This window comes from Erythrolamprus reginae, chromosome 8 (assembly GCF_031021105.1).
Source record: "Erythrolamprus reginae isolate rEryReg1 chromosome 8, rEryReg1.hap1, whole genome shotgun sequence".
In the NCBI taxonomy this organism is placed as follows: Eukaryota; Metazoa; Chordata; class Lepidosauria; order Squamata; family Dipsadidae; genus Erythrolamprus; species Erythrolamprus reginae.
Genome location: NC_091957.1, coordinates 22906638 through 22976480, shown reverse-complemented (window position 1 = coordinate 22976480; position 69843 = coordinate 22906638). Strand labels below are relative to the sequence as shown.

The window sequence follows — 69843 nt, the reverse complement described above, 5'->3', positions numbered from 1 at the left end:
GCTGAGAGGTCAAGAAGCACCAGGACAGAGGATAAACCCCTGTCCCGGGCCCACCAGAGATCATCCATCAACGCGACCAAAGCAGTTTCCATGCTGTAACCAGGCCTGAAACCCGAGTGTTGAGGACCTACTAATAAAGCATTAAAAAGACCCAAACCCCATTTATTATATAAAGAAGCATTATGATGCTGATGCTGATGCTGATGCTGATGCTGATGCTGATGCTGATGCTGATGCTGATGCTGATGCTGATGCTGATGCTGATGCTGATGCTGATAATAATAATAATAATAATAATAATAATAATAATAATAATAATTTAAAGGAGGTTCCACTGAGATTTGAACCCAGATTGCTGGATTCAATATCCAGAGTGCTAACCACTACACTATAGAACCAGCAATGCTTCTGCCCTCTCTTCCAAGCAAACAAAGGGAGGATCTTTCAGCAAAAGGAGCTGGGAAATCCCACAATGGGATTCCGGGGGCGGAGCTTCGACGTCACGGAGTGTTCAGGTTTGGGTTCAGGTTTGGAAATTCACAGTAAGTTCAGCCGAATTCGCCGAACCCGAACACCATTGGGTTCGCCCATTACTAATCATAACCAAAACCCGCTACTCTGTCTTTAGACATATAGTCAGGCATATTACAGATTGTATTCATTTTCATTATAAATATCAGGTTTTCTTAATAATCAAGAGTTCATGTATTATTCCAAAACAATCAGTTCAAACTTTCATATAGTAAATCTTCACATTTTCCATTTAAACATTATCTCATAAATTAGGACAATTACTAACTCAATAAATATCAAATCAGGAATTACTCCATCCTTAATCATGTAATCTTTCCTCTATAAAATAATATTCACCTTGTACAAGGAAGAACCAATCTCTCAAAAAATATATTTGTATTAATTAAATAAATCAAATCATCAGCATCAAAATTCGTACTGTTATCATGTTATCGTAACCATTGTATCATTATTAAATCTATTAAACAGCATATAGAATATATTTGCTTATTTCAAACAGAACTTTTACCTATAAACGAATCTCTTTTATTGTGTTGTTTGTTCAAACTGATAGAAATATAGATGCCTTAGCTGACTCCTCCGGACACTTAAAAACGACTAATCCTGACAAAAAACAAGTTATCCAAAATTTTTACCAACAACTTTATAAAGCCTCAAATCTGGATGCCGATTTACTATTGAAATACTTACAAACAAATGAACAAAAAACCATGATAACAGATGATCAAAGAACACTCCTAAACAAGTCAATCTCCATCTCAGATATTGAGGCTGCAATAAATAAACAAAAAAAACAATAAAACTCCAGGACCAGACGGAATCCCATCCGAATTCTACAAATACCACATTGATACAATGGCACCTATACTTTTAGATATTTATAATAACGCACTCTTACATGCAAAATTACCTATGTCCTGGTCCGAAGCCTACATAACTCTTATCCCCAAGGATACCCAAAATAGACACCTTTTGGAGAATTATAGACCAATCGCACTACTCAATACCGACTATAAAATATTTACATCTATAATTGCGGACAGGCTAAAAAATATACTAAACAAAATTATTCACCCCGACCAAAATGGATTCTTACCAGCAAGAAACATTTCCACAAATACAAGAATCATACTGAATACCATGGAATATTACGATAAAAACTATGATAAAACAATTGCACTAATATTCATGGATCTAAAAAAAGCTTTCGACAGTCTTCAGTGGCACTACCTTATAAATCAAATTGAATATATGAATTTCGGCTCCAAATTTCTCAATTTAATTAAAACCATTTATACTAAGCAATCGGTCAAAATCCTTTTCAATAACGATATTACAGACACAATCTCTATAACCAAAAGCGTGCGCCAAGGATGCCCTTTGGCCCCACTCATTTTTATTCTGGCTATAGAAACATTCCTGAAAACCATAAGAAACAATACACAAATTCAGGGTATCACGATCAAGAAAGAACATTACAAATTACAGGCCTTTGCGGACGACATTGTATTTATCTTACAAGATCCCATACAAACAGCACCCATTCTATTTGATGAAATACACAAATTTGGTGAAATATCCGGTCTGCAAATTAACAGGAATAAAACTCAAATTTTGACAAAAAATATGATACCAAAAGATATACAGTGATCCCCCGCTCGTTGCGAGGGTTCCGTTCCAGGAGCCCCCGCAACGAGCGGGTTTTCGCGAAGTAGCGCTGCGGAAGTAAAAACACCATCTGCGCATGTGCAGATGGTGTTTTTACTCCCACAGCGCTAGCGAGGAGCCGAAGATTGGGGGCGGCACGGCTGTTTGCCGCCGGCATGGGGGGCTTCCTAGCAGCCCCCCAAACCCGGGTTGGGGGTCCGGGGGGCGCTGGCTCTCGGCGCTTTCGAGCTGAGTCCGGGAGCGAATTCGCTCCCGGACTCAGCTCGAAAGCGCCGAGAGACAGCGTGGACGAGCCGTTCCTTGGCGCTGTCTCTCGGCGCTTTCGAGCTGAGTCCGGGAGCGAATTCGCTCCCGGACTCAGCTCGAAAGCGCCGAGAGACAGCGTGGACGAGCCGTTCCTTGGCGCTGTCTCTCGGCGCTTTCGAGCTGAGTCCGGGAGCGAACTCGCTCCTGGACTCAGCTCGAAAGCGCCGAGAGACAGCGTGGACGAGCCGTTGCTTGGCGCTGTCTCTTGGCGCTTTCGAGCTGAGTCCGGGAGCGAATTCGCTCCCGGACTCAGCTCGAAAGCGCCGAGAGCCAGCGTGGACAAGCCGTTCCTTGGCGCTGTCTCTCGGCGCTTTCGAGCTGAGTCCGGGAGCGAATTCGCTTCAGGACTCAGCTCGAAAGCAGCGAGAATGAACGGCGTGGGCGGGCGAAGGGCGGGCGGCAGCGAGGAGTTTGCATGGGCGGTGGGGAAACTCCTCGCTGACGCCAGCAAGAGGGGAAGACCCAGGAAAGCCGCCCAGCAGCTGATCTCCCGGTTGCCATCTACGCATGCGTGCCCATAGAAAAAACGCACGCATGCGTAGATGGTATTTTGACTTCCGGGTTGAAAAATCGCGAAGTACCCTGTTCGCAATGGTTGGGGACGCAATAAACGGGGGATCACTGTACTTTCCTTGGAAGAACTAATTAGAATTAAAACCACAAAAAAAATTAAATATTTAGGAATTTGGATGACCTCAAATTATACTATGATTAAAAAGGATAATTATGAACGACTTCTTAAATACAACAAGATTTCAATAGATGGTCGAAACTAAATCTATCCATTATGGGGAAAATATTTGCTATAAAATCGAACATTCTTCCAAGGTTTCTCTATCTATTTCAAATTGCCCCAATAAATTTGAAGAAATCTTTCTTTAACACTCTGCACAAACAAATAAAGAAATTCATTTGGACAAAGAAAAAGGCCAGAATAAAACGGAAAAATCTTCAAGATCATAGATCCAAGGGCGGACTTGGACTTCCGGATTTCTACATTTACTACCAAGCCACAATTCTAACAATGATAAAAGATTGGATCACCCTAAAAAATACAAGACTCCTAACTCTAGAAGGTTTCGATCTTCTTGCTGGGTGGCACGCTTTTTTAACAACAGATTACCACAAAATACCTAAATACTTCAAAAATCATTATTTGCGTAAAACTCTAATAACAATTTGGTTTACTATAAAAAAAAATTACTATACTTCAATACCAAAATGGATATCTCCCAACGAATTACTAATTTTTCCCAACCTTTTCTCCCACACCAAAATTCTGAGATACCAACAATTACTTGATAAATCAGATGCTCTTATACCTAAACAACAATTGAATGATCAAGGAACTAACATAGATTGGCTAACATACTTACAAATTAAATTAAAATACGAACAACACAAAAAACAATTTGGATTCCAAAATGACAATGTGATAGATACGATTCTTTTCGGCCCCCCCACAAAAACGATTTCAAAATTATATAATTACTTACTAACACAAGAAAATTGTGAAGAACAAGTGAAAGGTTGCATGATAGCCTGGGCTCAGAATTTTGGGTATACGATCAACTTAATCGAATGGGAGAAAACCTGGACACTAAACTACAAAATGACAACAGCAATGTCTTATAAAGAGAATCAAATAAAAATGTTTTATCGATGGCATTTGCCCCCAGCAAGAATATCCAAAATGTTCCCCAACTTTTCACCTACCTGCTGGAAATGTAAAATTAAACCGGGAACATATTACCACACATGGTGGACATGCCCACTTGCGCAAAAATATTGGACAACCATCCAAAACTTAATTGACCAAGTCATGTCAATTAAATTGCCACTTAAACCTGAGCTTTACCTTTTAGGTATATTTAGGCAAAACCTTACTAAATCACAAAAATATCTCATCCTACAAATTATAACAGCAGCTAGAATATCATACGCCTTCTTTTGGAAACGTGACCAAATACCTTCTTTATTTGTAATAATCACAAAAATCATAGAGTGTGCTGAAATGTCAAAAACAGCAATGGAAACACAAAATAAAAAAGATTCAGAATATTATGAAATATGGGAAAATTGGTATAAATGGGTTTCTCAAAAAAAAAATCAAAATTACTTATTGTAAAACCACTATCTTATTAAACTACCAAATGTACCTTCGAACACTCAAATCAACTTCAAACCAATTTAAAAATTGAGCACCAAAAACCAATTAAATTTGCAATAAAATTCATACCATATCTCTTTTTATCTGTCTTTCAACCAATTCAACACACATTATAACACTAACAACTTCCATCAACACAACTAATACATATAACTTACTTATCATACTACTTATATACTCCCCATACTACTTCCAGACAAAAGTCGTCCCTGAAAACATCTGCGCTAAACGCAGATTTTTCTTTTCTCCCTTTTCTTCTCCTTTTCCTTCCCCCCTTTTTTTCCTTTCTTTTTCCTCCCCTATCTCTCTTTTTATCCCTTCGAGATTTATTCCCCTTCTGAATTTAAAAATATGAATTTGTAAAACAGCTTGTACAATATGAAATTAAAATCCTGCTAATTTAAAAAAAAAAGAAAAAAAAAGAATATGTTTGTTATTTCAAACAGAACTTTTGCCTTTAAACGAATCTCTTTTATTGTGTTGTTTGTTCAAACTGCTTCTTCTGTTCCAATATTGAAACTTGCCCCTTGGATCTCCAGGGTTTTTTGCTTGTCACAAGAATTGGCCACTATAAAGCAGAAGCTGCAATATGTACCATACACATTTAATTTGATTTACTCCCTTAGATAACTTCTTAATAAATTTATTTTAAAAATGCTTGCGTTGTATTATAAAATTCGGAATTGCCTTTTTGTTAAATCCTAAAATGCCCCTGTGGGAATACTCCTTTAAACCTTGCCTAAAATATACCCGTGCTCAAATATTCATGTGAATTTTTTGACCGTAATTCTACCACGTGTAGTTTGAGAACAGGCACCGATCAGGCGAGGGCGGAGAGAGGGGCGGGGGCGGAACTTCCTTGCCTTTGGAAAGAGTGGAGAGACACTGCAGTTTTTGCTCCAGTCCACGTAATGACCATTAAATTTGGCTTGGGTGCAGCTCAGGTGGGCTGCTGCCCTGACAGGGTGGAACGCAGTGGGGTAGTGAAAATGGAGCTCCACCACAGAGCACCCAATTTGCACTGAAAGATGTTGAAAGAAAATGCAGGGCATCTTGCATAAGCCACGCCCACAGTGTGGTGGTCAAAATTTTGGTAGCCCTTCACTGCTTGGGTGTTTCAAGGAAGATAGAGGTGGCAAAAGGGGGCTCTGTAAGGAGGCAGAGCGGAGTCCTCTCTGCAGAGCCTTGGGCTCCTGGGTGTCTTGTCCTCTCCTTCCTTCCTTCCTTCCTTCCTTCCTTCCTTCCTTCCTTCCTTCCTTCCTTCCTTCCTTGGCTGATTTCAAGAGAAGCCCCCTACTCTGTTGAGGCAGGGGGGTCTTTTAGGACATGGATCTCATGGGGTGGCTCAGGGGTTCCTCTGGAGAAAACAGATGCAGGAAAGGCCTGCGGGCCCCATAGGACATACCAGGGGATTTCCTCCCAGCCTGTTGACATGGTGCAAACACACACCGCACTCACAGCCACAACTGTAACTGCCTGCTGGATAAGCTTTCTGTGCGTGGCCTCGCTTCCCTTAAAGGAACTGTTAAAGTAGCGTTGGTGGGGGATAGGGGGAGAGAAGTGGTAGAGAGTGGGGAGTGTCACTTTGTGTGTGTGTTCCCACTTTGGCATAAAGGTGCGCCCAGAACCCCCAAAAGGCAACGAAAGCCCCCTCTGGAGGGCAGGGCACTTGCAGCCTCCTCCCGCTGTTGGTTTTTCCGGGACCTCCACCCATTTCCCCACATCCGGGGCAGGACAGTTAAGCGCTACTTCTCGGGCATTGGAGTGGGGTCCCCAACGGGGCTGTTCAAGGGAAGCCTCATGCAATGGGCCCGGGATCTCCCTACTCTACTAATGTTGTGAGAGTGTTAAAATCCCCATTGAAGACAGTTGATTTCATATTTTAAAGTGAGCAGCATTATATAAAATCAACTGTCTTCAATGGGGATTTTAGCACTCTGACAACATTAGTAGAGGACTAATGAAAGCTTAGTGAATTTTAGTAGTTTTAAATAAATTTTAAACATTCCAGACAACAAGCTCAAAATAGATGTACAGTATACTAGGCTCCCTTTCTTTTCACTTATCAGCAAAAATATGTAACTATATAATATATATGCACTACTCATTTTATGCATAGTTTGTGACTGAAAGAAATAAATGTGAGAAAAACCTATGAAGTGAAATGCACTTTGATGGTTGTGATACACTATATTGTAATATTGAGCATGGGGTTTAAACTGTTATGTCAGTTTCACATAGACATTTACATAAACAAAATGGCAAAAATAAATTAATCATGCAAATTATTAAAAGCAATATTCAATTTATAAATAATACTGTTTACTTAGAAAATAAACGTTACAAACTTTAATATTAAAATAAAATTCCTGTTAAAATTAACTTAATATATCAAATTAACTGTGGACTATAAAATTTTTAGCATGCTTTCTTTGAATGAATGAAACAAACAAATTGAATTCAGTGTATCAAATATGTATAAGAAAGTTAATATAATTAATTTAAAATTATTTATAAAATAAATGCACTTATTATCTGGGCCACTCTCTGCTCTAAGCCCTGGTGATCTGTGGGAATTCACCTAACAGATCATTTTCTTGCTAAAATATTGACTAAGCTATAAAAGTTAATAATTGTGCTTTGGATTTTTTTCACAAATGTCTTGCTACATTGATATGCAGAGCATAAAGACATTTTTTTATATAGCTTGTACTATTAAAGGTCCAAATAAATAGAAATAAATATTGACAGAGAATGAAATAAAACAACTTGCCTGAGAGCAAGTAAAGAGAGGAGGCCCAGAAAGGAAATTTGTGAGATCTCAGAAAGTAGAGTGAAATACTGTATAAGAACAACAGTAATCTGAGAGGAAAAAAATAAAATAAATTTAAATCGCTGAATATAAGAATATTGAGGGGAAGGGAAGATTGAGAATCTTACTTGAAACAGAAGATTCTGAGGTAAAAGTCGCTGACAAGAAAGCAGGCCTCAAAGGAGCAGTCAGTGGCTTGCTGCAGTACAGAGAAGCAGTGATAGGTGGCAGCATTTTTTATTTATTTTATTTATTCGATTTTTAAAATTAGTATTAAAAGTATTTTTTAGTATTTATTAATATTAAAAGAAAAAATAATATTAACTAAGCACAGTTGAATATAATTATTCAATTATAGTCAGTATTTTGGAGAATTTAACAGATATACATTGAAGGGCGCACATTCTGCTAGAAATAAGAGACTGCTAAATAGAAATAAGAGATTAATCGGCCACCAAAACACGTTTTTATCATAACAGGGGCCCTAGAACCATATGAAATGCAAAGAAGTCACTATTAATAAATAATTCTCAATTTGCCCCCTCAAAAATCAAATTGATGAATTTGCCCCACTGTAGGGCATGCATGTGTATGTATATATACACTGTACTGTATATGTATCTATGTATTTATGTATGTATGTATGTGTGTGTGTGTATACACACATATACACACATATACACATACAGTGGTACCTCTACTTAAGAATTTAATTTGTTCCGTGACCAGATTCTTAAGTAGAAACGTTCTTAAGTAGAAGCAATTTTTCCCATAGGAATCAATGTAAAAGCAAAAAATGTGTGCAAACCCATTAGGAAAGAAATAAAAGCTCGGAATTTGGGTGGGAGGAGGAGGAAGAAGAGGAGGAGGAGAGTCACTGCCGAAGGAAGAAGGTGAGGTGAACGCCCCCTTTTGCCTTTCTGCGGCCAGACGCTCCAGGAAGCAACTTCATGCCGCGTGTATGGGAAGCAGCTCGAGGGAGTCCCCACAGCGAAGTGGTTTATTCCCTCTCCAAGCACCCAAAGAAAGGAAAATGCTCCGTTTGCTCTGGGCTGCCAAAACCTCCTTAAGCGCCACCGAAAGGCTCCTCTGGCAGCCCAGAAAACCTCAAGATGGTCAGGATTAAAGAGGGAATGTCAGGAAACTGGCCAGGCCTTCGTGCCGCTATATTTCCCAGCTCGGGTTCTTAAATAGAAAATGGTTCTTAAGTAGAGACAAAAAAATCTTGAGCACCTGGTTCTTATCTAGAAAATAATGGGTTTTTTTTACTAGTATCATATATATAAATCTTTGTATATTACCAATACGTACGTTACAAAACAAATAAATAAATAAAAGTGTCCAATGCTACATGGTACTTTGGGGAAAAAAAACCCATCGGGTTGTAAGTTTAACAGATACATTTAAGCAGAGCTTTTTGGGGTGACAACCCTGCGCAGTGGGCCAAAGCAGAAAAATAAACCCTGCAGGAAGGCTAAGAAAAATGTCCATTATTGAGATTAGCCATAGAATAAGGTGACCAGACATCCCGCATTCAGCGGGACAGTCATGCTTTTTAGCAATTTGTCCCACGTTCAGGGCCATTTTTAAAAAGTCCCAATTCCCCTGCCTTTTATTTTTCGTTTTTTTCTCCTTATTTGCTCACTTCCCTGCCCCCCCTTCCACTTCCACTGTTGCTCGCTCCTTGCCCGCGGCTTGACACCTTCCTGTGGCCACCACCACGGGGCAGAGACGCCCAGGCAGGAGGGCTCACTGGCCACGACAACAAAGGCGGGAGAAGGAAAGGGAAGCGCGGCTGAGGCATTCGCCCCCCTGCTTCTGAGTGACGTCAAGTTGGCCACCTTTAAGCTAGTCACATGACTTTTAAGCCACCCCCGGTGACATGATTATCAAGCCACTCCCACCTGGTCACATGGCTGGCAAGCCACACCCACAAAATAAGGCATGCTCGCAGTGTGGTAGTAAAATAATTTATAGCCCTTCACTGTGGGCAGCAACTGATGTGGTCAGGTGCTCCATCCCGGTAGGAAATTCCGGGATGCTCACGGAGCTGCACATCCCTGGTGTACACATGCGCACCCCGCACAAGGTTTGACTTCTGCGCATGTGCAGTGTCAAATCACATGTGATAACACTTGCATGAGGGAGAATTGGGTGATTTTCGCTGGTTTTTTGCTTCCTCGCATACTCACTCAAATCTCACTCAAACAAGCATCCTCACACAATATTTTGCTTGCTGAGCATGCACAGAAGCCAAATTTCATGCTGCCAGGTGCACACGCTCACCAGATGCGCCCGTCCACAACGGCCTTGGAGGGCGCACTGATAGCGCCGAAGACAAGCAGCCCTTTACTGCAACGTCATTTTCCGACCTTCTGGAGAGGATTAGGGGAAAGAATCCAGCTGAAATTTCCTTTATATCAGAAATAGAGCCGGGGTGGTGCAGCAGGTAGAGTGCTGTACTGTAAGCCACTGAAGCTGACTGTAGATCTGTAGGTCAAATCTCATCACTGGCTCAAGGTTGACTCAGCCTTCCATCCTTCCGAGGTGGGTAAAATGCGGACCCAGATTGTGGGGGCAATAGGTTGGCTCTGTTAAAAAGTGCTATTACTGTACTAACATGTTGTAAGCCGCCCTGAGTCTAAGGAGAAGGAAAGCATAAAAATTGAATAAATGGATGGATGGATGGATTTCTGTCACTTCTTGCGTCCACTATCCATTGATCTCCTTTTTTTCAACAAAAGGAAATGGTATTCAGCTGGTATGGACCAGTTTGTGCAAACCGGTAACGAAGATTGGGGGCACCCACCCCAGCTCCATGCCGTCCTAGTTAGGCATATTTTTGAGTCAGGAAGCATGCACAGAAGATGCATGAATGAGCAAAGCACCTGCATGGAAGGCTGGGCGCATCCACGGAAGGCGTGTGTCCAGCAGTAATGGCCTGCTACTGGAACAGTAAGGTGCTCTGCATCCCCGATGCATGCCTTTGCACACCTGCGTGAGATTGGGCTTCTGCACATGTGCAGCAAGTGAAATCTTGTGTGAAGATGCTTACGCGAGCGAGATTTCGGCAAAAGAAGTCAAATATAGAAGTCTAAACCTATTAAAACCCAGTTAAAAACCAACAACTCAACTACCCAATCAACACACATGCCTACTATTCAATACAATTTGGCCATGATAGATGTCAATTTCAGGGCGTCCAGGCCTGCCGGCAAAGACAGGTCTTCGCAGTCTTGCGGAAGGCCAGTAGGGTGGGAGCAGTATGGACGTAGGGGGAGGAGTTGGTTCTATAGAGCTGGGAAAACAACAGATAAGGCCTTCCCCCATGGCCCCGCCAACCTGCGTTGCTTAGTCGAGGGGACCTGGAGGAGCCAACTCTGTGAGCCCTTATTGGTGTCTGGGAGGTATGCGGCAGGAGACGGTCCTGTAAATAGTCTGGCCCTAAGCCATGTAGGGCTTTATAGGTAATAACAACACCTTGAATTGTGACCAGAGACTAATAGGAAGCCACTGCAGCTCGCAGAGCGCAGGTGTTATATGGGTGTACTGAGGTACACCCATTGTTGTGGTTAACTCTGGCCCAGCTCCTGCCCCAAGGACTGTGGATGTGGGGGAGTCATCCACATGCTGCAGGCCTGTTTTGCCCCCGGTGGAATCTGATGATGAAGGCTCCTCTGACCAAGAAGTCATGAATGACAGGGAGGAGGAGAGTGTGGCAGACAGCTCAGAAGGAGATCAATTATCTAGCTCCTCCTTGGATTCAGAACAAGAGTTAATGATACAGCCACGCATGCAGAGAGCGATGCATGGGCAACAACGACTGAGAGATTATTATCAAAGAAATTGAGGCCACCTGTGGTTGGGTGGGGCTGTGGTAATTAGTGAGGCTGCTATAAAGAGCAGCCTGTGGGTTTGGCCATTGTGGAGAATTATCTGATCGTGTTTTGTGACTGCTTTACTGAATTGGACCTTTTGTGTGGTGATTTTTCCCTGCTTTCAAACAAAACCAGAGCAAAGGTTGTTTCACTTTGTGAAAGAAGAAGGATTGTAAATTGCCTCACAGCTGTAAGCTAAGTATCACAGATCTGATAAGGGACTTGTACAAATTACCAGTTTGTTTGGAGAGAGTGCTCTTTGCTATACCAAAAGAGGGCTTAATTTAAGTGAATTTTCCTTATAAATAACATTGTTTTGAACTTTCAAACGGGTGTGTGTCTGAAATTTGTACCTGTGAATTTGTGAGAAGAGTCTACCAGAGAACCCGACAGAATACCCATGATAGCTCTTGCGGCTGCATCCTGGACAATTTGCAGTCTCCGAAGATGGGAGGTGATGAGGGCCTAAGTGACCATGCACAGGGCCTCCTGGTCCAAATATGTGAAACAGGATGTGAAATAGGGGTGGGGGGTGGGAAACCATATATCCAAAGTTTAAGGTTAGGGTTGCTGGATGCCCCCTTAAGGCCTTAAGGTTGTTGGATGCCGCCTGATGTTACATTCCATATGGAAATGTATGCAAATCAGCATCTAACTGCCAACCTCTTCTCCAGGACTGTTCCCACCTCCTTTCCTCGATTGGCTTCATCTGCTGCTCCAGCATTTGTATGAAACAAAATTCAGCTGAGCAAATGTGACTTGTCCATTTTCATGCCATGAAACACAAAAAAGCTCAGTGAGTTTGTATTTATATTTTCTTCTTTTCCCCCCCTCACCCTTAACTGATGGAAGAATGAACAAGCAGACAGATTAATATTTTTTGCTTGTCTCTTTCTCTTTTTTCTTTTGGCTCGATCAGTGTTCCTTCCCCTAGAAGGGTATATGGCAAAGAGCACAAGAAACCAGCAACACAAAATTATGTGAGTGTAGCACACTATTTCTTGAATGGCGCGCACCCCTGGGGGCGGGGGTGGAATGACGCCAGGGGAGTGCGCGTGACCCTTGGAAACATGCGTGGTCCCCCTCCATCTATTGCCCTGGACGGGGAGCATTTTCCCAGTTGTATGCTGCTCCAAGCCCGGAAGAGAAAGCGGCCAGGCGGGGTGGAGCACCTGCGTGGGTTCTTGTTATTCTTGGTGGACGCCACAATAGCCATGAATGGCATGGGGAACCTGCTGCTGGACAAGGAGGAGCATCCTCTGCAGCCGGGCGAAAGCTTCGAACGGCACCCTAAGGCCTCCTTCCACACCATTCGCTGTGTGTGCCCGGCAGAAGTAGTGCTTACGGGCCAGGCCGGCGACCCCAAAACACAGTCTTGATTAAGCTGGCCAGGCCCCATGTCAAAAGAGGGTCCTAACCACGGCAGCCTATGCCTGCCTAACCGAAAACAGGCCCCATTGAGTTCAGTGTGACTTACTCCCAGGTAAATGGGTAGAGCAGCCTTCCCCAACCAATAGTTTGCTTGCAGCTTAGAATAAGTAAAATAATAAATATGAACACTAAAATTCCATTGGGGTCCAGATCGGAGAGTTGGGGTGGGGACGTGCGAAATGTTTACTTCTTCCTAAGAGGGGGCGTAACAGAAAATATTTGAGAAGCACTGGTGTAGAGTATTGGGTAAGTTGGGGTGAGACCAAAATAGATGTTCTCTCGATAGGTTATTATTTTAGCCTTCAGCACAAGCCAGGGCGGAGATCAGGGCTCAGCCCAAAATGACACAATTAAAAATTATATGTAAGGAGATTTTCTATTACTGGTACTCCAGAATATATATTTTATGGCAGCTTCCTCAGTGTGTCCATGAAGCCCGCAAGTCAGGCCTGATATAAAACCAAGTTACCTGGTTAGAAAGAAGAACCATGATTTACACCATTCCAGTAACCATTGTTTGTTTCCCTTCTGTTGAAGTTGACCAAGACATTGTTCATGTCGATGTTGGTTTCGTATCTCGGATATTTTCAATATGGCTACATTCTCTTAATGGTGACTAACCCAATTTCGGTAAGTCTCAGCAAGTCAACCAGGGTTTGTCTATAAAGTCAGTCAATAAATGGATAAGTAGAATAGAATAGAATTCTTTATTGGCCTAGAGTGATTGGATACACAAGGAATTTGTCTTGGTGCAAATGCTCTCAGTCTACATAAAGGAAAATATAGATTTGTCAAGAATCATGTGGTACAACACTTAATGATTGTCATAGGGGTCAAATAAGCAATGAAGAAACAATCAATATTAATAAAAATTTTAGGATACAAGCAACAAGTTACAGTCATACAGTCCTGTTGTATCCTGTAATGGCTACCTTTGTATCATTGAAATGGTTTGTTCCTCTTTCTAACGCTGCCTGAGCCAAATAAGGAAGTCGCTCCTGATTGGCTCAGGCGTGCCTGGCTATTGCTTTGGCGGGAACCGCAAATGTATAAAAGGAGCGGTTTCTTCCAGGCAAAGTCAGACGGTACAGCTGAAAGTCACTTTTACTTACTGAGCTGAATAAACGTACCGTTCTCAATTCATCCTGTGTCCTGGGTCTACTTCACTGGCGACGACGGACGAAAGAGAACACGCGTGCAGGATGAACAACATCCAGATCGGCCGGGCTCCAGAGTTCTTCGACCCCGAGAAGACTTCCTGGGACGACTACCTGGCCAACTTCGAGATATTCCTCGAGGCAGCGGGAATACCGGACGCCGACGCCGACCGAAAACGGGCACTCTTCCTCAATTACTGCGGTCCAGAAATCCGCGCTCTCGCCCAGACTCTCACCGAACCTCTGCCAGCAAGAACTGTCGCTTGGGACGTCCTACAAGCCAAGCTCGCGGGTCATTTCAAGCCCACAAAACCAGCCATGGTTTTCCGACATCAATTCTCCAGAATGGCGCAACGCGAGACAGAATCCATCAACCAGTTTGCTACGCGACTTCGTACGGTGCTAGCTCAATGCAAATTTGACAACCCGGAAGCTCGCCTCACTGATGCCTTAGTTTTCGGGATGAAAAACATTTCAGTCAGAAACAAACTCCTCACCGAGGACAACCCGTCTCTACAAACCGTGATCAAGCTAGCGCAAACCGCAGAGGTCACCGACGCCGCTGCCAAAGATTTAAAAGAGCACGAAAGGCGAGAAGTCATCGCAAAGATCGACTCCACATCTCCCCGCGCCGGGAATCCAGACGACCTCAGCCCACCAGCCCGAAACGAAGACAACTGTTTCCTGCTCCAAGATCAACAGAGACAGCATAGACCGCCTCACTCCGCCGCCCCCTGCGCCGGCTGCCACGGGAGCCACCAGCGACAACGTTGCCCCTTCCGGGACGCCATATGCCGCCGCTGCAACCGACGGGGCCACATCGCCGAGGCATGCAGAGCATCTGCACCGGAGGACACCTTCTCCACGCCGTGAAACCAACGATCTCAAAATCAACCCCGAGAAAACCGACCCTTCCGCTTTTCGGGCTGAAGGAATTACTCAGCCGCTAACCGCGACTACTCAAGAGGTAACACTCTATTTTCCGTGAATAACACGGCAACAAAGAATGGGGGGGAAATTGTAATTTCACTATTGCTTAACAACAAACCATGCTCTATGGAACTTGATACGGGGTCTAAATACACCATCATGCCATGAGAAAATCTCAAATTGTACATGCCTAACCTGGCTAAAGATGAGCTATTACAAACCTCACTGATAATCAGAGATTTTCAAGGGGGAATAATTTCTGTCTTGGGCATTGTGAATGTTCCTATTGTATTTAAGAATGTTAAATGTACCCTGCCTATGGTTGTTGTTACAGGGGCTAAGCACTCTCTCCTGGGTTTGGCTTGGATGGAACCTTTGGGAATTGAGGTTTCTGGTATTTGTACTGTTAACTGTGATAGCATGCCTAACTTTTTGCAAGAGTTTCCTGAAGTGTTTAGCCCCACCTTGGGATCATATAAAGGGCCCCCTATCTCATTTTCTATTGACCCCAAGGTCCCGCCTGTCCGGCTCAAACCTCGCAGGGTACCCCTTCCACTCCTCCCCAAACTAGACCTGCAGCTGGATAAGCTAATAAGCCAAGGCATTTTAGTCCCTGTGGAACAGGGGCCATGGGAGACACCCATAGTCACCCCTCTTAAGCCAGATGGCTCCTTAAGGGTTTGCGCTGACTACAAATCTACCTTAAACAAAGCCCTCCAACACCACCCTTACCCCATTCCAGTGGTACAACAACTCCTGCACTCTCTGGGGGAAGGGAAAAGGTTTGCAAAGATTGACCTCGCGCAAGCTTACCAGCAGCTTCCTGTCGATGAAGCAACAGCAAACGCGCAAACGATTGTGACCCACAGGGGTGCTTTCAAATGTACCAGATTACAGTTTGGAGTAAGCATAGCCCCAGGGATATTCCAGAGCATAATGGAACGATTGTTATCAGGGATAAAAGGGGCCATTCCTTATTTTGATGACATCTTAATTGCAGGAGAGAACCAAGAGCAACTCAACAAAAGGATAAGGGAAGTACTTAAGAGACTTCAGGACAAGGGATTAAGAATCAAGCCTGATAAATGCGTTTGGGGAACCAACAGCGTAGAATTCCTAGGTTATAAAATTGATAAGGAAGGGATCCACCCCACAACCGAGAAACTGAGAGCAATTAGGGAAGCCCCAGAGCCACAGAGTAAAACCGAATTACAAGCTTTTTTAGGCCTTCTTAATTTTTACTCCGTTTTTTTAAAACAGAAGGCAACAGCAGCAGAGCCTCTACACCGTTTACTCCAGAAGGAAACTCCTTGGACATGGGGGAAAACTGAGCATGAAGCCTTTGTACAAATAAAACAGTTGTTAACTTCCAAAAGTGTGGTAGTCCAGTATAGCACTTCGCTACCCATTAGGCTCACGTGCGATGCTTCCCCGTACGGCGTGGGAGGAGTTTTGGCCCACGTTACCGAATAATACAGAGGCACCAATTGCGTTCTTTTCCAGAACGATGACCAGTACTGAGAGGAATTATAGCCAGCTAGATAAGGAGGCTCTAGCTTTAGTGGCAGGGGTGAAAAAGTTTCATAATTACCTTTTTGGAAGGGGTTTTGAATTGGTTACCGACCACAAGCCGCTACTTGGTCTTTTAGCCCCCAACAAGCCCACTCCCCCATTTATGTCCCCAAGGTTAATCAGATGGGCCCTTTTCCTCTCTGGATACCAGTACGAACTCATCCATAAAGGGGGTAAATCCATCAACCACGCTGATGGTCTCAGTAGGTGCCCAATGCCAGAGTTAGTGGTAGACCCTGCCCCATCTGCTGATGTGTTAATGATAGAACTTGAAGACAACCCACTAACTACTGCAAAGGAGGTGGCTGCACACACGCAGCAAGACCCAATACTAAAACAAGTGGTAAATTGTGTACTCAAGGGTTGGCAAAATGATTCTGTAAAACCTGAACTGTGTGATTTCAAAACCAAGAGACTTGAACTGTCATAAGTAAAAGGTTGTCTATTGTGGGGAGACAGAGTGATTATTCCAAAAAACCTAAGGGTAAAGGTACTTGAAATGTTACATGTGGGCCATCCTGGGATTGTCAGGATGAAAGGCCTAGCTAGAAGCCATTTATGGTGGCCAGGTTTGGATGCTGATATTGAAGACTGGGTAGCCAAATGTGACCCATGTCAAGAATCACGGCCCAATCCCCCCAAAACAACTCCAGCAGAGTGGGAGCAGCCTGCAGGGCCATGGTCCAGAGTCCATATTGATTTTGCAGGCCCAGTGGGATCACAATATTTCCTGATAGTGGTCGATGCATTCTCCAAATGGGTGGAAATTATAGCAATGAGCAGACTGTTTGCTACCCATGGTTGCCCTGATCTCCTAGTGTCTGACAACGGGCCACAATTAACGGCCAGACAGTTTGAATTGTTCCTGGACAGTCTGGGAGTCAGACACGCACTCATCTCGCCTTACTCGCCCTGGGCTAATGGCTTGGCAGAACGTTATGTTCGTGTGGCTAAAGAAGCTTTGCGCAGGTCAGGCCCTGGAGATGTGCAACAGAATTTAGACCAGTTCTTGCTAACCCAGCACATCACCCCAAATTCTCACACGCACGTAAGCCCTGCAGAGTTACTAATGGGGAGGAAATTAAGGTCCCCACTGGATAGGTTACACCCAAGGTTTTGTACTAATAATCCTATGTATGTGAACCCTGAAAGGGAAATGTATTTGGTACAGAATGTATTTGTAAAAAAATTTGATGGAGGTGTTAACTGGATGAAGGGAATTATTGTTAAACAAAATGCTCCAAAGACATATATGGTAAAACTAGAGGATGGTCGATTGTGGAAACGACACATTGACCACATTCGGAAACGCGCAGAAAACCCTCTGCAGCAACCCGCTGACACAGACTCTCCCATTTCTACAGACTTTAACACGCAACCCGATTTAATGGACATTCAAATGGACTTATCGGGTCAGGGAGAGTCGTCCGGTGATGCCGAGCCATCTTCCTCCTCCGAAGCCTTCGTTGGGCCGGCCAGGCCGAGTCAACAGACCGAGGCCCCAAGCAGGCCTCAGCCGCGCCGGGGGAGCTACAGCGAGCTGTCCTCCACCATCAATAGCGAGGAATCAACTGGACTGCGCAGGTCGTAGCGAGCCTCGCGAAGACCCAACAGATTGGACGATTTCGTCACGTGGCTTTCGTGATGGATGTCTCCAACTAAGGAGGGAGGGGTGTTGTATCCTGTAATGGCTACCTTTGTATCATTGAAATGGTTTGTTCCTCTTTCTAACGCTGCCTGAGCCAAATAAGGAAGTCGCTCCTGATTGGCTCAGGCGCGCCTGGCTATTGCTTTGGCGGGAACCGCAAATGTATAAAAGGAGCGGTTTCTTCCAGGCAAAGTCAGACGGTACAGCTGAAAGTCACTTTTACTTACTGAGCTGAATAAACGTACCGTTCTCAATTCATCCCGTGTCCTGGGTCTACTTCAAGTCCTAAGTGGGATGAAAAGGATGATAGGAATGTTGGAAAAAACCCTAGTAGAAATAGAAGTTTGACAGTGTTGAGGGAATTATTTATTTTTATTTATTTATTTTGTCCAATACACAATAATACACAATGAAGGTTATAGAGGATATAGTAGAGAAGAAATATGAGATATAGGAGAGACTATAGGACAGGGGATAGAAGGCACTCTAGTGTGCTTATGTACGCCCCTTACTGACCTCTTAGGAATCCGGAGAGGTCAACCGTGGATAATCTAAGGGTAAAATGTTGGGGGTTAGGGGATGATACTACGGAGTCCGGTAATGAGTTCCGTGCTTCAACAACCGGATTACTAAAGTCATATTTTTTACAGTCAAGTTTGGAGCTGTTAATGTTAAGCTTGAATCTGTTGTGTGCTCTTGTGTTGTTGTGGTTGAAGCTGAAGTAGTCTTTGACAGGCAGGACATTGCAACATATGATCTTGTGGGCAATACTTAGATCATGTTTAAGGCGTCGTAGTTCTAAGCTTTCAAGACCCAGGATTGTAAGTCTAGTTTCGTAGGGTATTCTGTTTCGAGTGGAGGAATGAAGGGCTCTTCTTGTGAAGTATCTTTGAACATTTTCAAGGGTGTTAATGTCTGAGATGTGATATGGGTTCCAAACAGATGAGCTGTATTCGAGAATGGGTCTGGCGAAAGTTTTGTAAGCTCTGGTAAGTAGTGTGAGATTTCCAGAGCAGAAGCTACGTAGGATTAGATTAACAACTCTTGAGGCCTTCTTAGCGATGTTGTTGCAGTGAATTATTTGTTTAGTAGAGTGATGGCGTTCGGGGAAAAACTGTTCTTGCGTCTAGTAGTATCACCCCCTAACCCCCAACACTTTACCCTTAGACAATCTACAGTTGACCTCACCAGGTTCCTAAGAGGTCAGTAAGGGGCGTACATAAGTGCGCCAGAGTGCATACCGTCCCGTGTCCTATAGTCTCTCCTATATCTCCTATATCTTCTCTTCTATCCCTTCTATCTCTTCTATCTTTTCTGCTATTCTCTCTAGTTATATTTTACTCCTAGATTTTACTCCTCTCTTTGATACATTCTACTCGTATATATCCTCTATAACCTTCATTGTGTATTATTGTGTATTGGACAAAACAAATAAATAAATAAACAAATAAATAAAATAAATTTTGAGGGTAGGAGTTGAAACCGTATGTGTCCAGAGTGCGAGGGGTCAGTAAATATTTTCACAGCTCTCTTTTTGACTCGTGCAGTATACAAGTCCTCAGTGGAAGGCAGGTTGGCAGCCATTGTTTTTTCTGCAGTTCTGATTCTCCTCTGAAGTCTACCAATCCCCAATTATAAAGGTCCCCAAAGTCTCTCTCTAAGCCCTGTTCAAATGTTTTGTGTGAACCCAGGTAGCGTGACACCCCGGCTGAGGTTTTGTTATTTTTTAATTAAGCATATAACATACAAAGGAAAACAAATCTAAGTTATAGGAAGGTGGGAAAAGAAAAGAGAGAGAATTATGGGGAAAAATAGAATCCCCAAACCTCAATATTTTAATGGCCCCAACTTAAGGATTATGTCATAAGTGTTTGTATATATGAGTATATGCACAATGGTTATATTTGAGAGCTGAATGCAATGAAATTTTGTTTTAATGTATGCTGATTAGTGTACATTTAAAGTGGCAATACAGTTTTCTATTGTATTCTATTCTATTCTATTCCATTCTTTCTGTATTCTATCCTGTCCTATCCTATCCTATCCTCTGGTGCTAAACTTTCTGAAGTCCACCCCCGATTTTAAGCCTTTGCTTTTGTACTCCCACCCACGTCTTAAATTTAATTTCTGGCTGATCCAAAAATGGGCCATCTCTTCTTTGCTTCCTCACTGTGCTCATTTTTCCATTTTTTCTCCCCCAAGGTCCCTGTCTCCAACTTGACCAAAGAGGAAGTACAGAGAAAGAAAGGGGTCGACGCAATACCCGTGGGTGTATTCTTCCCCATAGGAGGGGTGTTTGGCATTATATTGTTCACATGCCTGGTGGACAGATACGGCAGGTAACAGAAGTGGCGAAATGATTCGGGCAGGGGGTTGCATGCAATTTCTCCATACTGTGATGCTGAACCTATGGCACGTGCGCCACAAGTGGCGTGCGGAGCCCTCTCTACAGGAAGTGATCCATGGACCGGCTCACTTCCACTGCGCATATGCCTGTGCGTCCTGCCAGCCCGGTTAGACAAGCTCATGCTTTCTCCTCACTCTCTGCGGCCTGTGTTGTGTTCCGGGCCTATGCGGATGGAAAACTGTTGGGAATTGTATAGTAAAAGGTATTAGTGTACTGATTTAGCCACTTTGGGGTGTGAGATCACTGCCGGGCAATATGAAGGCAAAGGATCTTGGGAAATTGGGTGTGGAATTTCAACATTGTTCAATGGAAGAGATGTGAGACTGGGGGTGTGATTGAACAAGGCTTTAAAACCATTGCAGTGGTACCTCTACTTAAGAACCTAATTCGTTCCGTGACCAGGTTCTTAAGTAGAAAAGTGTGTAAGTAGAAGCAATTTTTCCCATAGGGATCAATGTAAATAATGCGTGCAAACCGATTAGGAAAGAAACAAAAGCTCGGAATTTGGGTAGGAGGAGGAGGAAGAAGAAGAAGAGGAGGAGGACAGTTGCTTGCCAAAGGAAGAAGGTGAGGTGATGGAAATAAAAAAAATCCCAAACTTTAAGGCTTTTAAAAAAAAAGAGGGACTCTGAGGTGGCGAGGAGGAGCATGCACCTCCCATACACCCGGCACGAGGCTGCCTCCCATACACTGGCTGCTGCTGCTGCTACCTGCTTCCTCTTCCCTTCCCATGCTGAAGGGCTCCATTCTCCTCTTGCTCGCTCGCTTTGTAGCCGGCACCTTTCCTTTGCAGTGGTGACTCCTCCTCTGCCCAAAGCGAAGGGAGTGTTTCTTTTCTCTGGGCATTGGCAGAGGTTTACTCCCTGTCCAAGCGCCCAGAGAAAGGAAAATGCTTTGTTCGCTCTGGACTGCCAAAGCCTCCTTAAACGCCAGCAAAAGGCTCCTCTGGCAGCCTAGATGGCTGGGGTTAAAGGGGGAATTGCAGGAAACTGTCCGGGCCTTCATGCCGCTCTCAAATTTCCTGGAAAATTTTTCCGGGCTTGGGTTCTTAAGTAGAAAATGGTTCTTAAGTAGAGGCAAAAAATCTTGAATACCTGGTTCTTATATAGAAAAGTTCTTAAGTAGAGGTGTTCTTAAGTAGAGGTACCACTGTATTTCTGCCACAATAAAACTCTTTTCTCTGCTGGATGCTTGTTGCCAGGACTCCGGTGACTAGAAACCATAGGCTTAAATGATAAATGGACTTTGTTATCTAAGGAATACTGGTTAGGCCAAGTTTGGTGCCTTTCCCCGGACATTGTTGACGTTTAGCTCCCAAAAGACATAACTCCTTTTTTCCTGGCCGTTTAAAATCTGCTTCTCGTTATGTGTGCTTATATCAATAAAGAGTTTGATTTATTCATAAGCTGAAGGATTTTTGAGTCAGGGGTTTTACTCCGAGGGCCGTGCACAGAACAAGAAAATCAAGGAAGAATTCCACTCGGTGCTATTTTAAAGCAAACTCTTTATATAAAAAGCAGCATTTTTACAAGCAATTATAGTTCAGGTTGACCGTTTTCCCAGTGAAAGCGCAGGAGAGATTAGAGTCCCAGCTGATCAAAGCCAATTAACATTCCAAAGGGATGAGATCAATGTTTTTCTGTTTACAATTTCTCTAGGTCAGGGTCCCCAAACATTTTACACAGGGGGCCAGTTCACTGTCCCCCAGACTGTTGGAGGGCCGGAGTATAAAAAAACCCTATGAACAAATCCCTATGCACACTGCACATACCTTATTTAAAGTAAAAAACAAAATGGGAAGAAATACAATATTTAAAATAAAGAAGTAATAAAGTAATAAAGTAATTTATACCTTTTTATTAACAAGTAAATTTAAACTTAAATCAACAAACTCCCTTCATTTCTCCTTCCTTCCTTCCCTCCCTCCTTCCTCTCCACTTCTCTCTTTCCTCTCCGTTTTTTTCCTTCTCTTTCATGTTTCATTTTCCTCTCCTCGTTCTTTCCCTCCATCATTTTCTCACTTTTCTCTTCCTCTTTTCTCTCTCTCTCTCTTTCCATCTCTCCCTCTTCCTTTCTCTCTCCCTCTCTATCTGTCCCTCAGCCCCCCTCTCTCTTTCTCTCTGTCCCTTTCTTTTTCTCTGTCCCTCTCTTTCTCTCACTCACTCTCTTTCTATCTCTCCCTCTTTGTATCTCTCCCTCTTTTTCTCTCTCCCTCTCTCTCTCTCCCTCTTTCTCTCTCTCTTTCCCTTTCTATCTCTCCCCCTTCTTTTCTCTCTCCCTTTCTATCTCTCATTTTCTCTCTCTCTCTCGTTCTTTCTCTCTCTCTCACTCTTTCTATCTCTCCCTATCTCTTTCTCTCTCTCCCTCTTTCTCTCTCTCCCTCTTTCACTCTCTTGCTTTCTTTCTTTCTCTCTCTCTCTCTTTCTCTCTCTCCTCCTTCCTTTCTCTCTCCCTCTCTCTCTCTTTCTTTCTCAATGCAGCACTGAGAAGGACCGACTGTTGGGCCCTTGAAGTCGCTGCCGCCGCCTCCATTTGGGTGAATTCGAAGGGTTCCTGAATCTCCTGTCCACTCACCGTGGAGGAGGAGGTGGGGAGGAGGAGGTGAGCTGAGCTTCCTTCTGCTTCCTTCGAGGTGGCAGGTGAGCTTTGCAGCTTTGCCTCCAAGGAAGTGGAAGGAAGCTCAGCTCGGGGGCGGTCCTGGAGCAGCAGCAGCCGCTTCCACCACCTACCCTGCCCCGCGCTTCGGCCGTACCAGGGCCAAGTAAGCTGAGGCTAGACCCGTCGCCCCTGGCTCCAAGCGCAGGACCTGGACAGCGGGCGAGCGTTGGGAGGGCCTCGCCGTCACCTGGCCAGGGAAGAGCTCCCCTCCCCACGATCAGGGACGGCATGGCTGTCAACCAGTTAGTGCGGGAAGGGGAGGGTCCTGTTCCCTTGCTTACAGCCCCAAAGGTACTCACCCTGCAGTACCTTCAGCACCTCCAGCCGCTCTTGCAGAACTTCCAGGCTGAGGGCAGAGGCCAGCGCCCTCCCTGCGGGGCGGCGAAGAAGCAAAAAAGCAGCACTCTCCTGCTCTCTCTCTCTCCCTCTCTTTCTTGCTTTATTTCTCTCTCTCTCTCCCTCTCCGCAGCAGACCCCCCTCCAAAGCCAAAAGTGCCCAAACGCACGCAATCCTCAGCGGTGCAAAATCCCTGAAGAAAAAAAAAGTAAAAAAGCGGCACTGGAGGGACCAAGACAGCCTGCAGCTCAGCGTCTGGAGGAGGAGAAAGGCCAGGGGGCGGGGAGGAAAACGGGCCTGCAATTGGCCCCTTTCTTTCTCGCTTTTAGGGAGAGGAACTGTTGCTGCTCTGCCATAGGGCAGCAACAGTTTATCTCCCTAAAGGCGGCAAAGAAAGGGGCCAATTGCAGGCCCGCTTTCCTCCCTGCCCCATGGCTTTCCTCCTCCTCCTTGCCGCCACCAGACGCTGAGCAGCAGAGTGGACGGAATATTCGGGAGCTTATTATATAGATCGGTAAAATTTCGTACGCTGCCACGGACCGGATAAATGGCCTCAGCGGGCCGCATCTCGTCCGCAGCCCGTAGTTTGGGGACCACTGCTCTAAGTGTTCAACAGACAAGGGCATTTCGACTCCATGGATTTTAACAGAGAAATAGCTGGGTGCTAGCATGGTATGTCTGGAGACCCCAAACATCAAACTGACTCCATTACAAATGTTGGAACTCTATCCTAATTTTTCCATGACACCACCTTTAAATGCCTAAGGGTGGTGGTGGTGGTCACAATTCCCTAGAATTAAAAGCTACAGATTATTTCTTTTTCCTCTCCTCCAAGCTCCATTGGGGAAAGAGGCTTTTTCCTCTCTTCCAAGCTCCATTTGGGGAAGGGAGGTTTGTCCTCCCTCCAAGCTCCATTTGGGTAAAGAGGCTTTTTCCTCTTCTTCAAGCTCCATTGGGGAAAAAGACTTTTTCCTCTCCTCCAAGTTCCATTGGGGAAAGAGGCTTTTTCCTCTCCTCCAAGCTCCATTGGGGAAAGAGGCTTTTTCCTCTCCTCCAAGCTCCATTGGGGAAAGAGGCCTTTTCCTCTCCTCCAAGCTCCATTGGGGAAAGAGGCTTTTTCCTCTCCTCCAAGCTCCATTGGGGAAAGAAGCTTTTTCCTCTCCTCCAAGCTCCATTGGGGCAAGAGGCTTTTTCCTCTCCTCCAAGCTCCATTTGGGGAAGGGAGGTTTGTCCTCCCTCCAAGCTCCATTTGAGTAAAGAGGCTTTTTCCTCTTCTCCCAGCTCCATTTGGAGAAAGAGGCTTTTTCCTCTCCTCCAAGCTCCATTGGGTAAAGAGGCTTTTCCTCCCTCTCCCAGCTTCGTTTGGGGAAAGAGGCTTTTTCCTCTCCTCCAAGCTCCATTGGGGAAAGAGGCTTTTTCCTCTCTTCCAAGCTCCATTTGGGGAAGGGAGGTTTGTCCTCCCTCCAAGCTCCATTTGGGTAAAGAGGCTTTTTCCTCTTCTTCAAGCTCCATTGGGGAAAAAGACTTTTTCCTCTCCTCCAAGTTCCATTGGGGAAAGAGGCTTTTTCCTCTCCTCCAAGCTCCATTGGGGAAAGAGGCTTTTTCCTCTCCTCCAAGCTCCATTGGGGAAAGAGGCCTTTTCCTCTCCTCCAAGCTCCATTGGGGAAAGAGGCTTTTTCCTCTCCTCCAAGCTCCATTGGGGAAAGAAGCTTTTTCCTCTCCTCCAAGCTCCATTGGGGCAAGAGGCTTTTTCCTCTCCTCCAAGCTCCATTTGGGGAAGGGAGGTTTGTCCTCCCTCCAAGCTCCATTTGAGTAAAGAGGCTTTTTCCTCTTCTCCCAGCTCCATTTGGAGAAAGAGGCTTTTTCCTCTCCTCCAAGCTCCATTGGGTAAAGAGGCTTTTCCTCCCTCTCCCAGCTTCGTTTGGGTAAAGAGGCTTTTTCCTCTCCTCCAAGCTCCATTGGGGAAAGAGGATTTTTCTTCCCTCTCCCAGCTCTGTTTGGCGAAAGAGTCTTTCCCCCCTCCCAGCTCCATTGGGGAAAGAGGCTTTTTCCTCTCCTCCAAGCTCCATTTGGGGAAGGGAGGTTTGTCCTCCCTCCTAGCTCCATTTGAGTAAAGAGGCTTTTTCCTCTTCTCCCAGCTCCATTGGGGAAAGAGGCTTTTTCCTCTCCTCCAAGCTCCATTGGGGAAAGAGGCTTTTTCCTCTCCTCCAAGCTCCATTGGGGAAAGAGGCTTTTTCCTCTACTCCAAGCTCCATTTGGGGAAGGGAGGTTTGTCCTCCCTCCAAGCTCCATTTGAGTAAAGAGGCTTTTTCCTCTTCCCCCAGCTCCATTGGAGAAAGAGGCTTTTTCCTCTCCTCCAAGCTCCATTGGGTAAAGAGGCTTTTCCTCCCTCTCCCAGCTCCATTTGGGGAAAGAGACTTTTTCCTCTCCTCCAAGCTCCATTTGGGGAAGGGAGGTTTGTCCTCCCTCCAAGCTCCATTTGGGTAAAGAGGCTTTTTCCTCATCTCCCAGCTCCATTGGGGGAAGATGCTTTTTCCTCTCCTCCATCCTCCATTGGGGAAAGAGGCTTTTTCCTCTCTTCCAAGCTCCATTTGGGTAAAGAGGCTTTTTCCTCTCCTCCAAGCTCCATTGGGGAAAGGGGCTTTTTCCTCTCCTCCCAGCTCCATTAGGGAAAGAGGCTTTTTCCTCTCCTCCAAGCTCCATTTGGGGAAGGGAGGTTTGTCCTCCCTCCAAGTTCCATTGGGTAAAGAGGCTTTTCCTCCCACTCCCAGCTCTGTTTGGGGAAAGAGGCTTTTTCCTCTCTTCCAAGCTCCATTTGGGTAAAGAGGCTTTTTCCTCTCCTCCAAGCACCATTGGGGAAAGAGGCTTTTTCCTCTCCTCCAAGCTCCATTTGGGGAAGGGAGGTTTGTCCTCCCTCCAAGCTCCATTGGGTAAAGAGGCTTTTTCCTCTCCTCCAAGCTCCATTGGGGAAAGAGGCTTTTTCTTCCCTCTCCCAGCTCTGTTTGGCGAAAGAGTCTTTCCCCACTCCCAGCTCCATTGGGGAAAAAGGCTTTTTCCTCTCCTCCAAGCTCCATTGGGGAAAGAAGCTTTTTCCTCTCCTCCAAGCTCCATTGGGGCAAGAGGCTTTTTCCTCTCCTCCAAGCTCCATTTGGGGAAGGGAGGTTTGTCCTCCCTCCAAGCTCCATTTGAGTAAAGAGGCTTTTTCCTCTTCTCCCAGCTCCATTTGGAGAAAGAGGCTTTTTCCTCTCCTCCAAGCTCCATTGGGTAAAGAGGCTTTTCCTCCCTCTCCCAGCTTCGTTTGGGGAAAGAGGCTTTTTCCTCTCCTCCAAGCTCATTTGGGGAAAAAGACGTTTTCCTCTCCTCCAAGCTCCATTGGGTAAAGAGGCTTTTCCTCCCTCTCCCAGCTCCATTTGGGGAAAGAGACTTTTTCCTCTCCTCCAAGCTCCATTTGGGGAAGGGAGGTTTGTCCTCCCTCCAAGCTCCATTTGGGTAAAGAGGCTTTTTCCTCATCTCCCAGCTCCATTGGGGGAAGATGCTTTTTCCTCTCCTCCATCCTCCATTGGGGAAAGAGGCTTTTTCCTCTCTTCCAAGCTCCATTTGGGTAAAGAGGCTTTTTCCTCTCCTCCAAGCTCCATTGGGGAAAGGGGCTTTTTCCTCTCCTCCCAGCTCCATTAGGGAAAGAGGCTTTTTCCTCTCCTCCAAGCTCCATTTGGGGAAGGGAGGTTTGTCCTCCCTCCAAGTTCCATTGGGTAAAGAGGCTTTTCCTCCCACTCCCAGCTCTGTTTGGGGAAAGAGGCTTTTTCCTCTCTTCCAAGCTCCATTTGGGTAAAGAGGCTTTTTCCTCTCCTCCAAGCACCATTGGGGAAACAGGCTTTTTCCTCTCCTCCAAGCTCCATTTGGGGAAGGGAGGTTTGTCCTCCCTCCAAGGTCCATTGGGAAAAGAGGCTTTTTCCTCTCCTCCAAGCTCCATTGGGGAAAGAGGCTTTTTCTTCCCTCTCCCAGCTCTGTTTGGCGAAAGAGTCTTTCCCCACTCCCAGCTCCATTGGGGAAAGAGGCTTTTTCCTCTCCTCCAAGCTCCATTTGGGGAAGGGAGGTTTGTCCTCCCTCCAAGCTCCATTTGAGTAAAGAGGCTTTTTCCTCTTCTGCCAGCTCCATTGGGGAAAGAGGCTTTTTCCTCTCCTCCAAGCTCCATTGGGGAAAGAGGCTTTTTCCTCTCCTCCAAGCTCCATTGGGGAAAGCGGCTTTTTCCTCTGCTCCCAGCTCCATTTGGGGAAGGGAGGTTTGTCCTCCCTCCAAGCTCCATTTGGGTAAAGAGGCTTTTTCCTCTCTCTCCCAGCTCTGTTTGGGGAAAGAGTCTTTTCCCCAGCTCCATTGGGGAAAGAGGCTTTTTCCTCTACTCCAAGCTCCATTTGGGGAAGGGAGGTTTGTCCTCCCTCCAAGCTCCATTTGAGTAAAGAGGCTTTTTCCTCTTCCCCCAGCTCCATTGGAGAAAGAGGCTTTTTCCTCTCCTCCAAGCTCCATTGGGTAAAGAGGCTTTTCCTCCCTCTCCCAGCTCCGTTTGGGGAAAGAGGCTTTTTCCTCCCCTCTAAGCTCCATTGGGGAAAAAGGCTTTTTCCTCTCCTTCAAGCTCCATTGGGTAAAGACGCTTTTCCTCCCTCTCCCAGCTCCATTTGGGGAAAGAGGCTTTTTCCTCTCCTCCAAGCTCCATTTGGGGAAGGGAGGTTTGTCCTCCCTCCAAGCTCCATTTGGGTAAAGAGGCTTTTTCCTCTCCTCCAAGCTCCATTTTGGGAAGGGAGGTTTGTCCTCCCTCAAAGCTCCATTGGGTAAAGAGGCTTTTTCCTTTCCTCCAAGCTCCATTGGGGAAAGAGGCTTTTTCCTCCCTCTCCCAGCTCTGTTTGGCGAAAGAGTCTTTCCCCCCTCCCAGCTCCATTGGGGAAAGAGGCTTTTTCCTCTCCTCCAAGCTCCATTTGGGGATAGAGGCTTTTTCCTCTTCTCCCAGCTCCATTGGAGAAAGAGGCTTTTTCCTCTCCTCCAAGCTCCATTGGGGAAAGAGGCTTTTTCCTCTTCTCCCAGCTCCATTGGAGAAAAAGGCTTTTTCCTCTCCTCCAAGCTCCATTGGGCAAAGAGGCTTTTTCCTCTCCTCCAAGCTCCTTTTGGGGAAGGGAGGTTTGTCCTCCCTCCAAGCTCCATTTGAGTAAAGAGGCTGTTTCCTCTCCTCCAAGCTCCATTTGGGGAAGGGAGGTTTGTCCTCCCTCCAAGGTCCATTGGGAAAAGAGGCTTTTTCCTCTCCTCCAAGCTCCATTGGGGAAAGAGGCTTTTTCCTCTCCTCCAAGCTCCATTGGGGAAAGAGGCTTTTTCCTCTCCTCCAAGCTCCATTGGGGAAAGAGGCCTTTTCCTCTCCTCCAAGCTCAATTTGGGGAAAGAGGGTTTTTCCTCTCTTCCAAGCTCCATTTGGGTAAAGAGGCTTTTTCCTCTCCTCCAAGCTCCATTGGGGAAAGAGGCTTTTTCCTCTCCTCCAAGCTCCATTTGGGGAAGGGAGGTTTGTCCTCCCTCCAAGCTCCATTTGAGTAAAGAGGCTTTTTCCTCTTCTCCCAGCTCCATTTGGAGAAAGAGGCTTTTTCCTCTCCTCCAAGCTCCATTGGGTAAAGAGGCTTTTCCTCCCTCTTCCAGCTTCGTTTGGGGAAAGAGGCTTTTTCCTCTCTTCCAAGCTCATTTGGGGAAAAAGACTTTTTCCTCTCCTCCAAGCTCCATTGGGTAAAGAGGCTTTTCCTCCCTCTCCCAGCTCCATTTGGGGAAAGAGACTTTTTCCTCTCCTCCAAGCTCCATTTGGGGAAGGGAGGTTTGGCCTCCCTCCAAGCTCCATTTGGGTAAAGAGGCTTTTTCCTCATCTCCCAGCTCCATTGGGGGAAGATGCTTTTTCCTCTCCTCCATCCTCCATTGGGGAAAGAGGCTTTTTCCTCTCTTCCAAGCTCCATTTGGGTAAAGAGGCTTTTTCCTCTCCTCCAAGCTCCATTGGGGAAAGGGGCTTTTTCCTCTCCTCCCAGCTCCATTAGGGAAAGAGGCTTTTTCCTCTCCTCCAAGCTCCATTTGGGGAAGGGAGGTTTGTCCTCCCTCCAAGTTCCATTGGGTAAAGAGGCTTTTCCTCCCACTCCCAGCTCTGTTTGGGGAAAGAGGCTTTTTCCTCTCTTCCAAGCTCCATTTGGGTAAAGAGGCTTTTTCCTCTCCTCCAAGCACCATTGGGGAAAGAGGCTTTTTCCTCTCCTCCAAGCTCCATTGGGGAAAGAGGCTTTTTCTTCCCTCTAGCAGCTCTGTTTGGCGAAAGAGTCTTTCCCCCCTCCCAGCTCCATTGGGGAAAGAGGCTTTTTCCTCTCCTCCAAGCTCCATTTGGGGAAGGGAGGTTTGTCCTCCCTCCAAGCTCCATTTGAGTAAAGAGGCTTTTTCCTCTTCTCCCAGCTCCATTGGGGAAAGAGGCTTTTTCCTCTCCTCCAAGCTCCATTTGGGAAAGAGGCTTTTTCCTCTCCTCCAAGCTCCATTGGGGAAAGCGGCTTTTTCCTCTGCTCCCAGCTCCATTTGGGGAAGGGAGGTTTGTCCTCCCTCCAAGCTCCATTTGGGTAAAGAGGCTTTTTCCTCTCTCTCCCAGCTCTGTTTGGGGAAAGAGTCTTTTCCCCAGCTCCATTGGGGAAAGAGGCTTTTTCCTCTACTCCAAGCTCCATTTGGGGAAGGGAGGTTTGTCCTCCCTCCAAGCTCCATTTGAGTAAAGAGGCTTTTTCCTCTTCCCCCAGCTCCATTGGAGAAAGAGGCTTTTTCCTCTCCTCCAAGCTCCATTGGGGAAAAAGGCTTTTTCCTCTCCTTCAAGCTCCATTGGGTAAAGAGGCTTTTCCTCCCTCTCCCAGCTCCATTGGGGAAAGAGGCTTTTTCCTCTACTCCAAGCTCCATTTGGGGAAGGGAGGTTTGTCCTCCCTCCAAGCTCAATTTGAGTAAAGAGGCTTTTTCCTCTTCCCCGAGCTCCATTGGAGAAAGAGGCTTTTTCCTCTCCTCCAAGCTCCATTGGGGAAAAGGGCTTTTTCCTCTCCTTCAAGCTCCATTGGGTAAAGAGGCTTTTCCTCCCTCTCCCAGCTCCGTTTGGGGAAAGAGGCTTTTTCCTCTCCTCCAAGCTCCATTGGGGAAAAAGGCTTTTTCCTCTCCTTCAAGCTCCATTGGGTAAAGAGGCTTTTCCTCCCTCTCCCAGCTCTATTTGGGGAAAGAGGCTTTTTCCTCTCCTCCAAGCTCCATTTGGGGAAGGGAGGTTTGTCCTCCCTCCAAGCTCCATTTGGGTAAAGAGGCTTTTTCCTCTCCTCCAAGCTCCATTGGGGAAAGAGGCTTTTTCCTCTCCTCCAAGCTCCATTTTGGGAAGGGAGGTTTGTCCTCCCTCAAAGCTCCATTGGGTAAAGAGGCTTTTTCCTTTCCTCCAAGCTCCATTGGGGAAAGAGGCTTTTTCCTCCCTCTCCCAGCTCTGTTTGGCGAAAGAGTCTTTTCCCCCTCCCAGCTCCATTGGGGAAAGAGGCTTTTTCCTCTCCTCCAAGCTCCATTTGGGGATAGAGGCTTTTTCCTCTTCTCCCAGCTCCATTGGAGAAAGAGGCTTTTTCCTCTCCTCCAAGCTCCATTGGGGAAAGAGGCTTTTTCCTCTTCTCCCAGCTCCATTGGAGAAAAAGGCTTTTTCCTCTCCTACAAGCTCCATTGGGGAAAGAGGCTTTTTCCTCTCCTCCAAGCTCCATTTGGGGAAGGGAGGTTTGTCCTCCCTCCAAGCTCCATTTGAGTAAAGAGGCTTTTTCCTCTCCTCCAAGCTCCATTTGGGGAAGGGAGGTTTGTCCTCCCTCCAAGCTCCATTGGGAAAAGAGGCTTTTTCCTCTCCTCCAAGCTCCATTGGGGAAAGAGGCTTTCCCCCCCTTCCAGCTCCATTGGGGGAAGAGGCTTTTTCCTCTCTTCCAAGCTCTGTTTGGCGAAAGAGTCTTTCCCCCCTCCCAGCTCCATTGGGTAAAGAGGCTTTTTCCTCTCCTCCAAGCTCCATTTGGGGAAGGGAGGTTTGTCCTCCCTCCAAGCTCCATTTGGGTAAAGAGGCTTTTCCCTCTTTTCCCAGCTCCATTGGGGACAGAGGCTTTTTCCTCTCCTCCAAGCTCCATTTGGGGAAGGGAGGTTTGTCCTCCCTCCAAGCTCCATTGGGAAAAGAGGCTTTTTCCTCTCCTCCAAGCTCCATTGGGGAAAGAGGCTTTCCCCCCCTTCCAGCTCCATTGGGGGAAGAGGCTTTTTCCTCTCTTCCAAGCTCTGTTTGGCGAAAGAGTCTTTCCCCCCTCCCAGCTCCATTGGGTAAAGAGGCTTTTTCCTCTCCTCCAAGCTCCATTTGGGGAAGGGAGGTTTGTCCTCCCTCCAAGCTCCATTTGGGTAAAGAGGCTTTTCCCTCTTTTCCCAGCTCCATTGGGGACAGAGGCTTTTTCCTCTCCTCCAAGCTCCATTGGGGAAAGAGGCTTTCCCCCCCTTCCAGCTCCATTGAGGGAAGAGGCTTTTTCCTCTCCTCCAAGCTCCATTGGGGAAAGAGGCTTTTTCCTCTCCTACAAGCTCCATTTGGGGAAGGGAGGTTTGTCCTCCCTCCAAGCTCCATTGGGTAAAGAGGCTTTTTCCTCTCCTCCAAGCTCCATTTGGGGAAGGGAGGTTTGTCCTCCTTCCAAGCTCCATTGGGTAAAGAGGCTTTTTCCTCTCCTCCAAGTTCCATTGGGGAAAGAGGCTTTTTCCTCCCTCTCCCAGCTCTGTTTGGCGAAAGAGTCTTTTCCCACTCCCAGCTCCATTGGGGAAAGAGGCTTTTTCCTATCCCCCAATCTCCATTTGGGGAAAGGAGGTTTGTCCTCCCTCCAAGCTCCATTTGAGTAAAGAGGCTTTTTCCTCTTCTCCCAGCTCCATTGGAGAAAGAGGCTTTTTCCTCTACTCCAAGCTCCATTGGGGAAAGAGGCTTTTTCATCTCCTCCAAGTTCCATTTGGGGAAGGGAGGTTTGTCCTCCCTCCAAGCTCCATTTGAGTAAAGAGGCTTTTTCCTCTCCTCCAAGCTCCATTTGGGGAAGGGAGGTTTGTCCTCCCTCCAAGCTCCATTGGGGAAAAAGGCTTTTTCCTCTCCTCCAAGCTCAATTGGGTAAAGAGGCTTTTCCTCCCTCTCCCAGCTCCATTTGGGGAAAGAGGCTTTTTCCTCTCCTCCAAGCTCCATTTGGGGAAGGGAGGTTTGTCCTCCCTCCAAGCTCCATTGGGGAAAAAGGCTTTTTCCTCTCCTCCAAGCTCAATTGGGTAAAGAGGCTTTTCCTCCCTCTCCCAGCTCCATTTGGGGAAAGAGGCTTTTTCCTCTCCTCCAAGCTCCATTTGGGGAAGGGAGGTTTCCCCCCCTTCCAGCTCCATTGAGGGAAGAGGCTTTTTCCTCTTGTCCAAGCTCCATTGGGGAAGGGAGGTTTGTCCTCCCTCCAAGTTCCATTTGGGTAAAGAGGCTTTTTCCTCCCTCTCCCAGCTCTGTTTGGGGAAAGAGTCTTTTCCCCCTCCCAGCTCCATTGGGGAAAGAGGCTTTTTCCTCTCCTCCAAGCTCCATTTGGGGAAGGGAGGTTTGTCCTCCTTCCAAGCTCCATTGGGTAAAGAGGCTTTTTCCTCTCCTCCAAGTTCCATTGGGGAAAGAGGCTTTTTCCTCCCTCTCCCAGCTCTGTTTGGCGAAAGAGTCTTTTCCCCCTCCCAGCTCCATTGGGGAAAGAGGCTTTTTCCTATCCCCCAAGCTCCATTTGGGGAAAGGAGGTTTGTCCTCCCTCCAAGCTCCATTTGAGTAAAGAGGCTTTTTCCTCTTCTCCCAGCTCCATTGGAGAAAGAGGATTTTTCCTCTCCTCCAAGCTCGGTTGGGGAAAGAGGCTTTTTCCTCTTCTCCCAGCTCCATTGGGGAAAAAGGCTTTTTCCTCTCCTCCAAGCTCAATTGGGTAAAGAGGCTTTTCCTCCCTCTCCCAGCTCCATTTGGGGAAAGAGGGTTTTTCCTCTCCTCCAATCTCCATTTGGGGAAGGGAGGTTTGTCCTCCCTCCAAGCTCCATTTGGGTAAAGAGGCTTTTCCCTTTTCTCCCAGCTCCATTGGGGAAAGAGGCTTTTTCCTCTCCTCCAAGCTCCATTGGGGAAAGAGCCTTTCCCCCCCCTTCCAGCTCCATTGGGGGAAGAGGCTTTTTCCTCTTGTCCAAGCTCCATTTGGGGAAAGAGGCTTTTTCCTCTCTTCCAAGCTCTGTTTGGCGAAAGAGTCTTTTCCCCCTCCCAGCTCCATTGGGGAAAGAGGCTTTTTCCTCTTCTCCAAGCTCCATTTGGGGAAAGGAGGTTTGTCCTCCCTCCAAGCTCCATTTGAGTAAAGAGGCTTTTTCCTCTTCTCCAAGCTCCATTTGGGGAAAGGAGGTTTGTCCTCCCTCCAAGCTCCATTTGAGTAAAGAGGCTTTTTCCTCTTCTCCCAGCTCCATTGGAGAAAAAGGCTTTTTCCTCTCCTCCAAGCTCCATTGGGGAAAGAGGCTTTTTCCTCTCCTCCAAGCTCCATTTGGGGAAGGGAGGTTTGTCCTCCCTCCAAGCTCCATTTGAGTAAAGAGGCTTTTTCCTTTCCTCCAAACTCCATTTGGGGAAGGGAGGTTTGTCCTCCCTCCAAGCTCCATTGGGGAAAAAGGCTTTTTCCTCTTCTCCCAGCTCCATTGGAGAAAGAGGCTTTTTCCTCTCCTCCAAGCTCCATTTGAGTAAAGAGGCTTTTTCCTCTCCTCCAAGCTCCATTTGGGGAAGGGAGGTTTGTCCTCCCTCCAAGCTCCATTGGGGAAAAAGGCTTTTTCCTCTCCTCCAAGCTCCATTGGGTAAAGAGGCTTTTCCTCCCTCTCCCAGCTCCATTGAGGGAAGAGGCTTTTTCCTCTTGTCCAAGCTCCATTTGGGGAAAGAGGCTTTTTCCTCTCCTCCAAGCTCTGTTTGGCGAAAGAGTCTTTCCCCCCCTCCCAGCTCCATTGGGGAAAGAGGCTTTTTCCTCTCCTCCAAGCTCCATTTGGGGAAGGGAGGTTTGTCCTCCCTCCTAGCTCCATTGGAGAAAGAGGCGTTTTCCTCTCCTCCAAACTCCATTGGGGAAAGAGGCTTTTTCCTCTTCTCCCAGCTCCATTGGAGAAAAAGGCTTTTTCCTCTTCTCCCAGCTCCATTGGGGAAAGAGGCTTTTTCCTCTCCTCCAAGCTCCATTTGGGGAAAGAGGCTTTCCCCCTTCCAGCTCCATTGGGGGAAGAGGCTTTTTCCTCTTGTCCAAGCTCCATTTGGGGAAAGAGGCTTTTTCCTCTCTTTCAAGCTCCATTTGGGTAAAGAGGCTTTTTCCTCTCCTCCCAGCTCCATTGGGGAAAGAGGCTTTTTCCTCTGCTCCAAGCTCCATTTGGGGAAGGGAGGTTCGTCCTCCCTCCAACTTCCATTGGGTAAAGAGGCTTTTCCTCCCACTCCCAGCTCCGTTTGGGGAAAGAGGCTTTTTCCTCTCTTCCAAGCTCCGTTTGGGGAAAGAGGCTTTTTCCTCTTGTCCAAGCTCCGTTTGGGGAAAGAGGCTTTTTCCTCTCTTTCAAGCTCCATTTGGGTAAAGAGGCTTTTTCCTCTCCTCCAAGCTCCATTTGGGGAGGGGAGGTTTGTCCTCCCTCCAAGCTCCATTTGGGTAAAGAGGCTTTTTCCTCCCTCTCCCAGCTCTGTTTGGGGAAAGAGTCTTTTCCCCCTCCCAGCTCCATTGGGGAAAGAGGCTTTTTCCTCTCCTCCAAGCTCCATTGGGGAAAGAGGCTTTTTCCTCCCTCTTTTTCTCTCTCCCTCTCTCTCTCTCCCTCTTTCTCTCTCTCTTTCCCTTTCTATCTCTCCCCCTTCTTTTCTCTCTCCCTTTCTATCTCTCATTTTCTCTCTCTCTCTCGTTCTTTCTCTCTCTCTCACTCTTTCTATCTCTCCCTATCTCTTTCTCTCTCTCCCTCTTTCTCTCTCTCCCTCTTTCACTCTCTTGCTTTCTTTCTTTCTCTCTCTCTCTCTTTCTCTCTCTCCTCCTTCCTTTCTCTCTCCCTCTCTCTCTCTTTCTTTCTCAATGCAGCACTGAGAAGGACCGACTGTTGGGCCCTTGAAGTCGCTGCCGCCGCCTCCATTTGGGTGAATTCGAAGGGTTCCTGAATCTCCTGTCCACTCACCGTGGAGGAGGAGGTGGGGAGGAGGAGGTGAGCTGAGCTTCCTTCTGCTTCCTTCGAGGTGGCAGGTGAGCTTTGCAGCTTTGCCTCCAAGGAAGTGGAAGGAAGCTCAGCTCGGGGGCGGTCCTGGAGCAGCAGCAGCCGCTTCCACCACCTACCCTGCCCCGCGCTTCGGCCGTACCAGGGCCAAGTAAGCTGAGGCTAGACCCGTCGCCCCTGGCTCCAAGCGCAGGACCTGGACAGCGGGCGAGCGTTGGGAGGGCCTCGCCGTCACCTGGCCAGGGAAGAGCTCCCCTCCCCACGATCAGGGACGGCATGGCTGTCAACCAGTTAGTGCGGGAAGGGGAGGGTCCTGTTCCCTTGCTTACAGCCCCAAAGGTACTCACCCTGCAGTACCTTCAGCACCTCCAGCCGCTCTTGCAGAACTTCCAGGCTGAGGGCAGAGGCCAGCGCCCTCCCTGCGGGGCGGCGAAGAAGCAAAAAAGCAGCACTCTCCTGCTCTCTCTCTCTCCCTCTCTTTCTTGCTTTATTTCTCTCTCTCTCTCCCTCTCCGCAGCAGACCCCCCTCCAAAGCCAAAAGTGCCCAAACGCACGCAATCCTCAGCGGTGCAAAATCCCTGAAGAAAAAAAAAGTAAAAAAGCGGCACTGGAGGGACCAAGACAGCCTGCAGCTCAGCGTCTGGAGGAGGAGAAAGGCCAGGGGGCGGGGAGGAAAACGGGCCTGCAATTGGCCCCTTTCTTTCTCGCTTTTAGGGAGAGGAACTGTTGCTGCTCTGCCATAGGGCAGCAACAGTTTATCTCCCTAAAGGCGGCAAAGAAAGGGGCCAATTGCAGGCCCGCTTTCCTCCCTGCCCCATGGCTTTCCTCCTCCTCCTTGCCGCCACCAGACGCTGAGCAGCAGAGTGGACGGAATATTCGGGAGCTTATTATATAGATCGGTAAAATTTCGTACGCTGCCACGGACCGGATAAATGGCCTCAGCGGGCCGCATCTCGTCCGCAGCCCGTAGTTTGGGGACCACTGCTCTAAGTGTTCAACAGACAAGGGCATTTCGACTCCATGGATTTTAACAGAGAAATAGCTGGGTGCTAGCATGGTATGTCTGGAGACCCCAAACATCAAACTGACTCCATTACAAATGTTGGAACTCTATCCTAATTTTTCCATGACACCACCTTTAAATGCCTAAGGGTGGTGGTGGTGGTCACAATTCCCTAGAATTAAAAGCTACAGATTATTTCTTTTTCCTCTCCTCCAAGCTCCATTGGGGAAAGAGGCTTTTTCCTCTCTTCCAAGCTCCATTTGGGGAAGGGAGGTTTGTCCTCCCTCCAAGCTCCATTTGGGTAAAGAGGCTTTTTCCTCTTCTTCAAGCTCCATTGGGGAAAAAGACTTTTTCCTCTCCTCCAAGTTCCATTGGGGAAAGAGGCTTTTTCCTCTCCTCCAAGCTCCATTGGGGAAAGAGGCTTTTTCCTCTCCTCCAAGCTCCATTGGGGAAAGAGGCCTTTTCCTCTCCTCCAAGCTCCATTGGGGAAAGAGGCTTTTTCCTCTCCTCCAAGCTCCATTGGGGAAAGAAGCTTTTTCCTCTCCTCCAAGCTCCATTGGGGCAAGAGGCTTTTTCCTCTCCTCCAAGCTCCATTTGGGGAAGGGAGGTTTGTCCTCCCTCCAAGCTCCATTTGAGTAAAGAGGCTTTTTCCTCTTCTCCCAGCTCCATTTGGAGAAAGAGGCTTTTTCCTCTCCTCCAAGCTCCATTGGGTAAAGAGGCTTTTCCTCCCTCTCCCAGCTTCGTTTGGGGAAAGAGGCTTTTTCCTCTCCTCCAAGCTCCATTGGGGAAAGAGGCTTTTTCCTCTCTTCCAAGCTCCATTTGGGGAAGGGAGGTTTGTCCTCCCTCCAAGCTCCATTTGGGTAAAGAGGCTTTTTCCTCTTCTTCAAGCTCCATTGGGGAAAAAGACTTTTTCCTCTCCTCCAAGTTCCATTGGGGAAAGAGGCTTTTTCCTCTCCTCCAAGCTCCATTGGGGAAAGAGGCTTTTTCCTCTCCTCCAAGCTCCATTGGGGAAAGAGGCCTTTTCCTCTCCTCCAAGCTCCATTGGGGAAAGAGGCTTTTTCCTCTCCTCCAAGCTCCATTGGGGAAAGAAGCTTTTTCCTCTCCTCCAAGCTCCATTGGGGCAAGAGGCTTTTTCCTCTCCTCCAAGCTCCATTTGGGGAAGGGAGGTTTGTCCTCCCTCCAAGCTCCATTTGAGTAAAGAGGCTTTTTCCTCTTCTCCCAGCTCCATTTGGAGAAAGAGGCTTTTTCCTCTCCTCCAAGCTCCATTGGGTAAAGAGGCTTTTCCTCCCTCTCCCAGCTTCGTTTGGGTAAAGAGGCTTTTTCCTCTCCTCCAAGCTCCATTGGGGAAAGAGGATTTTTCTTCCCTCTCCCAGCTCTGTTTGGCGAAAGAGTCTTTCCCCCCTCCCAGCTCCATTGGGGAAAGAGGCTTTTTCCTCTCCTCCAAGCTCCATTTGGGGAAGGGAGGTTTGTCCTCCCTCCTAGCTCCATTTGAGTAAAGAGGCTTTTTCCTCTTCTCCCAGCTCCATTGGGGAAAGAGGCTTTTTCCTCTCCTCCAAGCTCCATTGGGGAAAGAGGCTTTTTCCTCTCCTCCAAGCTCCATTGGGGAAAGAGGCTTTTTCCTCTACTCCAAGCTCCATTTGGGGAAGGGAGGTTTGTCCTCCCTCCAAGCTCCATTTGAGTAAAGAGGCTTTTTCCTCTTCCCCCAGCTCCATTGGAGAAAGAGGCTTTTTCCTCTCCTCCAAGCTCCATTGGGTAAAGAGGCTTTTCCTCCCTCTCCCAGCTCCATTTGGGGAAAGAGACTTTTTCCTCTCCTCCAAGCTCCATTTGGGGAAGGGAGGTTTGTCCTCCCTCCAAGCTCCATTTGGGTAAAGAGGCTTTTTCCTCATCTCCCAGCTCCATTGGGGGAAGATGCTTTTTCCTCTCCTCCATCCTCCATTGGGGAAAGAGGCTTTTTCCTCTCTTCCAAGCTCCATTTGGGTAAAGAGGCTTTTTCCTCTCCTCCAAGCTCCATTGGGGAAAGGGGCTTTTTCCTCTCCTCCCAGCTCCATTAGGGAAAGAGGCTTTTTCCTCTCCTCCAAGCTCCATTTGGGGAAGGGAGGTTTGTCCTCCCTCCAAGTTCCATTGGGTAAAGAGGCTTTTCCTCCCACTCCCAGCTCTGTTTGGGGAAAGAGGCTTTTTCCTCTCTTCCAAGCTCCATTTGGGTAAAGAGGCTTTTTCCTCTCCTCCAAGCACCATTGGGGAAAGAGGCTTTTTCCTCTCCTCCAAGCTCCATTTGGGGAAGGGAGGTTTGTCCTCCCTCCAAGCTCCATTGGGTAAAGAGGCTTTTTCCTCTCCTCCAAGCTCCATTGGGGAAAGAGGCTTTTTCTTCCCTCTCCCAGCTCTGTTTGGCGAAAGAGTCTTTCCCCACTCCCAGCTCCATTGGGGAAAAAGGCTTTTTCCTCTCCTCCAAGCTCCATTGGGGAAAGAAGCTTTTTCCTCTCCTCCAAGCTCCATTGGGGCAAGAGGCTTTTTCCTCTCCTCCAAGCTCCATTTGGGGAAGGGAGGTTTGTCCTCCCTCCAAGCTCCATTTGAGTAAAGAGGCTTTTTCCTCTTCTCCCAGCTCCATTTGGAGAAAGAGGCTTTTTCCTCTCCTCCAAGCTCCATTGGGTAAAGAGGCTTTTCCTCCCTCTCCCAGCTTCGTTTGGGGAAAGAGGCTTTTTCCTCTCCTCCAAGCTCATTTGGGGAAAAAGACGTTTTCCTCTCCTCCAAGCTCCATTGGGTAAAGAGGCTTTTCCTCCCTCTCCCAGCTCCATTTGGGGAAAGAGACTTTTTCCTCTCCTCCAAGCTCCATTTGGGGAAGGGAGGTTTGTCCTCCCTCCAAGCTCCATTTGGGTAAAGAGGCTTTTTCCTCATCTCCCAGCTCCATTGGGGGAAGATGCTTTTTCCTCTCCTCCATCCTCCATTGGGGAAAGAGGCTTTTTCCTCTCTTCCAAGCTCCATTTGGGTAAAGAGGCTTTTTCCTCTCCTCCAAGCTCCATTGGGGAAAGGGGCTTTTTCCTCTCCTCCCAGCTCCATTAGGGAAAGAGGCTTTTTCCTCTCCTCCAAGCTCCATTTGGGGAAGGGAGGTTTGTCCTCCCTCCAAGTTCCATTGGGTAAAGAGGCTTTTCCTCCCACTCCCAGCTCTGTTTGGGGAAAGAGGCTTTTTCCTCTCTTCCAAGCTCCATTTGGGTAAAGAGGCTTTTTCCTCTCCTCCAAGCACCATTGGGGAAACAGGCTTTTTCCTCTCCTCCAAGCTCCATTTGGGGAAGGGAGGTTTGTCCTCCCTCCAAGGTCCATTGGGAAAAGAGGCTTTTTCCTCTCCTCCAAGCTCCATTGGGGAAAGAGGCTTTTTCTTCCCTCTCCCAGCTCTGTTTGGCGAAAGAGTCTTTCCCCACTCCCAGCTCCATTGGGGAAAGAGGCTTTTTCCTCTCCTCCAAGCTCCATTTGGGGAAGGGAGGTTTGTCCTCCCTCCAAGCTCCATTTGAGTAAAGAGGCTTTTTCCTCTTCTGCCAGCTCCATTGGGGAAAGAGGCTTTTTCCTCTCCTCCAAGCTCCATTGGGGAAAGAGGCTTTTTCCTCTCCTCCAAGCTCCATTGGGGAAAGCGGCTTTTTCCTCTGCTCCCAGCTCCATTTGGGGAAGGGAGGTTTGTCCTCCCTCCAAGCTCCATTTGGGTAAAGAGGCTTTTTCCTCTCTCTCCCAGCTCTGTTTGGGGAAAGAGTCTTTTCCCCAGCTCCATTGGGGAAAGAGGCTTTTTCCTCTACTCCAAGCTCCATTTGGGGAAGGGAGGTTTGTCCTCCCTCCAAGCTCCATTTGAGTAAAGAGGCTTTTTCCTCTTCCCCCAGCTCCATTGGAGAAAGAGGCTTTTTCCTCTCCTCCAAGCTCCATTGGGTAAAGAGGCTTTTCCTCCCTCTCCCAGCTCCGTTTGGGGAAAGAGGCTTTTTCCTCCCCTCTAAGCTCCATTGGGGAAAAAGGCTTTTTCCTCTCCTTCAAGCTCCATTGGGTAAAGACGCTTTTCCTCCCTCTCCCAGCTCCATTTGGGGAAAGAGGCTTTTTCCTCTCCTCCAAGCTCCATTTGGGGAAGGGAGGTTTGTCCTCCCTCCAAGCTCCATTTGGGTAAAGAGGCTTTTTCCTCTCCTCCAAGCTCCATTTTGGGAAGGGAGGTTTGTCCTCCCTCAAAGCTCCATTGGGTAAAGAGGCTTTTTCCTTTCCTCCAAGCTCCATTGGGGAAAGAGGCTTTTTCCTCCCTCTCCCAGCTCTGTTTGGCGAAAGAGTCTTTCCCCCCTCCCAGCTCCATTGGGGAAAGAGGCTTTTTCCTCTCCTCCAAGCTCCATTTGGGGATAGAGGCTTTTTCCTCTTCTCCCAGCTCCATTGGAGAAAGAGGCTTTTTCCTCTCCTCCAAGCTCCATTGGGGAAAGAGGCTTTTTCCTCTTCTCCCAGCTCCATTGGAGAAAAAGGCTTTTTCCTCTCCTCCAAGCTCCATTGGGCAAAGAGGCTTTTTCCTCTCCTCCAAGCTCCTTTTGGGGAAGGGAGGTTTGTCCTCCCTCCAAGCTCCATTTGAGTAAAGAGGCTGTTTCCTCTCCTCCAAGCTCCATTTGGGGAAGGGAGGTTTGTCCTCCCTCCAAGGTCCATTGGGAAAAGAGGCTTTTTCCTCTCCTCCAAGCTCCATTGGGGAAAGAGGCTTTTTCCTCTCCTCCAAGCTCCATTGGGGAAAGAGGCTTTTTCCTCTCCTCCAAGCTCCATTGGGGAAAGAGGCCTTTTCCTCTCCTCCAAGCTCAATTTGGGGAAAGAGGGTTTTTCCTCTCTTCCAAGCTCCATTTGGGTAAAGAGGCTTTTTCCTCTCCTCCAAGCTCCATTGGGGAAAGAGGCTTTTTCCTCTCCTCCAAGCTCCATTTGGGGAAGGGAGGTTTGTCCTCCCTCCAAGCTCCATTTGAGTAAAGAGGCTTTTTCCTCTTCTCCCAGCTCCATTTGGAGAAAGAGGCTTTTTCCTCTCCTCCAAGCTCCATTGGGTAAAGAGGCTTTTCCTCCCTCTTCCAGCTTCGTTTGGGGAAAGAGGCTTTTTCCTCTCTTCCAAGCTCATTTGGGGAAAAAGACTTTTTCCTCTCCTCCAAGCTCCATTGGGTAAAGAGGCTTTTCCTCCCTCTCCCAGCTCCATTTGGGGAAAGAGACTTTTTCCTCTCCTCCAAGCTCCATTTGGGGAAGGGAGGTTTGGCCTCCCTCCAAGCTCCATTTGGGTAAAGAGGCTTTTTCCTCATCTCCCAGCTCCATTGGGGGAAGATGCTTTTTCCTCTCCTCCATCCTCCATTGGGGAAAGAGGCTTTTTCCTCTCTTCCAAGCTCCATTTGGGTAAAGAGGCTTTTTCCTCTCCTCCAAGCTCCATTGGGGAAAGGGGCTTTTTCCTCTCCTCCCAGCTCCATTAGGGAAAGAGGCTTTTTCCTCTCCTCCAAGCTCCATTTGGGGAAGGGAGGTTTGTCCTCCCTCCAAGTTCCATTGGGTAAAGAGGCTTTTCCTCCCACTCCCAGCTCTGTTTGGGGAAAGAGGCTTTTTCCTCTCTTCCAAGCTCCATTTGGGTAAAGAGGCTTTTTCCTCTCCTCCAAGCACCATTGGGGAAAGAGGCTTTTTCCTCTCCTCCAAGCTCCATTGGGGAAAGAGGCTTTTTCTTCCCTCTAGCAGCTCTGTTTGGCGAAAGAGTCTTTCCCCCCTCCCAGCTCCATTGGGGAAAGAGGCTTTTTCCTCTCCTCCAAGCTCCATTTGGGGAAGGGAGGTTTGTCCTCCCTCCAAGCTCCATTTGAGTAAAGAGGCTTTTTCCTCTTCTCCCAGCTCCATTGGGGAAAGAGGCTTTTTCCTCTCCTCCAAGCTCCATTTGGGAAAGAGGCTTTTTCCTCTCCTCCAAGCTCCATTGGGGAAAGCGGCTTTTTCCTCTGCTCCCAGCTCCATTTGGGGAAGGGAGGTTTGTCCTCCCTCCAAGCTCCATTTGGGTAAAGAGGCTTTTTCCTCTCTCTCCCAGCTCTGTTTGGGGAAAGAGTCTTTTCCCCAGCTCCATTGGGGAAAGAGGCTTTTTCCTCTACTCCAAGCTCCATTTGGGGAAGGGAGGTTTGTCCTCCCTCCAAGCTCCATTTGAGTAAAGAGGCTTTTTCCTCTTCCCCCAGCTCCATTGGAGAAAGAGGCTTTTTCCTCTCCTCCAAGCTCCATTGGGGAAAAAGGCTTTTTCCTCTCCTTCAAGCTCCATTGGGTAAAGAGGCTTTTCCTCCCTCTCCCAGCTCCATTGGGGAAAGAGGCTTTTTCCTCTACTCCAAGCTCCATTTGGGGAAGGGAGGTTTGTCCTCCCTCCAAGCTCAATTTGAGTAAAGAGGCTTTTTCCTCTTCCCCGAGCTCCATTGGAGAAAGAGGCTTTTTCCTCTCCTCCAAGCTCCATTGGGGAAAAGGGCTTTTTCCTCTCCTTCAAGCTCCATTGGGTAAAGAGGCTTTTCCTCCCTCTCCCAGCTCCGTTTGGGGAAAGAGGCTTTTTCCTCTCCTCCAAGCTCCATTGGGGAAAAAGGCTTTTTCCTCTCCTTCAAGCTCCATTGGGTAAAGAGGCTTTTCCTCCCTCTCCCAGCTCTATTTGGGGAAAGAGGCTTTTTCCTCTCCTCCAAGCTCCATTTGGGGAAGGGAGGTTTGTCCTCCCTCCAAGCTCCATTTGGGTAAAGAGGCTTTTTCCTCTCCTCCAAGCTCCATTGGGGAAAGAGGCTTTTTCCTCTCCTCCAAGCTCCATTTTGGGAAGGGAGGTTTGTCCTCCCTCAAAGCTCCATTGGGTAAAGAGGCTTTTTCCTTTCCTCCAAGCTCCATTGGGGAAAGAGGCTTTTTCCTCCCTCTCCCAGCTCTGTTTGGCGAAAGAGTCTTTTCCCCCTCCCAGCTCCATTGGGGAAAGAGGCTTTTTCCTCTCCTCCAAGCTCCATTTGGGGATAGAGGCTTTTTCCTCTTCTCCCAGCTCCATTGGAGAAAGAGGCTTTTTCCTCTCCTCCAAGCTCCATTGGGGAAAGAGGCTTTTTCCTCTTCTCCCAGCTCCATTGGAGAAAAAGGCTTTTTCCTCTCCTACAAGCTCCATTGGGGAAAGAGGCTTTTTCCTCTCCTCCAAGCTCCATTTGGGGAAGGGAGGTTTGTCCTCCCTCCAAGCTCCATTTGAGTAAAGAGGCTTTTTCCTCTCCTCCAAGCTCCATTTGGGGAAGGGAGGTTTGTCCTCCCTCCAAGCTCCATTGGGAAAAGAGGCTTTTTCCTCTCCTCCAAGCTCCATTGGGGAAAGAGGCTTTCCCCCCCTTCCAGCTCCATTGGGGGAAGAGGCTTTTTCCTCTCTTCCAAGCTCTGTTTGGCGAAAGAGTCTTTCCCCCCTCCCAGCTCCATTGGGTAAAGAGGCTTTTTCCTCTCCTCCAAGCTCCATTTGGGGAAGGGAGGTTTGTCCTCCCTCCAAGCTCCATTTGGGTAAAGAGGCTTTTCCCTCTTTTCCCAGCTCCATTGGGGACAGAGGCTTTTTCCTCTCCTCCAAGCTCCATTTGGGGAAGGGAGGTTTGTCCTCCCTCCAAGCTCCATTGGGAAAAGAGGCTTTTTCCTCTCCTCCAAGCTCCATTGGGGAAAGAGGCTTTCCCCCCCTTCCAGCTCCATTGGGGGAAGAGGCTTTTTCCTCTCTTCCAAGCTCTGTTTGGCGAAAGAGTCTTTCCCCCCTCCCAGCTCCATTGGGTAAAGAGGCTTTTTCCTCTCCTCCAAGCTCCATTTGGGGAAGGGAGGTTTGTCCTCCCTCCAAGCTCCATTTGGGTAAAGAGGCTTTTCCCTCTTTTCCCAGCTCCATTGGGGACAGAGGCTTTTTCCTCTCCTCCAAGCTCCATTGGGGAAAGAGGCTTTCCCCCCCTTCCAGCTCCATTGAGGGAAGAGGCTTTTTCCTCTCCTCCAAGCTCCATTGGGGAAAGAGGCTTTTTCCTCTCCTACAAGCTCCATTTGGGGAAGGGAGGTTTGTCCTCCCTCCAAGCTCCATTGGGTAAAGAGGCTTTTTCCTCTCCTCCAAGCTCCATTTGGGGAAGGGAGGTTTGTCCTCCTTCCAAGCTCCATTGGGTAAAGAGGCTTTTTCCTCTCCTCCAAGTTCCATTGGGGAAAGAGGCTTTTTCCTCCCTCTCCCAGCTCTGTTTGGCGAAAGAGTCTTTTCCCACTCCCAGCTCCATTGGGGAAAGAGGCTTTTTCCTATCCCCCAATCTCCATTTGGGGAAAGGAGGTTTGTCCTCCCTCCAAGCTCCATTTGAGTAAAGAGGCTTTTTCCTCTTCTCCCAGCTCCATTGGAGAAAGAGGCTTTTTCCTCTACTCCAAGCTCCATTGGGGAAAGAGGCTTTTTCATCTCCTCCAAGTTCCATTTGGGGAAGGGAGGTTTGTCCTCCCTCCAAGCTCCATTTGAGTAAAGAGGCTTTTTCCTCTCCTCCAAGCTCCATTTGGGGAAGGGAGGTTTGTCCTCCCTCCAAGCTCCATTGGGGAAAAAGGCTTTTTCCTCTCCTCCAAGCTCAATTGGGTAAAGAGGCTTTTCCTCCCTCTCCCAGCTCCATTTGGGGAAAGAGGCTTTTTCCTCTCCTCCAAGCTCCATTTGGGGAAGGGAGGTTTGTCCTCCCTCCAAGCTCCATTGGGGAAAAAGGCTTTTTCCTCTCCTCCAAGCTCAATTGGGTAAAGAGGCTTTTCCTCCCTCTCCCAGCTCCATTTGGGGAAAGAGGCTTTTTCCTCTCCTCCAAGCTCCATTTGGGGAAGGGAGGTTTGTCCTCCCTCCAAGCTCCATTTGGGTAAAGAGGCTTTTCCCTCTTCTCCCAGCTCCATTGGGGAAAGAGGCTTTTTCCTCTCCTCCAAGCTCCATTGGGGGAAGAGGCTTTTTCCTCTTGTCCAAGCTCCATTTGGGGAAAGAGGCTTTTTCCTCTCTTCCAAGCTCTGTTTGGCAAAAGAGTCTTTCCCCCCTCCCAGCTCCATTGGGGAAAGAGGCTTTTTCCTCTCCTCCAAGCTCTATTTGGGGAAGGGTGGTTTGTCCTCCCTCCAAGCTCCATTTGGGTAAAGAGGCTTTTCCCTGTTCTCCCAGCTCCATTGGGGACAGAGGCTTTTTCCTCTCCTCCAAGCTCCATTGGGGAAAGAGGCTTTCCCCCCCTTCCAGCTCCATTGAGGGAAGAGGCTTTTTCCTCTTGTCCAAGCTCCATTGGGGAAGGGAGGTTTGTCCTCCCTCCAAGTTCCATTTGGGTAAAGAGGCTTTTTCCTCCCTCTCCCAGCTCTGTTTGGGGAAAGAGTCTTTTCCCCCTCCCAGCTCCATTGGGGAAAGAGGCTTTTTCCTCTCCTCCAAGCTCCATTTGGGGAAGGGAGGTTTGTCCTCCTTCCAAGCTCCATTGGGTAAAGAGGCTTTTTCCTCTCCTCCAAGTTCCATTGGGGAAAGAGGCTTTTTCCTCCCTCTCCCAGCTCTGTTTGGCGAAAGAGTCTTTTCCCCCTCCCAGCTCCATTGGGGAAAGAGGCTTTTTCCTATCCCCCAAGCTCCATTTGGGGAAAGGAGGTTTGTCCTCCCTCCAAGCTCCATTTGAGTAAAGAGGCTTTTTCCTCTTCTCCCAGCTCCATTGGAGAAAGAGGATTTTTCCTCTCCTCCAAGCTCGGTTGGGGAAAGAGGCTTTTTCCTCTTCTCCCAGCTCCATTGGGGAAAAAGGCTTTTTCCTCTCCTCCAAGCTCAATTGGGTAAAGAGGCTTTTCCTCCCTCTCCCAGCTCCATTTGGGGAAAGAGGGTTTTTCCTCTCCTCCAATCTCCATTTGGGGAAGGGAGGTTTGTCCTCCCTCCAAGCTCCATTTGGGTAAAGAGGCTTTTCCCTTTTCTCCCAGCTCCATTGGGGAAAGAGGCTTTTTCCTCTCCTCCAAGCTCCATTGGGGAAAGAGCCTTTCCCCCCCCTTCCAGCTCCATTGGGGGAAGAGGCTTTTTCCTCTTGTCCAAGCTCCATTTGGGGAAAGAGGCTTTTTCCTCTCTTCCAAGCTCTGTTTGGCGAAAGAGTCTTTTCCCCCTCCCAGCTCCATTGGGGAAAGAGGCTTTTTCCTCTTCTCCAAGCTCCATTTGGGGAAAGGAGGTTTGTCCTCCCTCCAAGCTCCATTTGAGTAAAGAGGCTTTTTCCTCTTCTCCAAGCTCCATTTGGGGAAAGGAGGTTTGTCCTCCCTCCAAGCTCCATTTGAGTAAAGAGGCTTTTTCCTCTTCTCCCAGCTCCATTGGAGAAAAAGGCTTTTTCCTCTCCTCCAAGCTCCATTGGGGAAAGAGGCTTTTTCCTCTCCTCCAAGCTCCATTTGGGGAAGGGAGGTTTGTCCTCCCTCCAAGCTCCATTTGAGTAAAGAGGCTTTTTCCTTTCCTCCAAACTCCATTTGGGGAAGGGAGGTTTGTCCTCCCTCCAAGCTCCATTGGGGAAAAAGGCTTTTTCCTCTTCTCCCAGCTCCATTGGAGAAAGAGGCTTTTTCCTCTCCTCCAAGCTCCATTTGAGTAAAGAGGCTTTTTCCTCTCCTCCAAGCTCCATTTGGGGAAGGGAGGTTTGTCCTCCCTCCAAGCTCCATTGGGGAAAAAGGCTTTTTCCTCTCCTCCAAGCTCCATTGGGTAAAGAGGCTTTTCCTCCCTCTCCCAGCTCCATTGAGGGAAGAGGCTTTTTCCTCTTGTCCAAGCTCCATTTGGGGAAAGAGGCTTTTTCCTCTCCTCCAAGCTCTGTTTGGCGAAAGAGTCTTTCCCCCCCTCCCAGCTCCATTGGGGAAAGAGGCTTTTTCCTCTCCTCCAAGCTCCATTTGGGGAAGGGAGGTTTGTCCTCCCTCCTAGCTCCATTGGAGAAAGAGGCGTTTTCCTCTCCTCCAAACTCCATTGGGGAAAGAGGCTTTTTCCTCTTCTCCCAGCTCCATTGGAGAAAAAGGCTTTTTCCTCTTCTCCCAGCTCCATTGGGGAAAGAGGCTTTTTCCTCTCCTCCAAGCTCCATTTGGGGAAAGAGGCTTTCCCCCTTCCAGCTCCATTGGGGGAAGAGGCTTTTTCCTCTTGTCCAAGCTCCATTTGGGGAAAGAGGCTTTTTCCTCTCTTTCAAGCTCCATTTGGGTAAAGAGGCTTTTTCCTCTCCTCCCAGCTCCATTGGGGAAAGAGGCTTTTTCCTCTGCTCCAAGCTCCATTTGGGGAAGGGAGGTTCGTCCTCCCTCCAACTTCCATTGGGTAAAGAGGCTTTTCCTCCCACTCCCAGCTCCGTTTGGGGAAAGAGGCTTTTTCCTCTCTTCCAAGCTCCGTTTGGGGAAAGAGGCTTTTTCCTCTTGTCCAAGCTCCGTTTGGGGAAAGAGGCTTTTTCCTCTCTTTCAAGCTCCATTTGGGTAAAGAGGCTTTTTCCTCTCCTCCAAGCTCCATTTGGGGAGGGGAGGTTTGTCCTCCCTCCAAGCTCCATTTGGGTAAAGAGGCTTTTTCCTCCCTCTCCCAGCTCTGTTTGGGGAAAGAGTCTTTTCCCCCTCCCAGCTCCATTGGGGAAAGAGGCTTTTTCCTCTCCTCCAAGCTCCATTGGGGAAAGAGGCTTTTTCCTCCCTCTCCCAGCTCTGTTTGGCGAAAGAGTCTTTCCCCCCTCCTAGCTCCATTGGGGATAGAGGCTTTTCCCTCTCCTCCAAGCTCCATTTGGGGAAGGGAGGTTTGTCCTCCCTCCAAGCTCCATTTGAGTAAAGAGGCTTTTTCCTCTTCTCCCAGCTCCATTGGAGAAAGAGGCTTTTTCCTCTTCTCCAAGCTCCATTGGGGAAAAAGGCTTTTTCCTCTCCCCCAAGCTCCATTGGGTAAAGAGCATTTTCCTCCCTCTCCCAGCTCCGTTTCAGGAAAGAGGCTTTTTCCTCTCCTCCAACCTCCATTTGGGGAAGGGAGGTTTGTCCTCCCTCCAAGCTCCATTTGGGTAAAAAGGCTTTTTCCTCTTCTCCCAGCTCCATTGGGGAAAGAGGCTTTTTCCTCTCCTTCAAGCTCCATTGGGTAAAGAGGCTTTTTCCTCTCCTCCAAGCTCCATTTGGGGAAAGGAGGTTTGTCCTCCCTCCAAGCTCCATTGGGTAAAGAGGCCTTTCCTCCCTCTCCAAGCTCCATTTGGGGAAAGACGCTTTTTCCTCCCTCTCCTAGCTCTGTTTGGGGAAGGCAGGTTTGTCCTCCCTCTCCTGTTTTGCTCCATTTTACAACCGTTCATGCCACAATGGTGGTTAAGGAAATCTGGTTTCTTCCTCCCCTCCCCTCCTGTTGACTTTATTGACCGAAACAAATGAATTTTGTGCCGTTTAATGACTTTCTTTGCTACTGTTAAGTGAATCACTGCAGCTATTTAAAATTAGCCAGACATCTGGCTTCCCCACTGACTTGGCTCGTCGGAAGGTCCCCAGGACCTAGGGACACTGTGACCATAAGTATGAGTCAAGCCACTGAATTTTGATCAGGAGACCCACAGGGAGCCTGCAATGTAGTAGTAGGCTCTAAAACCCATTGCCACCAGCTTGCACAAGCACAGAAGCCTCCTGGGCCTCCTGCCACTGCAGCTACCAGTTCGCAGATCCAGGCCGAACCGGGAGCAACCCACCACTGTTGCAATGGCCCTAAGTGTGAAAAACCTACTATATTTTTCAGACTATGAGACACACTAATATTTCAAAGGGATAAGTAAGAAAAAAAAAGTTTCTGTCCCCCCCCACCTTCAGGAGCGCCCTGCAGGCCTCCCAAACCCACTGCACACTCAGGTTTTTGGGGCCCAGTTTCCACCAGGGTTTTTTTGCAAAAAGTGGGCCCATTTTTCACACATTTTTTGCAAAACAAAATGGGGTAAGCAGAGAGATTGGGTGGCCTGCAGAATGCTCCTGGGAGCTCAGGGGGGAAGGTGAAGTAAACCCAGAGGCAGGGTTGGTTAGAACGGTACTTTTATTCAGCTTAGCATAGGTAAGTGACTTTCAGCGAGTACCGTCTGCTCTGCTTGGGAGAAACCGCTTCTTTTATACATTTGCGGTTCCCGCCAAAGCAAGAGCAGGGCGCGTCTGAGCCAATCAGGAGCGACTTCCTGATTTCCAGCTCAGACAGCGCTTTAGCAAGGAACAAACTATTTACAGAGATACAAGGTAGCCATTACAGGATACAACACCCCTCCCTCCTTAGTTGGATGCATCCATCATGAAAGCTATGTGACGAAGTCGTCCAATCTGTTGTGTCGCCGCGAGGCTCGCTCCGACCTGCGCAGTTCAGTTGCGTCCTCGCTATCGGCGGTGGAGGTTGGCTCGCTGTTGCTCCCACGGCGCGGCTGGGGCCTAGTTGGGGCTCCGGCCTGTTGATTCGGCCTGGCCGGCACGACGATGGCTTCGGAGGAGGACGATGGTTCGGCGTCGCTGGAGGATTCCCCCTGACCCGATAAGTCCATTTGAATGTCTAGTAAACCGGGTTGCGAGTTACAGTCTGCTGGAATGGGAGAGTTTTTGTCAGCGGTTTGCTCCAGGGGGTTTCCCATGCGTTTCCGAATGTGATCAATGTGCCGTTTCCACATTCGACCATCCTCCAGTTTCACCAAATATGTTTTTGGAGCAGTCTGTTTAACAACAATTCCTTTCATCCAGTTTACACCTCCATCAAAATTTTTTACAAATACATTTTGTCCCAAATACATTTGTCTTTCCGGGTTCACATATATTGGGTCATTAGTACAAAACCTTGGGTGTAACCTATCCAGTGGGGACCTTAATTTCCTTCCCATTAGTAACTCAGCAGGACTCACGTGCGTGTGAGAGTTTGGGGTAATGTGCTGGGTTAACAAGAACTGGTCCAAATTCTGTTGTACATCTCCTGGGCCTGACTTGCGTAATGCTTCCTTAGCCACGCGAACATAACGTTCCGCCAACCCATTAGCCCAGGGCGAGTAAGGTGAGATGAGTGCATGTCTGACCCCTAGGTTATCTAAAAATAATTCAAACTGCCTGGCCGTTAATTGAGGCCCATTGTCAGACACTAGGATATCGGGGCAACCATGGGTAGCGAACAGTCTGCGCAAAACCTTGATGGTGGCACTTGTGGTTATGTTGTTCATTGCTATGATTTCCACCCATTTGGAAAATGCATCAACCACTATTAGGAAATATTGTGACCCCACTGGCCCTGCAAAATCAATATGGACCTGTGACCAAGGCCCTGCAGGTTGCTCCCACTCTGCTGGAGTTGTTTTGGGGGGGTTAGGCCGTGATTCTTGGCATGGGTCAAATTTGGCTACCCAATTTTCAATATCAGCATCCAAACTGGCCACCATAAATGCCCTCTAGCTAGGCCTTTCATCCTGACAATCCCAGGATGGCCCACATGTAACATTTCAAGTACCTTTTCCCTTAGGCTTTTAGGAACGATCACTCTATCCCCCCACAATAGACAACCTTTTACATATGACAATTCAAGTCTTTTGGTTTTGAAGTCACACAATTCAGGTTTCACAGAGTCATATTGCCATCCTTTTAGTACACAGTTAACCACCTGTTTTAGGATTGGATCTTGCTGCGTATGTGCAGCCACCTCCCTTGCAGTAGTTAGTGGGTTGTCTTCGAGCTCTATCATTAAGACATCCGCAGAAGGGGCAGGGTCCTCCACTAACTCTGCCATGGGGCACCTACTGAGGCCATCTGCGTGGTTGATGGTTTTACCCCCTTTATGGATGAGCTCGTACTGGTATCCTGAGAGGAAAAGGGCCCATCTGATTAATCTTGGGGACATAAATGGAGGAGTAGGCTTGTTGGGGGCTAAAAGGCCTAATAAGGGCTTGTGGTCGGTAACCAATTCGAAACCCCTCCCAAAAAGGTAATTATGAAACTTTTTTACTCCTGCCACTAGAGCTAGAGCCTCCTTATCTAGCTGGCTATAGTTCCTTTCAGTATTGGTCATCGTTCTGGAAAAGAAAGCAATTGGGGCATCTGTTTTGTTAGGCAAAATGTGAGCCAAGACTCCTCCCACGCCGTACGGGGAGGCGTCGCACGTAAGCCTGATAGGTAGCGAAGTACTATACTGGACTACCACACTTTTAGAGGTCAATAATTGTTTTATTTGTACAAAGGCTTCGTGTTCAGTTCTCCCCCATGTCCAAGGGGTTTCTTTCTGTAGCAAACGGTGTAGAGGCTCTGCTGCTGTTGCCTTCTGTTTTAAAAAAACGGAGTAAAAGTTAAGAAGGCCTAAAAAGGCTTGCAATTCAGTCTTATTTTGTGGCTCTGGGGCTTCTCTAATAGCTCTCAGTTTCTCAGTGGTGGGGTGGATACCTTCCTTGTCGATTTTGTACCCTAGGAATTCTACACTGTTGGTCCCCCATACACATTTATCAGGCTTAATTCTCAACCCTTTGTCTTGAAGTCTCTGGAGTACTTCCCTAATCCTTTTGTTGAGCTGTTCTTGGTTTTCCCCTGCAATTAAGATGCCATCAAAATAGGGAATGGCCCCTTTAATCACTGATAACAATCTTTCCATTATGCTTTGGAATATCCCTGGGGCTATGCTTACTCCAAACTGTAATCTGGTACATTTAAAGGCACCCCTGTGGGTCACAATCGTTTGCGCGTTTGCTGTCGCTTCATCGACCGGCAGTTGCTGATAAGCCTGGGCGAGGTCGATCTTTGCAAACCTTTTCCCTTCCCCCAGGGAGTGCAGGAGTTGTTGTACCACTGGAATGGGGTAAGGGTGGTGTTGGAGGGTCTTATTTAGCGTAGATTTATAGTCAGCGCAAACTCTTAAGGAGCCATCCGGTTTTAGAGGGGTGACTATGGGTGTTTCCCATGGTCCCTGCTCCACAGGAACTAGAATGCCCTGGCTTATGAGCTTATCCAGCTGCAGGTCAAGTTTGGGGAGTAGCGGAAGGGGTACCCTGCGAGGTTTGATCCGGACAGGTGGGACCTTGGGATCGATGGAAAACGAGATAGGGGGCCCTTTATACGACCCCAAGGTGGGGCTAAACACTTCAGGGAACTCTTGTAAAAAGTTAGGCATGCTATCACAGTTAACATTGCAAATACCAGAAATTTCAATTCCCAAAGGTTCCATCCAAGCCAACCCCAGGAGAGAGTGTTTAGCCGCTGTAACAACAATCATGGGTAGGGTACATTTAACATTCTTAAATATGATAGGTACATTCACTTTGCCCAGAACAGAGATTATCCCCCCTTGAAAATCTCTAATTACCAACGAGGTTTGCAATAGCTCAGAATTAGACAGGCTAGGCATGTACAATTTAAGCTTTTCCCACGGCATAATGGTGTATTTAGACCCCGTGTCAAGTTCCATAGAACATGGCTTGTTATTTAAAAGTAAAGAAATAACAATCTTGCCCCCATTTTCTGTTGCCGTGGTATTCACGGAAAATTGAGTGTTACCTCTTGAGTAGTCGCGGTTAGCGGCTGAGTAGTTCTTACGGCTCGAAAAATGAAAAGGTCGGTTTTCTCGCGGTTGCGGTGTTTGATTCTGGGGTCGTTGGTGGCGCGGTGTGGAGAAGGTTTCCTCCGGTGCTGATGCTCTGCAGGCTTCGGCGATGTGGCCCCGTCGGTTGCAGCGGCGGCATATGGCGTCCCGGAAGGGGCAACGTTGGCGCTGATGGTTTCCTCGGCAGCCGGCGCAGGGGGTGGCGGGGTGAGGAAGTCTGTGTTGTCTCGGCTGGTCTTGCAGCAGGAAACAGCTGTCCTCGTTGCGAGCTGGTGGGCTGCGGTCATCTGGGTCCTCGGCGCGGGAGAACGTGGAGTCTATCTTGGCGATGACTTCTTTCTTTTCGTGATCTATCAGCTCTTTAGCAGTGGCGTCGGCGACCTCTGCGGTTTGCGCTAGCTTAATCACTGTTTGTAGGGTCGGTTCGTCTTCGGTGAGGAGTTTATTCCTGACCGCGGCGTTTCTCATGCCAAAGACTAAGGCATCGGTGAGGCGAGCTTCCGGGTTGTCAAACTTGCATTTCGCAAGCACTGTTCGAAGTCGCGTTGCAAATTGGTTGATTGATTCCGCTTCGCGCTGAGCCATTCTCGAAAACTGGTGCCGGAAAACCATGGCTGGTTTTGTTGGCCTGAAGTGGCTTGCGAGCTTGTCTTGTAGGACGTCCCAAGCGACGGATCTTGCCGGCAGCGGGTCGGTGAGAGTCTGGGCGAGGGCGTGGATTTCTGGACCGCAGTAATTTAGGAAAATGGCCCATCTTCGATCGGCGTCGGCGTCCCATATTCCTGCTGCCTCGAGGAAGATCTCGAAGCTGGCTAGGTAGTCGTCCCAGGAAGTCTTTTCTGGGTCGAAGAACTCAGGAGCCCAGCCGATTTGGAGATTGTTCATGTTGCACGCGTAGTTTCTTTCGTCCCTCGTCGCCAGTGAATTAAACCCAGAGGCAGGGTTGGTTAGAACGGTACTTTTATTCAGCTCACCATAGGTAAGTGACTTTCAGCGAGTACCGTCTGCTCTACTTGGGAGAAACCGCTTCTTTTATACATTTGCGGTTCCCGCCAAAGCAAGAGCAGGGCGCATCTGAGCCAATCAGGAGCGACTTCCTGATTTCCAGCTCAGACAGCGCTTTAGCAAGGAACAAACTATTTACAGAGATACAAGGTAGCCATTACAGGATACAACAGAAGGCAAAAATGCCTCAGTTTTAGCTAAAAACAGCCCATTTTTCAAAAAAACTGGCTGGGCAGAACGTTTGGGAGGCCCACAGAGAGGTCCTGGGAGCTGGGAGGAAGGCGAAAACATGCTGCATGCCTCCCAAACTCTCAATGCACTCCTTCTTTGCGAAAACTGGGCCCATTTATTTATTTTTTGCCAAAAATGGGATGCGGAGGGTGGCTGGGGCTTTCAGTGGCCAAAAATGGTTGTATTCAGTGTATAAGACACATCAACGTTTTCCCCTCTTTTAAAGGAAACGGGTGCATCTTATACTCTGAAAAATAGGCTGAGTCTTCTTCTTCTTTTGCAATTACATTGTAACCTGAAATGGCCAGCAAACGAACTGCTTGTAAGTCAAACACTACCTGTATTTGTCCATGAGATTGCCGATACCTTTTTGCACCTGCTTCTCCCGCCCAGCCACACACTTTTTTTTTTTTACCTTTCTGCAGAAAGTGTGTCTTGGTGTTGAATAACATCTTTGTTTTATTCGCTTTGGGGTTTTTCTGCACTGCCAATGCCATCCAACTTCTCAAATTCGCCATCGTTGCCAACCTACTGGCTGGGATCGCTGCAGGTGAGTTGACCTCCAAGACGTTTGAGGGATTATCTTCCTCTGGGAATTGGGCTCCGGGATTGGTTTTGTTGTGGTTGGATCACAGACAGGTCCTTTGACAATAGACTTCAAGCCAGATGAAAGGGGTCCGTCTAGGCATGGTCAGCCTGTGTGGCTGTCGGACAGTGAGGAGGAGGGAGAAATAGGGTGTGAGGGTCCCGCAGAGGCTGTAGAACCCCCAACTGGGGCTTTGCCTGGGTCTGATGAGGAAGAGGAGATGAGGGGTCCTATCCTGGACGCAAGAGTGAGACGGATGCTGGAGAGGCAAGAGCAGTTATGGAGACTCAGAAGGAGGACTTGAGCACAGTGGTGCACAGTCTACAATCCCAGCATGTATATGAGGGGAGGAGATTGGGAGATTCCCTTTGCAGGAAATCAGCATTTGATCCTTCGAAGGAAAAGAGCACGTGAAGAGTATTTGCCTTTCGTACAAACATATCTTTCTGCAGTACTGGGCCACATAAAGATAAGAAGCCTGTGAGTAATTTTGCTTTGAAAGCTTTGCTTTGGAAACCTCGCTTATCCGTTCTGCCACCCACTTTGAACTTTGGCAGCTGATGGACATTCCTTTGTACAATAGACAATTTCATTTCAAAACCCTGTGTCTGAGCCTTAATTGAAAGGTAATTGCTGCTCGTTTGCCGTGTGAGACCAAAGAGGTTTGTTGATATTTGCCATGGCCATTTGGGGGTGCTGAAGAGTCTGGCCGCTTTTCTTTGAGATCTGGCTCTTCAGCAGTGAAGCTAATAGTAGATTATGCAGACCTGTTCTGACCCAGCTCTGCAAACATGCTTCTACATGGGGCTACCTTTGAAAAGTGTTCGGAAACTTCAGATTGTGCAGAATGCGGCCGTGAGAGCAATCATGGGCTTTCCCAGATATGCCCATGTCTCGTCAACACTGTCAATCAGTTTCCGGTCACAATTCAAAGTGTTGGTTATGACCTATAAAGCCCTACATGGCATCAGACCAGAATATCTTTGGGACCGCCTTCTGCTGCACAAATCCTAGCAACCGATTAGGTCCCACAGAGTTGGCCTTCTCCGGGTCCCATCGACTAAACAATGCCGTCTGGCGGGACCCAGGGGAAGAGCCTTCTCTGTGGTGGCCCAGGCCCTCTGGAATCAACTCCTCCCAGAGATTAGGACTGTCTCCACCCTCCTTGCCTTTCGAAAGCTCCTGAAAGCCCACCTATGTCGCCAGGCATGGGGGAACTGATATACCCCTTAGCTATTATAGTTTTTTATATATGATCTGTTAGGTTGTGTGATTATTTTTTATAAATAAGGGTTTTAAATTGTTTTTTAACATTAGATTTGTACATTGTGTACTCTTGTGAGCCATTCTGAGTCCTCAAAGAGGGGCGGCATACAAATCTAATGAATTGTTGTTGTTGTTGTTGTTGTTGCTGTTGTTATTGCTGTTGCTGTTGCTGTTGCTGTTGCTGTTGCTGTTGCTATTATTATTATTATTATTATTATTATTATTATTATTATTATTATTATTTCATCTGTTTTTAAATCAATGATTCCTTTATTAGGAACGCTGGCAACCCCAGCAAAAAGATCCTCTCTCACTACAGGCTAACAAGTCCATCCGGCTGGGAGATGACTAGTTGTCTGCCCCATCTATTCATCTCCATCCTCCGAGCTAGGGTGGACTTTGCTAACAGCAGTGGCTCTTCTATACCAAGGACTAGCCCATAGATTTCCACTGCTCTCCTCTCCTCTGCCTTCTGTGCATCCATCTGGCACAGGACCCAGAAGTTCTTTCTCCTCCTCATCACCCATCTCCAGACCTGGAGGCTGTTGATTCTCCACCTGAGGACTGACACACGACCCAGGTTCTGTCTCTCTCTTTCTCTGTCAGCTCCATTCCCTCTTCCCGCTCGAAGCTCTCAAGTTGCCTTGATGCTGACCCTGACTCCCATGCCTCCTTGTCATCTGATTCAGCCGCTGGAGAGGCCATGGCTGACAGGCCACAAAAAGACCCCTCATCGCTGTTCAATTTCCTTGTTCGACTTAGGGACCTTTTCCTGCGTTGTTCCGCTGTACCTCTTAGAGATCTCTCCCACCCCCGTAAGAGGGGCGATGACTTCAACCTCAGCCTTCTTCTTCAACCTCAGCTTTTTGTTTTACAATGTGCTAAAGCTTCCGTGGATTTTGGGGCACAAAGAAGGTACGTGCGTGGACTAGAATCGCCATTGCGACAAATCTTTGCAAGAGCCATAGTTAATTCCCTCATAGCAGTCTGCAAATCCTGACCCACTAGCACTCTTCTGCCCAAGTCAGGCATAGATTCTAAAAAACAGCAGAATGTAGAAGATGACCAGGCTGAGTTAGGGATCAAATGCCTCATAAGCAGTAATGGGCAGCCAAAATGTTTACTGCCATGCTGTGGGTGTGGCTTATTTTGTGAGTGTGGCTTGATGGTCATGTGACTGGGTAGGAGTGGGTTAGCGGCCATGTGACCAGGTGGGAGTGGCTTGAACGATCATCATCGTTCAAGTGAACTGTTAAGTCCTCGACTTACAACCTCACCAGTGTCGCTCTCTCGGGTGACAATTTGCTTCGCGTCTCCTGTGCTCCCCTTCCTGGGTCGCCCCCTGCCTCAGGCTGGGTAGCGAGGTGAACGGGTGCCAATTAGCTGTTGAGGAAAGATGGGGGGAGGAAGTGGGCCCCCTGCAACTCCTGCCGGTGCTGGTCTCCCTGCCGCTTTCTGATGAGGAGGAGGAGGATGGGAGGGTGGGATGGTCAGCTGAAGTTGGGCACACAGCTTCATTTATGTTGTGAGTCACCCCGAGTCCTCGGAGATGGGCGGCATGCAAATCCAATAAATAAATAAATAAATTTCCACTGGCGGAACTGCGTTCTGCCCCGTCCTGCCTGCTGCCCACTCCTGGCCATAAGTCACAAGTCCCTGCACGCCCTGTGGTGAAATCCAATTTTTTTAAAAAAACTACTGGTTCTGTGGGCGTGGCTTGGTGGGTGTGATGTGGCTTGGTGAGCATGGCAGGGGAAAGATGCTGCAAAATCTCCGTTCCCTCCCAACTTCTGGGGGAAGGCTATTGCAAAATCTCCATTCCCGCTCCACTCTGGAGCCAGCCAAAGGTATTTGCTGGTTCTCCAAACAACTCAAAATTTCCACTTCCAGGTCTCCAGAACCTGTCAGAACCTGCTGGATTTTACCCCTGGTCTAGCCCATCTTGAACGGCTGTCTTATCGCCTATGCATTTCCCTTGAGCATTAGTAGGTTAGATTCTTGTAGAGAACCTAAGCTTGCGATGGACCTTTATAGGCCGCTCAGAGTCCACAAGGAGTTGGGTGGCTTAAAAGTCAATTGAATAAAAAAATTAAAAATTAATTAAAAACTAATTAAAAACTAATTAAAAACTAATTAACTAATTAAAAACTAATTAAAAACTAATTAAAAACTAATTAAAAACTAATTAAAAACTAATTAAAATTAATTAATAATTAAGTAAAAATTAAGTAAAAATTAAGTAAAAATAAAAAATTAAATAAAAATAAAAAATTATCCTAAATCCTTTGATTTCACCAGAGCTTGAAATTATCCATCCAAAAGGCCTCTCCCCCTTTCTTCACAGGTTTCTCGTACATAGCTGCTATACCATGTGTCGTTTCTACCACTTCTCTTTTGCTCCTCCTGAATTGTCCAGAAAGTCCTCGGTTTATTTTCATCCAGAAGAAGAACGAAATCAAGGCAAGAGAAGGTAAATAGATTCCAGTCATTAGCAAAAGCCTCCCAGCTGGATTGCAAATATGAACTCCCCGGCTGGAAATCGCAAAGTCGATACTCTTTTTGCCCTTGTTATATGATGAAAATTTATTCTTTGCCTCTGCCCCCATGCTCACAGCCTTCCCTCTTTCCAACCAGTTTTAAAAAGTCTGAGGACTCAAGAGGACATAGGGAATGAGATCCGGGAACTCCAGGAAGAAGATTTTTACGAAGTCATGGCCAACGAGAAAAAGATGACACTCAGGAAATTTTTAAGTGTTGAGAAATTCCAGGGGGCCTTAATCACCATCATCGTGTTGATGGCCGGAAGTCAGCTTTCTGGCGTTAGTGAGGTAGAGACAGTAATGGGCAGCCAAAATTATACTGCCACACTGTGGGTGTGGCTTATTTTGTGGGTGTGGCTTGGTGGTCATGTGACTGGGTAGAAGTGGTTTGCTGGCCATGTGACCAGGTGGGAGTGGCTTGAACGATCATTGTGCAAGTGAACTGTTAAGTCCTCGACTTACAACCTTACCAGTGTCGCTCTCTGGGGTGACAATTTGCTTTGCGTTTCCCGCGTTCTCCTTCCTGGGTTGCCCCCTGCCTCAGACTGGGGAGCAAGGCAGACAGTTGCCGATCAGCTGTTGAGAAAAGAGGGGGGAGGAAAAGGGCCCCCCGCAACTCCTGCTGGTGCTGGTCTCTCTGTCGCTTTCCAAGGAAGAGGAGGAAAAGGAGGAGGATGGGAGGGGGGATAGTCAGCTGGAGCTAGGCACACAGCTTCATTTCCGCCGGTGGAACTGCGTTCCACCCCGTCCTGCCTACTGCCTACCCAGGGGTGGAAAACATCCCAACTACATGGGTGTTGGGAGAGAGAACCCAAACCAACTACAATATGGATTCCAGGGTTTGTGTTAATGTACGTGCAAAGCAGGAACAGGTAACAGAGTGTTGCAAGGGGGACATGAATGCGCATGAGATTTTGGTGATTTTTTTTGTTTGCAACTGTGCGCAGCTCAATTTTTGCTACCAACAGAGTTATAGTTATAGTTTATTAGATTTGTATGCCGCCCTTCTCTGAATACTCGGGGCGGCTCACAACATAACAGTAATACAATACATTACAAATCCAAAAGTAGAAAATTAAATCAATTTAAAAAACATTAATAACATAGTAAAATCCCTAACTATACAATCATACACATTCAACCTAATCCATCATACAGTAAGGCCAAAAGCATAATAAAAAGTGGGGAGAAGGTGGTAATTATCCCCACGCCTAGCGACAAAGGTGGGTCTTCAGCATTTTACGGAAGGCGAGGAGGGTGGGGGCTGTTCGAATCTCTGGAGGGAGTTGATTCCAGAGGGCCAGGGCCACCACAGAGAAGGCTCTTCCCCTGAGTCCCGCCAGCCAACTGTTTGGTCGACGGGACCTGGAGAAAGTCAACTCTGTGGGACCTAATCGGCCGCTGGGATTCATGCGGCAGAAGGCGGTCTCGGAGATATTTTGGTCTGATGCCATGTAGGGCTCTATAGGTCATAACCAACACTTTGAATTGCATCCTTTACCGTTCTGGTAGCAACTCACTACTGGCATAAAGTAACCTTTGAATAACAGGGATATGCACCCAGAAACATTTATGAGAGTAGTCATTATTCAGCCACAAACACATACTCTAAGTTGAACTAAACTTTACTTCAAGAAATAGCACAGTCCAATGAACAATCCAGTTCATAGACGTAATAGTCATAATAACAGCCAAAAAGAATATCAGATTACGAAATCTTTTGACCAGTTGTCTTTGTCATGAACAGTGTCATCTTCATCACAACTTCTCTTTTTCATATGGACACAGATACCCACTTATACCGCGGGAGTCTACAAGGCAATGGACGTAAGCATGGATATCAAGGAAATAATTGTTATAAACATGTATGCAGTCTTTCTCGTCATTATTGCCTACACAGTAAGTGGCTTGCTTTCTCCAGCTGACTTCACAGCAAAAACTCAGGGCAAAATGTTGTATTTCTCCCCCAACCCCCTGCATTAATAATAAAACAAAATAAATCCAAACGTTTTGATCTGTGAACGAGTCTGAGGAACAGGAAATAAAGGTTTTTATTTGGAGGAATGGCTCTGTTTGGTAGAGACAACCAGTGGCGGTATTCTGCCAGTTCAGGCAAACCAATAGAGTGTGTTTGTGTGTGTGTGTGTGTGTGTGTGTTTATTTGAAGATTAAAAAATAGAGACAACCAGTCATGGTATTCTGCCAGTTCAGGCAAACCGATAGAGTGTGTTTGTGTGTTTGTGTTTATTTGGAGGATAAAGAAATAGAGACAACCAGTGGTGGTATTCTGCCAGTTCAGGCAAACCGATAGTGTGTGTGTGTGTGTTTATTTGGAGGATAAAGAAATAGAGACAACCAGTGGTGGTATTCTGCCAGTTCAGGCAAACCGATAGTGTGTGTGTCTGTGTGTGTGTGTGTGTGTGTGTTTATTTGGAGGATAAAGAAATAGAGACAACCAGTGGTGGTATTCTGCCAGTTCGGGCAAACCGATTGGAATATGGTAAAAGTATAGATACAAGAAATGTTAGACTCTAAAACTGAATTCAAACCAGAGTTACATTTATTAGGGATTTTTAGAGGACAAAGGACCAAAGAAAATCAATATCTCATTCTTTATACACAGTTTGACCGCTGCTAGAATAGCCTTCGCACAATTATGGAAACCTAAAAGCCCCCCCACACACGGAGAATATGATAATTTTAAAAAATAATGGTTTGCGCAGAAATGACAAAATTGACCTTAAAGTTACAAAACCCTGAAGAAAGAGTGTGTTACATAGTGTGGGATAAATTCTACAATTGGCAAAAAATCAGAAAGAACAAGTAAACTTTCAAATAATGGTTAATGTAAATATTAATGTAAATATAAAATGACAATATGATGGAACCAGGGGTGGGCAGCTCGAAGAAATTTCTGGGATGTGTCCACATGTACATGCCTCTGATGTGCCCCAGTGTGAGATTTGGCCACTGTGCATGCGCAGGAAGTGAAATCTTGTGTGAGGACGCTCGTGCAAATATACAGTGTTATCTCTTCTTATGAACCCGTCTACTAACAAACTTTTCGAGATATGAACCCGGTGTTTAAGATTTTTTTGCTTCTTCTTCCGAACTATTTTCACGTTACGAACCCGAGCCACCGCCACTGGGATGCCCCGCCTTCGGACTTCCGTTGCCAGCCAAAGCGCTGGGATTCCCCTGAGCCTCTCCTCGCTGAGAAACCCCACCTCTGGACTTCTCCGGACTTCCGTTGCCAGCCGAAGTGCCTGTTCTTGCATTGCTGGGATTCCCCTGAGGCTCCCCTTGCTGGGATTCCATTCATTTTTGCAGTGCTGCTTTGAATCCCAGCGAGGGGAGGCGAGGGAAAATCCCAGCAACACAAGAATGGGCGCTTCGGCTGGCAACGGAAGAGAGAAACCTAGGTGGGCAAGAGGGGGGAACCTCCCACTCTTTTGACCGAAAGGTGGCTGCTGCTGCTAACTGCTTCCCCTTCCTTCCCATGCTGAAAGGCTCCCCACTCCTCTCGCTCGCTTTGTAGCCGGCACCTTTCCTTCACTGTGGTGACTCGGTTTAGCTAAAGACAAGTTGATCTGGATGGGGCAAAGCACCTCCCTTTATCTTTCTCACCCAGACACTCTGGGAGGCAACCTCGTGCTGGGTGAGTGGGAGGCAGCGCGAGGGAGTCACCACAGAGAAGTGGTTTATTCCCTCATCAGGTGCCCAGAGAAAGGAAAATGCTTCATTCGCTCTGGGCTTCATGCTGCTCTCAAATTTTCTGGGAAATTTTTCTGGACTCGGATTATTAAGTAGAAAATGGTTATTGAGAAGAGGCAAAAAAAAATTGAATACCCTGTTCTTATCTAGAAAAGTTCTTAAGTAGAGGTACCATTGTATATGTGTCTGCATGCATGCATGTATACATACATACATACATACATACATGTGTGTGTATGTGTGTGAGTGTATTTCTGTTGAATCACCCTGGTGTACCCAAATATGGGAGGAGCTTAATGCTTCCTTTTGTCTCTCGGCCCAACCCTGGGCCATTTCCAAGGCAGTTAATTAAGAGGGGACCTTAATTAAGAGGCCAGAACATTAGATCTATCCTAGTCTGCCTTAATTTTCAAATTCAGTAAAAACATGTGACACATATAGAATATAGTTTGTCGGCTATGAATAAATTAATTAACTGCCTTGGAAATGGCCCTGGGTTGGGCCGAGAGCCAAAAGGAAGAATTAAGCTCCTCCCATATTGGGTATACCAGGGTGATTTGACAGAGCAAACATATAACACTTCCCTGGTACAAAGATGAAAGAATGAGATCCTGTACCATAGAGGTTAATTCACTGCCTTACAAGGCAAAGGCTGCAAGTTCAAAGCCCATTGGAGGTATGGCTACGTGATGAGGCCAGAACAAGGCCGAACTAGATCTATCCTAGTCTCCCTTAGTTTTCAAATTCAGCAGAAACCTGTGACATATATATAAAGACCTGTCAATTTCTAGTGGCAGTCGATCCTGAAGAATGGATAATTATGGGGGGGGGGGGTGTTTGTGGGGTTTTGTTTTGTTTTTTGGTCTGCCGTGGGGAAAAGCTACCACAAGGTGCTGAGAACCAGCCAACCATGCCAGAATCTAGGGCTCTGATCTCCATTGCCTTGTTCTTGAGATCCCTCTCCCACCATACCTCTGTCTCCTTGATTTTCCCCCCTAGATCAGTATGATTGACAAGTGGGGCCGGCGAATTCTTCTAATCACAGGTTTTATGATCTGTAGCATGACCTGTATTCTTTTAACCTTCACGCTGGAATTCCAGGTTTGACCATGCGCCGCTTCCAGCAGGGAAGTTCCCTTCTTCCTGAGCCCCACACCCAGCGGCAGGCAGACGCTTACCTCGCTACTTTGTCTTTGGTGGCTGGCACAGGGGTGCACACTCCTATGTGAGATTTGGGCTCATGTGCAGAAGCAAAAAACAGTGAAAATGAGATTTCAGCAATTTTCACTAGTGTTCTTGCTTTCGCATATGCGCAGAAGCAAAAAAAACCCAGGCGATTTTCGAATAACCCACACCCAGTAATGGGCTGCCAAAATCTTTATTGCCACACTGTGGGTGTGGCTTATATTGTGGGTGTGGCTTGATGGTCATATGCCTGGGTAGGAGTGGCTTGCTGGCCATGTGACCAGGTGGGAGTGGTTTGAACAATCTGTCCGTCGTGCCATTCCTGGGCCATTTCCGCTTCCTGTTTGGCGTTCCCCCCCATGACAGCCCCCCCCCCCCCAATTTTATCTTTGCTGGGAGGGCGTGGCTGGTGGGAGCACCTAAAGCTTAGAGAAAGCTGGGTGCTGGAGCAGGAAGAAGGAGGTCACCCTCCCACGTCTCCTCTTCTCGCTTTCTTTCCACAGGTCGATAATTTCCTAATGGCTACCTCCAGCCTGCTTTTCATTACTATCTTTGGAATCGGATACATGCTAGGACCAGGTAGGCGAACAGGCTGAACGATGCCGAAACTTCGCTAGAAACCCCAGGCGGCCATGGTGACTGGAAAAAAACCCCCTAGCAAATGAATAAAACACGGTTTTGCTGGAAGGGGCCCGGGAGAGCTTCTCGCCCATTGACGCCGAACCTTTTTCCCCCTCGGGTGCTGAAAGATTGTGCGTGCGTGCTATGGCACGCGCACGAGTAACCCACATCCAGTAATGGGCTGCAAAAAATGTTACTGCCACACTCTGGATGTGGCTTATTTTGTGGGTGTGGCTTGATGGTCTTGTGACTAGGTAGGAGTGGCTTGCTGGCCATGTGACCAGGTGGGAGTGGCTTGAACGATCATCATCCTTCAAGTGAACTGTTAAGTCCTCGACTTACAACCTCACCAGTGTCGCTCTCTGGGGTAACAATATGCTCCGCGTTTCCCACGCTCTCCTTCCTGGGTTGCCCTCTGCCTCAGGCTGGATAGCTAGGCAAACGGGTGCCAATCAGCTGTTGAGAAAAGAGGGGGGAGGAAAAGGCAACTCCTGCTGGTGCTGGTCTCCCTGCCACTTTCCAAGGAGGAGGAAAATGATGGGAGGGGGATTTAAAAATATCGGAAAGCCGAGAGAGAGTTACATGGTTATTATTGCCTTATGATGCCTTTTCATCTCAGCTGCAGGTAAAGTGAGGGCTTTGCAAAGGGAAAAAGACTACAGACCAGACTGCTTTGGCGCGGCTCAGCTCTCCTTTTCTCCCTGCTGCTGCTGCTGCAGGTTCCTTGCTTTTTTCCTCTTTCCTCCTTCCTGGCCTTGGGAGGTGGTTGCGTGAGGCTGGAGGGGAGCCAGGCAGGAGAGAGGGAAGCTTGTCCAAGGCCAGGAAGGAGGAAAGTGGAAAAAAGCGAGAAGCACATGTGCCGCAGCAGGGGGAAAAATGGAGAGCCCAGTCGAGACCGGTAATCCCGGAAGTGACTGCCACCAGTCAGCTGGATCTGGGCAGGCAGCTTCAATTCCGCCGGTGGAACTGCATTCCATCCCATCCTGCCTGCTGCCCCCCCTGTCCCCCCCATCATTCAATCCCCGGGGAGGGTGAAAACAGCTTCCCCTGCCTCCTGGAGGCCCTCTGGAGGCCAGAAACGGCCTCTTTCCCAACTTCTGGTGGGCCCAGTAGGCTCGTGTTTCACCTTCCTGAGGCTCCAAAGGCTTCCCTGGAGCCAGGGGGAGTGTAAAAATGCCCTCCCCATCCCTGAGAGGGTCTCTGGAAGCCAAAAATGCCCTCCCAGAACTTCTGTGCAAGCCAAAAATCAGTTGGCTGGCACACACATGCCCTTTGGAGCTGACCTAGGGCAACAGCTCACGTGCCAGCAGATATGGCTCCACATGCCAGCTGTGGCACCCATTCCATAGGTTCACCATCACTGTTCTAGTCTAACCCCCCTGAAGGCTGAAGGCAGGAGACTCTATCCCACCCTTGTCAAGTCCTTCCATTCCCTTCCTTTCTTCTCCAGGTTCGATCAGTTTGCTCATCGTGGGAGAACTTTTCCTGCAGTCATCCCGCTCCTTGGCTATTACCGTAGGATTCACTGCCATGTGGCTTGCGCGCATTACGTCTGTTTATGCCCACGCCAAGCTGGAGGTGAGTCCTCATACAAACCAGAGTGGGTGAGGTAGGTGGTTTCAGAGGTGATATTCTGCCTGTTTGGACACTTTCGGTATAGAGCAGAGCAGAGCAGAATAGAATTTTTTATTGGTCAAGTTTGATTGGACACACAAGGAATTTGTCTTTGGTGGAGATGCTCTCAGTGTACATAAAAGAAAAAGAGTCAAGAGTCATGAGGTATAACACTTAATGATTGTCATAGGGGTCAAATAAGCAATGAAGAAGCAATCAATATTGATAAAGCAGCAAGTTACAGTCATACAGTCCTAAGTGGGAGGAAAACGGTGATAGGAATGATGAGAAAAAACTAGTAGAAATAGAAGTGCAGACTTAGTAAAACTTTGACAGTGTTGAGGGAATTATTTGTACGTGGGCCTGCTCACCCACCCTGGCACTATACCATCCTATTTAGGCACATTTTGAAGTGCGTGTACGTGTATAAGCCGAGTGCATGAGAAAAACACGTGCGCGGAATGTCGTGTACACCAGAGGTGGGTTCCTACAGGTGCGCAACTGGTATGGTAGTCTGATAGTGGCCCACTGGTTACGCAATTTGCCCGTGATAGCTCCGGTGCTGTTTTGCCGATCCATGCGCGGCACCATTTTTTAAAATAATAATAATAATTTTCAACTTTTTTTTTTGCTTCTGTGCATGTGCAGAAGCAAAATCGCATGAGGGGACGCTCACCCGCATGCGATTTTCAGTGAATTTTTTTTGCTTCTGCATACGTCTGGAAGCAAAATAGCATGATGGGACACTCGTGTGTGAGTGATTTTCACTGATTTTTTTTTTGCTTTGGTGCATGTGTGGAAGCAAAATTGTGTCAGGGGATGCTCTGGCGCATACGCATGAAATGATACAATGCACGTGCAGCGCACCAGTACGGAGATAAGAGGAATCCACCCCTGGCGCACATGCATGGGAGGGGCCCGTGCACTCACCTTTGTGAACCACTAGAGAAAGATCCTTCAGAAGACCTTCGGGGCCTTCCGCTCTCCGAAATCTTCTCCGAGACCTTCAGAGTCACGATTCTGGGTTGCACCGATTTGTGGGCTTGGATACAAACCAGATTTACCCCAGAGAGAGGTTGTGAGCTGGGAATTGTAGTGTGGAAAGGAGAATATGTGAGGGAGTTACATCCTCGGATGGGATTGATCCGAGCCAATTCATTCAATTGTTGGGTTTGCTATCGAGATGAGATTTTTTTATTTTCTTTTTAAAAAAATTGATGTGGGCAGGAGCTGAATTTCAGCCTGGCCAACAGGAAGCGAGTTTTGAAATATTGTTGAGTTTTTTTGTTTTGTTTTTTAAAACCTCTCATGTCATTTTGCTCCCTTCATAGGCACTCCTGGGGTCTTACGCTCTACTGGCCTGCTGGCCCATCAGTGTAGCTACCTTCATTTATCTTTTCAAAATGCTCCCTGAAACCAAGGGCAAAACTTTTCTACAGGTCCAGTTTGCCTTAAAAGAACAAAAGTGAAACCAAAGAATACAGCTACATCTATTTAAAAGAAACGACGGACAGTTTATAAACAGCGGCCTCCCGGGATGCCTTGTTACGGCCTTTCCATGGGTGTCGTCCACTGTTTCTTTTTTGAGGAGGAGGGAGGTGGAGAAATTACTTGTAGGTGCCCTTTCCCCCCTGAATCTCAGCTCTTCCGTTCCACCAGGATATACAAACCAAAAATTTGGCCCTACGTATTTGAAGCCTCTTCCTTCGGCAGATTTTTTTTTTTCAGGGATAACCCGCTAAGAACTAAGAATAGATCTCTGTGGAAGATCACTCCTGCACATTAGGGACTGCTGGATGTACCTTGGGCCCTTTCCCAAAATGGCTACCGAGGAGGGGCGTAGCCAGGAGAAGAGCCACGCCTATTTGTGCGATTTCACGGCCCAAATCTTTTTTTTTTCCCCCAGGCATTTGCGCCCTCAGTACTGCTAGCAATAAAGATCTTGGGCTATTTTCCGTTGTGTTGCCCTTCCTTTCAGTTTGGCTTTGTTTTTTAATTATTATTCATTTTAGAACTTTAAGTTGTATTATTTATTAATAAATATTATGTATATATAGGCCGCCCATCTCCTGGCGTACAAAAATAAAAACGGTGTACCACTGTTAGCATCCCACACTGGGCTTATAACCAATGTTAGAATCCTAAACTTAAAACAGAGTATAGGTGGCAATGGTTGTTATTCAGCCAATAACCCAGATTAATAAATAGAGTATAAATATTATTTACATATATTCAATAGTAGTAAGTAGACAGTTCACATCATACATATACAAGTCAAGCAATCATATACAAACCAGATATCAGAATATGCAGTTCTATACATACAGCAGATAACTGATATTTATTTATTGATTGATTGATTGATTGATTGATTGATTGATTGATTGGATTTGTATGCCTGATATATTCCCCTTTGGAACACATAGTTCTATATAGATATATAATTCTACAATTTTTCTCTCCAGCAGAACACACAGTTCTATATAATATCATAAGTATTGCTTACATACATAATATATAGACCAACATTTATGCATGTGATTGTTCGATTTTAACGATTAGTTTTAAGATAATTTTTAAATTCAATATTCTATTAATTGTCTTAGAAATGTTTTATATGTTGTATCTTTTTATCGAAATGTTGTGAGCCGCCCCGAGTCCACGGAGAGGGGTGGCATATAAGTCCAATTAATAAATAAAATTTATAAATAGATTTAGCACACAGCAAGTCTATAGTATAGTCACACAGTACTTCTCTCCTCTAGAACACACAGTTCTATATAATACCATAAGTATTACTTACATACATAATTAAGGTGACCGGATTTTAACATTGGTAAAGTGAGACACCATTGATTGGGGGGGGGGGGTCGTTCCTGGATTAAAAATTTGGTCTAAATTGTAAATGTAAAAGCCTTCAGAGGCATGCCAGAATGATTGATGGTACAGAAATTTGATAAGTAAGTCAAATCTAGATGATCTTTGTATTTGAGTTAAGTGTTAAGATTTTTTTAAAAAAAATTGAAAGAGGTACAAAACAATTAGAAATAGAAAATTACTTGGAAATCTAAAAAGAATCATGGATAGAAGCCTTCAGAATAAACCAGAATTTAGGACATGATACTGGGAAGTTTAAAAATTGCAACCATAAAACCAAGGATGAACCTGGTCACTGTAGTAATACTTTGTCTAAGCTAAGATGTGGGCTTGATTTGGCAGTATCAATTCAAACTGGGGGGGGGGGGAGAGTTGCTTTATATTGCAAACATTACAAACATTTATATTTTTTAAAAAGCTAAGAGGACCAATCTTACTTTATTTCTGTTGCACACTAGCTCTCTTAAGGTAAGCCTACAGGTCTGCCTGGATTGCAAAAATAGTGGTCTAGTGGTCATTTGGATTTTTTCCAACCCAGATCTTGTCACTTAATTTCAGCAGAATATGCAGGATGAAAGATTGATTGATTGATTCATTCATTCCATTCTTTCATTCATTCATTTATTAGATTTGTATGCCGCCCCTCTCCGAAGACTCGGGGCGGCTCACAACAACAGAACAATACAAATCCAATAGTTAAAAACAATTTAAAATCCTTAATATAAAAAACAATCATACGTCTCATACAAACCATAAGTAAAGCGGGAACGGCCCAGGGGAATCAATTTCCCCATGCCTGACAACAGAAGTGGGTTTTAAGGAGTTTGTGAAAGGCAAGGAGGTTGGGGGCAATCCTAATCTCTGGGGGGGAGTTGATTCCAGAGGGTCGGGGCCGCCACAGAGAAGGCTCTTCCCCTGGGTCCCGCCAGACGACATTGTTGACTACAAGTTGACTCAATTTTGCTCTTTCCCGGGATTGCGCATGTGCCGAATTGGTTTCTAAGCATTTTCACCTCTGGCTCCGAATAAATATATAATGTAAAGAGTT

The 69843-nt window shown here is 47.3% G+C and overlaps 1 protein-coding gene across 1 annotated transcript; it reads left to right on the top strand.

The window, feature by feature from the left end:
• The first annotated feature begins 12438 nt into the window (after nt 1–12438).
• LOC139171453 (solute carrier family 2, facilitated glucose transporter member 5-like) lies at nt 12439–67387 on the top strand. Its single transcript, XM_070759692.1, has 12 exons — nt 12439–12702; nt 13337–13429; nt 20309–20445; nt 54818–54942; nt 57007–57159; nt 58589–58714; nt 58879–59072; nt 60573–60683; nt 63498–63599; nt 64187–64262; nt 65755–65882; nt 67250–67387. Exons 1-12 carry the CDS (start codon nt 12439–12441, stop codon nt 67385–67387), a joined length of 1647 nt encoding a protein of 548 aa, XP_070615793.1.
• The last annotated feature ends 2456 nt before the right edge of the window (nt 67388–69843 follow it).

Excerpts from the sequence above, each read along its gene's own strand:
- LOC139171453 (XM_070759692.1), top strand. The coding sequence starts at position 12,439 with ATGCGTGGTCCCCCTCCATCTATTGCCCTGGACGGGGAGCATTTTCCC. Across the intron at positions 59,073-60,572 it reads AGCTTTCTGGCGTTAGTGAG|ATACCCACTTATACCGCGGG; the intron begins GTAGAGACAGTA and ends ATATGGACACAG. Across the intron at positions 64,263-65,754 it reads CGGATACATGCTAGGACCAG|GTTCGATCAGTTTGCTCATC; the intron begins GTAGGCGAACAG and ends TTTCTTCTCCAG.